Here is a 72089-nt window from a genome sequence, read left to right as displayed (position 1 = left end):
GGAAGAGAAATGAAATTAGTGAATATCTAGCCAGTCTCTGCTACATATGCCCTTGTGAAATTTAAACCTATGTAATCACAAAACAATGCAAAGAATAGTTCCTGGCACCTACTAGGCATTGTCTAACTAAATTTATTGGATGAAAAAGTGAGAGTGACTGGAGGATAGGGTGTGATGAGGTGAGATGGAGAAAAATAGTAGGAGTTGTATAAGAAGTTGGATAGGTTTCCAGTTTTTTCCAATGAGGGATTTTCTTAGAAATTTGGGTGAGACAATTCTTGGTTGTCTTAACTCCTTTTTTCATTACAAGCACTTTCAATGTGTCAAGTGCTATTATGAATGCTTTCTATATATTTAACTCATGTAATCTGCACAACAATCTTATGAGATAAATACTACTACTCCCATAATGATAAGAAAATTGAGGCACAAAGAACAGTAACTTTCTAGTCACACGCCAGTCATTGTGACAAGGAAGACACTCCACATTTCCAAGTGCTGCTTAAGGATAGAGTACTTGTCAACCTGGTTGACAACATCTAGATGTTATTTCACTGTTACTGGATTTCTATTCTTGCAGTTGAGAACTCAGTTAATCTGTATTTTAAGATGATCTGTATCTTATCTCTGGCTACTCTTAAGATCTTCTTTTTGATACTTTGAAATTTCTCTATAGTATAATGTGTATATTTCTTTTCTTTTTTTTTTTGTACATAAAGGCTGTTTATTTTTCATACCATTATTTTAATAGGTGGGGATGGCAGTGATGGGCTGGAGGAACAGCAGGCTTTAATGGTGCCACTAATGTTGCCTATTCTTTTTTTTTTTTTTTTTTTTTATACTTTAAGTTTTAGGGTACATGTGCACATTGTGCAGGTTAGTTACATATGTATACATGTGCCATGCTGGTGCGCTGCACCCACTAACTCGTCATCTAGCATTAGGTATATCTCCCAATGCTATCCCTCCCCCCTCCCCCCTCCCCACCACAGTCCCCAGAGTGTGATATTCCCCTTCCTGTGTCCATGTGATCTCATTGTTCAATTCCCACCTATGAGTGAGAATATGCGGTGTTTGGTTTTTTGTTCTTGCGATAGTTTACTGAGAATGATGGTTTCCAGTTTCATCCATGTCCCTACAAAGGACATGAACTCATCATTTTTTATGGCTGCATAGTATTCCATGGTGTATATGTGCCACATTTTCTTAATCCAGTCTATCATTGTTGGACATTTGGGTTGGTTCCAAGTCTTTGCTATTGTGAATAATGCCGCAATAAACATACGTGTGCATGTGTCTTTATAGCAGCATGATTTATAGTCATTTGGGTATATACCCACTAATGGGATGGCTGGGTCAAATGGTATTTCTAGTTCTAGATCCCTGAGGAATCGCCACACTAACTTCCACAATGGTTGAACTAGTTTACAGTCCCACCAACAGTGTAAAAGTGTTCCTATTTCTCCACATCCTCTCCAGCACCTGTTGTTTCCTGACTTTTTAATGATTGCCATTCTAACTGGTGTGAGATGATATCTCATAGTGGTTTTGATTTGCATTTCTCTGATGGCCAGTGATGATGAGCATTTTTTCATGTGTTTTTTGGCTGCATAAATGTCTTCTTTTGAGAAGTGTCTGTTCATGTCCCTCGCCCACTTTTTGATGGGGTTGTTTGTTTTTTTCTTGTAAATTTGTTTGAGTTCATTGTAGATTCTGGATATTAGCCCTTTGTCAGATGAGTAGGTTGAGAAAATTTTCTCCCATGTTGTAGGTTGCCTGTTCACTCTGATGGTAGTTTCTTTTGCTGTGCAGAAGCTCTTTAGTTTCATTAGATCCCATTTGTCAATTTTGTCTTTTGTTGCCATTGCTTTTGGTGTTTTGGACATGAAGTCCTTGCCCACGCCTATGTCCTGAATGGTAATGCCTAGGTTTTCTTCTAGGGTTTTTATGGTTTTAGGTCTAACGTTTAAATCTTTAATCCATCTTGAATTGATTTTTGTATAAGGTGTAAGGAAGGGATCCAGTTTCAGCTTTCTACATATGGCTAGCCAGTTTTCCCAGCACCATTTATTAAATAGGGAATCCTTTCCCCATTGCTTGTTTTTCTCAGGTTTGTCAAAGATCAGATAGTTGTAGGTAAGTGGCGTTATTTCTGAGGGCTCTGTTCTGTTCCATTGATCTATATCTCTGTTTTGGTACCAGTACCATGCTGTTTTGGTTACTGTAGCCTTGTAGTATAGTTTGAAGTCAGGTAGTGTGATGCCTCCAGCTTTGTTCTTTTGGCTTAGGATTGACTTGGCGATGCGGGCTCTTTTTTGGTTCCATATGAACTTTAAAGTAGTTTTTTCCAATTCTGTGAAGAAAGTCATTGGTAGCTTGATGGGGATGGCATTGAATCTGTAAATTACCTTGGGCAGTATGGCCATTTTCACGATATTGATTCTTCCTACCCATGAGCAAGGAATGTTCTTCCATTTGTTTGTATCCTCTTTTATTTCCTTGAGCAGTGGTTTGTAGTTCTCCTTGAAGAGGTCCTTCACATCCCTTGTAAGTTGGATTCCTAGGTATTTTATTCTCTTTGAAGCAATTGTGAATGGGAGTTCACTCATGATTTGGCTCTCTGTTTGTCTGTTGTTGGTGTATAGGAATGCTTGTGATTTTTGTACATTGATTTTGTATCCTGAGACTTTGCTGAAGTTGCTTATCAGCTTAAGGAGATTTTTCATTTATTCTTTGTTAGATTCGTTAGCTTTCTGACTCTGAGGATTGATTTCTGTCATCATTTCTGGAAAATTTTCAGCCATTATCTCTTTAAATTTTCTCTCCCAGTCTCTTTCTCTTTGTTGAACTTCAATTAGATGCAGGTATGATTTTCTCTATCTATTCCATATATTTCTGATCTTGTTCTTCCTTATCTTCTAGATCCTTGAGTCTCTAGATTACATTTGTTATAATTTCTTTAGCTCTACTTTCTTCCAATTTACTTATTCTCTTTCAGTCATTTCCAATCTGCAATTTAACCAAAACATTGATTTGCTAATGTCAATTATTATATTTTTCATTTTTGACACTTCTTTTGACAATTTTTACAAATTTATTTAATCAGTTTTGATAATTTGCTCTTTCGTCATACTTTCAATGAATTTATTTTATATCTTTAAATATACTGAACAAACTTATTTCATATTTTCCTTTGTTAACAATTCTAACATTTATAGTTTTAAAGAGTTTAACATAGGAGTTTGTTGTTTCAGTTGACTTTCACTCATGGTGTCTTGTTTTAATTTTTATTTAGTAATTTTTTCTTATGAGTTGATTTTCCCTGGAACTTTGGGAGAATTATTTGTTATTTGAGTTTAATGTACCTTTTTTCAGAGAACACTACAATCTGGAATTACTTTAAATTTTTTATTGTGTTTTTTGGGAGAGGGGCAAATATTATGAATTTAGGCAACAAACCCATATGAAGGCAGGCTTGTGATTACAAATTATTAGGAGAAATTTTCTTTTTTTAAATCTTCTCAGAATGTGGCAGCTATCTTTCTCTGTGAGGACCATTATTTTTTCTTATTTCACCTAATATAGATACCGTCCTTTAAGAGTACTGACTTTATGCCAAGATCTCTGTCCCAAACCTGTATTCTGGTCAGGACCCCAGGTTTGTCTCGTGGCCTTATTAGTGGTCCATTAAAGCCCAGTGGAGCAAGACAGCTGAATAGAAGCCTCCAGTGATCATACTCTGCCCACTGCAGGGACACCAAACTGAGCAACTATCCGCACAAAAGAGCACCTTCTTCAGAACCAAAAATCAGGTGAGTGATCACAGTACCTGATGTTAATATACCAAAAATAACAAAACCAGAGGAATCACGTTACCTGACTTCAAATTATACTACAGAGTTACAGTAAGCAAAACAGTATGGTACTGGCATAAACACACACACATAAACCAGTGGAACAGAATAGAGAACCCAGAGATAAATTCATACATCTACAGAGAACTCATTTTCAACAAAGGTGTCAAGAATATACATTGGGGAAAGGACAATCTCTTCAATATGTGGTTCTGGGAAAACTGGATACCCATATGCATAAGAATGAAACTAGACCTCTATCTCTCACCATATACAAAAATCAAATCAAAATGGATTAAAGATCTTGGACTATGAAACTACTAAAAGAAAGCATTGGGGGAAATTCTCTAGAACATTGGACTGGGCAAAAATTTCTTGAGGAATACCAAGACAGCACAGGCAACAAAGCAAAAATGGACAAATGGGATCACATCAAATTAAAAAGCTTCTGCACAGCAAAGGAAACAACAAGGAGACAACCCACAAATTGAGAAAAAGATTTGCAAACTATCCATCTGACAAAGGATAAATAACCAGAGTATCTAAGGAACTCAAATAACTCTATAGGAAAAAATATAATAATCTGATTAAAAATGGGCAAAAGACCTGAACAGACATTTCTCAAAAGAAAACATACAAATGGCAAAAAGGTATATGAAAAGGTGCTCAAATCACTGGTCATTAGAGAAATGCAAGTTAAAACTACAATAAGATATCATCTTACCCTAGTTATAATGGCTTTTATCCAAAAGACAGGAAATAACAAATGCTGGCAAGGATGTGGAGAAAAGGGAATCCTTGTATACTGTTGGCGACAATGTAAATTTGTACAACCACTTGGAGAACAGTTTGGAGGTTCCCTCAAAAAACTAAAAATGCAACTACCGTTTGAACCAAAAATCCACTGCTAAGTATATACCTAAAAGAAAGGAAACCAGTGTATTGAAGAGATATCTTCACTCCCATGTTTATTGCAGCACTATTCATAATAGCCAAGATTTGAAAGCAGCCTTAGTCTCTATCAACAAATGAATGGATAAAGAAAATGTGGCACATGTATACACAACAGAATACTATTCAGTTATAAAAAAGAATGAAATCCTGTTATTTGTAACAACATGGATGGAACTGGAAGTCATTATGTTAAGTGAAATAAACCAGTCACAGAAAGACAAACTTTGTATATTCTCACTGATTTGTGGGAGCTTTAAAAAAAAGTAAAACAATTGAATTCATGGAGATAGAAAGCAGAATGATGGTTACCAGAGTCTTGGAAGGGTAGCGGAGGTGGAGGAGGAAAGGGAGATGGTTAATGGGTACAAAAATATAGTTAGAATAAAAAAGATCTAGTATTAATAGCACAACAGGATGATTAAAGTCAACGATAATTTATTGTACATTTCAAAATTCAGTTATTTTAACTAAACTTTTAGTTATGTGTATAACTGGATGTTTGTAACCTCAAAGAAAGGATAAATGAGGAGGCATAGACGGCATAAATGATGGCCAAATAGAAGCCTCCTGCAATTGTTCCTCCTACAGGAACACCAAATTGGAAAACTATCCACCCAAAAAACACTTTCTTAAGATCCAAAAATCAGTCCTGTGACCCAGCTATGTGAGCTAGCCTGTTACCCTGTGGAGAGACCCATATTACAAGAAACTGAGGGCAGCCAACAAGTACCTGATGCCCTTAGTCCAACAGCTCAAGAGGAACTCAGTCTTGCTAACAACCATTGTACAAGGAAAATAGAAGTCTTCTCATCATAAAATAATTTTGTGGAAAGTATCCAATGTAAATATAACATATAAAATGCAAAATCATGAAGGAAGTCATACTAAAGACAAGAATGTAAGGCTCATTCTCAGAAATTATAGTGTTGGAAGGCTTATTTTAAAGGAGTTTTTGAATCTTACACCGAAACAAAGTAATCCAAAAGAAAAAAGGATAAATACCTGAAGTGATGGATACCCCATTTACCCTGATGTAATTATTATGCATTGTATACCTGTATCAAAATATCTCATGTACCCCATAAATATATACACCTATTGTACTCACAAAAATTAAAAAAAATTGCTCACTTTCCATGTTCTTATTATTTCTAATCTCTGAAGGGTTCTTTAATTCCTCTGCCAGAATTAATCAATAATCCTTTTTGAAAAGTATTTTATACAATATTGTTCAGTGCTTCCTACTAGGAATAATTCTGTGAACATCAGACTGCCATATTTCTGGAAACAGAGGTTAGGGCTGGATATCTTATCAGACCTTAAAGTCTTCACCTGCTGTATACTGTATGCCTGCTTATGTGAAATCACTGATATACAATATGTTTTGAACAATCATAAATGGACAACACATGAAAAGATCTCTGCAAAGGAGCCATAAATGGAAAATATTAAAAATGCAAGCACAGACAGACAACAAGGAAATTACAAAGCTGACTTTCTTCCTGCTCATCTTTGACCAGATATGTTAAGAGATAAAAAGCAAATGATAATCTAATTGAATATGAGAGGAAGTAGTCTAATAAAATTAGTCAAACAATCAAGAAGGCCATTTGAGAGATGAATTTAATCTACTATCGTTAGCAATAAGGCCTGTGCTAAGCGATAATTATACTAGATATCCTACTAGATATTAGATAATTATAGTAATATATGATTTTACACAGAGGCAATACATATTTGCATGGTTTCTTTTTCCTTACTTTTAGTCATAGCTGATTTTTTTAACAAGTTTGGAGACCACTGCTGTAATCAACTGGATTCCTTTTCTGTATGCAATAAAGAGCTACGAAAGGTTTTGAGCCAAAGAATAACACAATTATTTTGCTATTTGGAAAGATTAATTTAATTGTAAAAATCAAGATAAATAAGAAACAGCAAGAGTGGAGTGAGGAAGACCAGTCTCTAATAATCTAACTTAATGTTCAGGACAGCTTCCTTTTCTGTGTCCTCAAATACAGTTTGATGGCAATTTCCATCAAACCTGAAGTCTGATTGTCAGTTCAATTAAAAGTACCATTAGTTATGGCACGCCATTGAGTTGGCTTTCTTAACCTTGCTTTAAAAATCATGATCAAAAACAATTTATGTTAAAAAAACTAACTGTGCTTCATAATCATGACCCAAAAAAGTCAAACAAGTGTTCAAACATAACTTTAAAAACATGATTACCAGCAGTCATGGAACATAGTACCTAATAATTAATTGAATTTAATTTTGTTTTAAGATTATAATTGCTACAGCCAGTGTGTTGTGGTCCAGACTAAAAGAGCGAAACTTGTAGAAGAAAATTTAGCAGTTTTGGAGTTTGTTTCTCTGTGAGATGGTTCATATTCATTCACACAATTTATGATTCCTGTTTATTTCTTTTGAGGAGATAAAAATCAGGAGAGGCAGTGTGCGGTGGCTCACATCAGTAATCCCAGTGCTTGGGAGACTGAGGTAGGAAGACCACTTGAGCCCAGGAGTTTGAGTTACGATGAACTATGATGGTACCACCACACTCCAGCCTGGGCGACAGAGACAGACCTTGTCTAAAAGCAAAAATAGAGAAAGCCAGGAGACTAGGACAATTTACAGTTATGTGTCTTCACAGCATTATAGTTAGGTAAGTAAATGCAGACTCAACATGACAATCCTGGACCTTTTTGCACATTGTTATGTACTTTTTCTCCGAGCAGCCCACAGGAAACGCAAGGCTGTATCACTTTTATCACCAACAGTGTTGACACCCTGAGCTTCTTGCTGAGGGTGTCAATATTTTTTCTGTGGAATAAAAGCTATAATTGATGCAAGAATTAGAGTTAAAGAGATAAGAGAAAAAAAGATTCTAAAAGGAAATGAGTCTAGTTCGATTTTTTTTTTTTTTTTTAGATAAAAGATAAAGGAGCCGGAAAAAGAGGTCTGTGACTAAGCTTGTTTAACATGGTAACAGTGAGGGTGGTCACATTCTTAGTTGGTCATTAAATATTTTGGTAGGTTGAGAATGAAGAAAAGCAAACACAATCAAGGAAATCAAGAAGATATTTTACTCCCTGGCACAAAAAATACCAATGATTCTCAATCCATTAAGTAATTCCAAATTAAAGGTTTTTCTGAAAAAAATTAACTTCATATGAATTTTATAGCAGAGCAAAATAAGACAATTTAACATGAATGCACAACCGATGATGAAAAAGTAGCATTTTATTATCTTTCCCTATAACCTGTTACTCTTATTTTTTCTATAAGATTCAGACCTGAAGTGAATCTGCAGGCCTGAATTTTAGGTTGGCTATTTTCTAACTAGTGTACTTGGACAAGTCACCTATTCTTTCTGTGCTTGGATTCTTTATTTGTAAAATAGAGATTATAATAGTACCAATTTTATGGGGTTGTTGGGAGGAGTCAATGAGAAAATACACTTGAAATACTGAGAAAATTATCTAACAGGTAGTAGACAAGGTAGTCAATAAATGTAGTAAGTGTAGTCAATAAATGTTAGCTACTATTATTATTTCTGAGACATCAGAAATAATAATAATAATCAGGGTCAAATGCCAAAGGAAACTTAATTGAATTGTGAGATAGCAATTCATTATTTATGCAAATTATTTTTTCAAAGGCACCGAGACTATAACTGCAGAGCACTGCATTGGATTACCTTTCCCAGAGACAACTATCGCATTGTGCTCTGGACACGATGTGTGGTCAAACCAAAAATTCTTTCCTTCCCTTAACTCTTCATATGTTCCTCTCCTCCTCTGTAAGCTACAAACAGACACAAGAATAGGATCTGACTTGATTCACCTCTGAATTCCCAGAGCCTATCACAATACCGGCATTTTGTAAATGCTTACTAGATGTTGTTCAAACAAATGATTGATAATGACCACATTTCTATTTTGCCTTTGAATTTTTTTCTGAGCACCAGATGCACAGATCCATATATCAATTAGATATTTCCACTTGGATTTCTCACAATTACCTCATGATGAACCTCTTAGTGGGCTCTTCACTTGGCTTTTTTTTTTTTTTTTTTTTTTATCTTGGCATCATGCAACAGATACCTAAGGCATGTGTTTTCATAATGTCACTGTTTTCTTCCTGTCTCTGGGATTTGCTCTTTCCTCTCCATTGCATTGCAACAGTTTCCTCTTGTCTCTTTGCACCCCGTCTTTAGTCTTTACAGAGCCCTCTTCCCATCCCAGAGTCCAACACATTCTCTTACAGAGCATTCTTCCTAAAATGCAAATCTAATAACGACACTTTTTTTTGTATAAAATCATCCAGTGTCATCCATAAAAGACTGGCTAAAATTTTAATTCCTCAATATGGCATAGTAGGCATATTTTTTTTCTCCTATCTATATCCAGTTTCCCCTTTCTCATTTTCCAGCTTACCCAGACATCCTGGGTTGTTTGCAGTCTCTGAACAGTTCCTCTATGCTCACAGACCTGGGATTTTAAAATATGCTGCTCTCACCGCATATTTTTACCCTTTACCTAGTCAATTCTAAAGTTTGTATCTCCTCCTTTGGGAAATATTTTCTAGTCTCCATATATTCATTTTCCATTCTATGCTCACCTCTACCACATTCCCAGTTGTATAACTGTCTTTTCACTTCCATGCACCCATTATTAGACTATTAGTTCTTGAGGTGAGAAGAAGGAGCATTAAATAGGGAGTCAGGAGAGGTAACCTCTACTCTCAGCCTTGCAACCAACACTTAGTTCCATCATAGACAAAGTATGAATGATGCTGGATCTCAGCTTTTCTTGCAGGTCTTACCTAGATTATCTTTATATGGAATCTAAGTAGTTCCATACAGAACATTTAAAAATATATTTGTGATATCTTTTATTCTATCGCATTTCTGCAAACACTGATTTCCATTTGACAAAGTCACTTCAGCAATCCTTATTGGCTGCAAGTCACAATCTACAAGGAGACCATGACCCAGAAGCAAAGCAAGTGAATCAGAAACACCTTTCTGCCCTCTACCATATAATTTTCCCTAACTAAAGTAAGTATTGTAAAGGCTCAAAACAAAATAAAACAAAAACAACTATGAGTTTTGTAATGTATGAACATAGGGTGTTAAGAGGCAAATGCCAAGAGAGGAAGCTGGATACAGGTAGGAAATTTATGAGGATGTGCCTGGATTATAGTGTAAGGATTAAGAGCAATGATTTTAAAGACAGACTGCTTGGGTTCAAGTCCATATTATTTTCATTATTAGTTGTGTAATTGTGAGCAAGTTCTGATCCTCAGTTTTCTTACTTATCAAATAGGAATAATAATAGTAGTAGTAATAATTAAAAATAGTAAAAAATAATAGTAGTGGTAAAATACTTATAAGAATAACAGTAGTAGTAACAATAATACAAAACCCATAGTGCAGTTATGAAAATTAAATATATTAATTAATATGAAGTACTTAGAACAATGCCTAGTGCCAGTAAGTTATGTTAGCTAAGAGTATTGTTAAGATGTAATCAAAGACAGTAACTTAATCAAATCACAAAATAGGGCCACTGTATCTATCTCAAAAGAAAAAGTCAATGATGTTCTTAAGAACTGATATATTTGATTGGAGATCATTCAGTAATAATTGATTGAAATATTAACTAGAATCATCACCATAAATGGTGGCATTCTACATAGGGTGCCACTAGTTATATATATGACTATACTGGAGAAGATGATGAAATTTTTGTTTGAAAACAACCAAAACGCTTAAGTATCACTGACCAGGAATTGAAACATTACTTTTGTTATAAGCCTTTGGAATTTAGTTGAGTAGTGATCATTTTATGCAGATCAGATTTAAACACATATTTAAATTAATAAAATACCAATAACCAACTAGAATTAAATTGTTCATAACAGAAAATTATTTAAATAAAAATTCAACAAAATGAAACGAAAAAATTCAGTAATTATACATAGACTCACTGCATAATAGCCTGTCTCACCACACAAACACACACACAAAACCACGTGGAAAACAATATCCTGATTCTGTGATGGATGAAAACCTAGGTCAAATTTATGTTAAAAGCAAACAGCCACTTGGCTTAAGAATCCTGGCTGAGATACTTGACAATAATCTCCAGGATCTTAGGACTATCAACTCTGTATTAAGCATTGATCCCAATGGCCTAAAATTGAACGTCATTTGAGCTGTGCACATACTTTGGCTTGAAGATGGACATTGAACCATTAATTAGTTTTCCATGCAAACATTTTTTGTAAGGTTTGGACATCAGATAAAGCAGTCCAACATTTTTCAAATTAAAAGCATTCATATGACATCTCTGGGGGAATAACTGGCAAATACAAATACAAGTATTGAACACACATGCTAGAAAGACAATAGGCATTTTGCTTTGCGCTTATGATAATGACTTAATTCAAAACCGAGCTCAGTTTGGACAGTATGTTTACTTATTTGTTTATTTCAATGAATCGGAAAGGACATGAGTTATATTTTCTGTATCCAATAAATGTTATTATTTAAAACTAAGCCAAATACATTCAGAAAGATTTTGGCAGGCGCTAAAGAGTCACTGGTGTGGTAGTCACTCAAGGCTCAAACCAAATAACATATGATGAAAGTTCAAGCTCAATTTGGAGAATATTTTTAAGTTCTGGTTTAACTCAGGATGGAAAGGTTTTTTTTTCAAATATTTTTATTGTGATAAAATATACATAACAAAAAATTTACTTTTTTAACCATCTCTAAATGTATAGTTTAGGGACATTACACTGTGTACATTCAAACTGCTGTATAGCCATCACCACTATCCATTTTCAGATCTTTTTCACTATCCCAAAGGATGAGTAGCTTTAGAATATATACACGTTTGGCTTTTTCCCATTTGATTCCTTATAAATGTCTTTTGGAAGAAACTCTTGATTACTTCACAGTTCCTTTAAAGAATGTGTATGTGAGTTTACCATATGAGTTCAATTTGTTCAAATGGATGCTTTGCTGTTTGTTTTTTAATTCTCTGCTTGGGATCACTAATAAATAGCCCTACTGCGCATAAGGCTTAAGGCAGTCCCAATGAGCAGAAGGTTACCTTGGATTATATTTCCATTCAGTGTGAAACAGTGTAAGAATTAAAAAATAGTGTCAGTACTTAGGCACCTGAATGATCAATATTCCACTTCATCAAATAATTTTTGGATCTATTGCCACAGTGATCCCATTTTTTAAAGACACATCTTGAAAAAAGGTGAAAGAAAGAAAACCAATGGTTTGAGGCTAAGAATTCAGTCTCTATCTCTCTAACCAAGCTAAATAACCATATGTTTCATTTCAAGACCACTGGCCTCCAAATATTAGGCATAGAATTAATAGAACTAATGGATGACTACTTGAATTTGGAGTAAAGCTTTATGCTTTGAGTTTAGCTTGGGACAGGCATTACAATTTTACTGAGTTGGCTAGAGGGTTAGTGAGATTACCTTGATACTGACTCTGATTTAGAAGCTAGTTCCATTGAGCCTGATAATCCTTAAATGACATGGAGTGTAACACCCACAGAACTCTAGAACATCAGGGAAAGCCAAGCTCCAGGTTGTTTCTACTTCACAGAGACTTCTTAGCTGTGTAACCCTTGAGGGAAGGAAACTTGCTTATTTTGCGCACCACTGATTTCTGGAATAGTGCCAGGCAGATAGAAGGCACTCAAGAAATAGTTCTAGACTGAAAGAATATCCCACCCCACCAGCTCCCCACACCCCACCCCCTCCAGCAGACACACACATCTCTTGTTTACAACAGCATGAAGGTACAAATGAGGTCATGTTAACATTAATTTTTCCAAATTTAACAGGCTCTGTGCCTCACCTTCTTGACTGACAGTTATTAGCATCCCTCTTCCAAAATCTTCAGTTTTTTGTAACATCCCCAGAGTATGTCTCACATGTGTGTAAGAACAAGTCTGGTCTGGTTCTCCTGACTTGCCTTCCTTGTTGCTGCTGCCTGTTACCTACAAGCACCTTGAGGGAGTGTCTCCTCATGATCACTGCCTTAGCTAAACAATGTGAGAATGGGAAAATGTTGCTGCCTTCAACAAGGGTGCATGTCCTGATGCTCCTGCAACTGAGAAATCTTGGGATGGCAAATGGTACAAGAAATAGAATCCTCTCCTCATCCCAACTCAGTGCTACACTTTGACGCAGAGATCCAAAGCAGTACTCACAAAATTGTTTATGAAAAGACCCCCATTCTCTGCTTCCTGCAACCCTACAAATCTAGTTTTGGGGCCAGGCAAGGGGAACACAAACCTGAGTTTTCTCTGTCTTCCCATCCCTTTTCTTTCACTCACTGATAGACTGATAGAAAAATGTCCTCCTCCCATGCTTATGAAATAATTCAAGTCAATATCTTGGATGAAGGGCTGACTCATTGACCCAATGCCTGCAGCCAGACTCTGAATCCTAGCTTGGGATCTGCTGAGATACCCCATCAAGTTGTAGAACAATTTGTTTTCATTAAATGAATCATAATTATCATTGATAGAAAAGTTACAATTCAGATTGACTTGGCATAAGTCACGTATCCATCTCTGTGTTTGGGAAGGTAGAGCAATGTGATGGAAAGCCCCATTAGAACCCAGTGGAATGGGGAAAGGGGATGCTAGATTGTTGAGAAAATAACAAGACCCACTATTTTCTTTAATTAGAATTAATTTTATGACAAACTGGGCGTGGTGGCATGCACCTAGAATTGCAGCTACTTGGGATGCTGAAGTGAGAGGATCTCTTGAGCCCAGGAGTTCAAGTCCAGCCTGGGCAACATAGCAAGAATCTGTCTCTTAAAATAAAAATGTTTGATAAACTAAAAAGACATTTCTTTCTCATCTAATGGGCTTGAAATCAGATAATCACTAAAACTATGCCTAGAACATTTCTTTCTTCAAAGACTGGACATTAAAAATTTGGATTTACTAAGAGAACTATAAAATACAGCAACACCTGTAGTAGGAAGTGTCTCAAGCAATGCCAAGAGCATAAAAAAAAGTGTACAAATCCCTGTGTTATCAGAAGGCCCTGCATGTTGGGCATCTATTATTTGCTGTCCAGCATCATCCTCTGCTTTCTGGAAACAGCATCCTAAAACTACAACCCCCATTCCCAGCCAAGTGGTTGGCGTAGGATTGATCTTTAGATCTGGAGTGAGCCTTTATTGGTTTTCCCTGATCACCATACCCTCCACCACCACTCAGGACTCAGTGATTGGTTCAGAGATGAGCACATAACCCAGTCACCCAGGAGCAAGGTACGGCTTTTGTGGGCCCTGGGTACTTTTGCCTATGTGGACACCTTCCTCCATACAAAAAAATTAAAAATCTTATTTTAAATGGCACTGATATAGATATATTGATATTGTTAATAAACCATTTTCCTTGAACTAGAAGTGTTTTTTCATCTGATTTTGAAAGAAATTAAAACATTTTTCATAGGCCGCTGAAAGTATTGCAGGCCCTAGGCACAGGGCCTTGCTGTGCCTAATGATAAACTGGCCTTGCAGTCAGGCAGTGAGATTCTAGATGACATTTGCCAGGCCTCTGGGAAACAGAAGTCTTCTATTCTGCTGGATTTGGTGGCAAAAGACCTTTGGGCTTGCACCTGCTCAGATATTTTCAACCACAGGGGGTAATCTGGGAGTAGCTGGAAGCCATGAGGAGGAAGCTAGGAATGGCACTAACTTTATATAAGCAGAACCGAGGGATGAAGCTGGTGATAACAGCATGAGATCAGGCAGCCATTTCTATATCCAATACAATTCTTTTTTTATTTTTTTCTGAAGTCTGTGTAATTTGGGGTTGCTGTTGAACAGGGTCCTCCCTGAAACAACTGCCTAATGAAAACTTAAAAAGCAAACACTGCTTGTGTTGTTACTGTAGGCATGTTATGGAAGAGGCTCGATAATTCCATTTAACATTTTATGATGTCTTAGTGCAACTTCACTGCTTTCTTTTCATAGTTCTTTTCTTTCTCTGATTCATATTGGTCAGAGCGATTGTTTACAAACGAAATGTACTCCTGTTGCTTCCTTACTTAAAATCCTTCAGTGATTCCTCACTGCCTGGGGTACAAGCTCCATGAGGTTCAGTCTGGTGGGTTAGGCTCAGACCACACCTGCCTCCCACCAGGATCCCTGCTTTACGTAGAGATTGGAATGTCTTCTTCACTCTTACTTCTGTGCCTTTACTTGAACCTTCCCTCTGCCTGAATGCTTTTCTTCTTTCCCACACTTTCTCATCTTCAACTTTTGGCTTAAGTATTACATAGCTGTTGCTCAATAAAAGTTTATCAAGTTGATTATATCTAAACTCTAAAAGAGAGTTGAGACTTAGTTGGGCTTATTGATCATGAATGCACTGTTCCTATGACTGTGTTTAAACATACAGTTAAGGCTTAGTTCTCTATACATATATAAGAAATAGTGGGTAGAGCATGCTATTAGCAACTGACAGAGTTCTCAAGGAGAAAAGTTTACATGTAGTTTCCACAGGCTTCTTTCTTTCCATCATGCCATGAGAGACTTGCTATGGTCTGACCTCTGCTTGCTTTTCAGACTCATCTACCTGGAGCTAGATGCTAGCTAGAACTCTGGCCCTGATCAATACTAACTTACCTCAAAGGCATTTTTCTATTGGGAAGACTTTCCTCCATCCTTAGCAGTCAATTATCTTTCTCTCTGTTATCCTTGAATCTTTTTTTGTTTTTCAGACGAAGTCTCGCTGTGACGCCCAGGCTGGAGTGCAATGGCACGATCCCGGCTCACTGCAATCTCTGCTTCCTGGGTTCAAGCGATTCTCCTGCCTCAGCCTTCCAAGTAGCTGGGACTACAGGCATGCGCCACCAAGACTGGGTAATTTTTGTATTTTTAGTAGAGATGGGGTTTCACCATGTTGGTCAGGCTGGTCTCGAACTCCTGACCTCAAGTGATCTGCCCGCCTCAGCCTCCCAAAGTGCTGGGATTACAGCTGTGAGCCATTGCACCTGGCCTATCCTTGAGCTTTTAACTAACTGTTAATATTGCAGATGCTTATGCCACATTAGAGAAATAACTAGCAAATTTGAGCCTGGCTATTAATTCCTCTTCCTTGTCACTACATATGTAAACATTGCATTTTACTGAGACCAGTTTCCTACCTGCTGTTTTGTTTTGCTTTCTCTTGGCTGTTTTCTTTACTTTTATTTTCCACAGTCTTACTGTTCCCAAGGAGGCTTATCAATCTGCATTTTAAACATGAAAAAAGCTTGATTTTTTTTCCTATTCTTTTAGATAAGAAATATAATGGAAATGGATTTCTTCTCATGTCCTAGTGGACTATCTTTTGCACTCCCTGGGTACATGCACCCCACTTTGGAGATCATGGGTCTGTGCCTGTTATTAGCTAATGTCTCCCAGCTGCAAACCTACCCTTCTGTGCTCAGCTGGGACTGAGCGGGGCCTCTGCCAATCACATTTCTCCTTGGCCAGCTAGCTGTCTATTAGATTTTGTCAGTAGAGGACACTACAAGGAGATGTCAAGGCTGGAAGAGGAAGAAGGGAATTGCCGTTTCCTGTTTCTCCCTGTTTGTTTGCTGTACCTCCCGGTGTCAAGCGTCATCCTAGCAACAATTCTTCACCCTGTAAGAGGCAGTTCATTCTAGTAGCAGCCCTTGATCTCAGCTCTCCGTTCTTCCAACCCTTGTAGGACCAGCCTCACTGTGCCTCTCAGGGACACTATCAGCAGCTGACCTGCATCCCTCCTCAGAGGTCTGTGTCGCAACCTCATGGGCCCCTCCTCAGGGGTCTGAGCTTCAGTGACATGGGGCATCTCCTTCAAGCTTATAAGTTTAAATAACGTCAACCTCTTTCCCTTTGTTTGTGTAGGCCAGGAGAGGTGAGTTGCTTCCTGTGTATGCTAACCTCCATGGTATTTAAAGGTGCTCTTTTAAACTTTCTAGTCCTTCAATACTTAGTATTTCCTTAGGTTTTCTTGGTTAAAATAACTGGTGTGGTCATGGTCTCCTGATTGGACTGTGACTGACCCCATCTTCCTCCATGGTTCTTTGGAGATTGTCCATGGCTTCAGTGTCCTTATATCAGGCTTATCTTGCCACATACCCTGGTTACACTGGGTTCATGTTGACCTCAAAATTCCAAGTTTAGCCTTATGGTCAACAATTATCTCAAAATGACTGTTGTAATTAATTTATGTGTCAACTTGGCTGGGTCACGGGGCGCCCAAACATTATTCTAGCTGTTTCTGTGAGGATGCTTCTAGATAAGATTAACATTTAAATTGGTGTACTTTGAGCAAAGCAGATTGCCCTCCATAATATGGTTGGGCTTGATCTAATCAGCAGAAAGCCTCAGTATAGGCAAAAGACCAGCCTCTCCTGAGCAAGAGGGAACACTCCAGCAGATGGTCTCCAGACTTCACCTGCAACATTGGCTCTTCCTGGCTCTACAGCACATTGCTCTTAAACGGGAACTACAACATTGGCTCTCCTGGGTCTCCTGGACTTGCCACTTTCCACAGTCATGCAAACCAATTCCTTAAAATAAACCTCTTTTTATATCTATGCGCGTTGGTTCTGTTGGTTCTATATCTATTGGTTCTGTTTCTCTGGAGAACCCTGACCCAATACAATGACCATTAAATATTTCATGAAGAAATGGCTGTTCTGTCTTTGCCTCCTAGTACAGTCTGCTATACTGGCTGATAACGGTGGAAGCTGCTACTTCTCTTGCCAACCTTAGCAACTATTTGTAGGCAAAGTGTTCTTAGTATACCTCTTTCCCTGAAAAAGAGCAGTATATTTTTTTCTCTACGTTATTTTCTTTTTCTTTCTTGTATTTTAAACTGTCTCCTCTTTTTGTAAGTTGACAGGAGCACACTGATATTTAGAGAAAAACTTCGCAGCATTATGTTGCTGCCGTAATGCTGCATAACAAATTCTCAGTGGCTTATAACAACAAACATTTTAGTGTCCTCATTCACAAGTCTACAGGGCAGCTGGGATGGCTTCTTACAAGAATGCCCTTCTTATGTCACATCATAGGAGTGGAAGAGGAAAATCCAAACTGTGAAAGCACATTTAAAGCCTCTGGTTGCATCACATCTAGTATTACACTCTGGGCACAGCAAATCGCATGGCCAAGTTTTCAGCCAAATGATGAGAAAGTACACTCTGCCTACTGAGAATCCACAGCAAGGATGGGTAAGTATATAGAATATATATTCTATGGCTTGCCTATAATATCTATAAGAAAAAAAGATGAAAACCACAATAGAAAAAAATACTCCACGGCAATAGCAGGACATTCACAAAAGTATACACGTAAAAATAAAGAAACATGGGATGTTCAGTCTTATCTGTAATCAAAGAAATGCCAATATAAAATACTGTGAGACACTTTTTAACCCATAAGATTGGAAAATAATAGAATGATAAACATCAGCTCATTGGCTAGAGATTAATTTGTGCAATCTTTCTGGATATCAATCTGACAATAGGTATTAACATTTTAAAATGCATATAGCCAATTACTCAGCAATTCCTCTTCTAGAAATTGACAACAAAAGTGATTGTGCAAAGACTTATGTACAAAGGTATTTACTTGGGGAAAATAATGACCAAATTGAGGAAAGTTCTTTGTTCTCTTGCTTTTTCCTGAACATCACCATTATATACATGGCAGAGCTAAATCGATCATTTCATCTGTTGCATATAATCACAAATTTTGTAGTTCATAGTAGACTAAACTTACCAATAAAGTAACAGATTTACCACCAAGATAAAAAATTCCTTTTCAGAACTAAAATGTGTCTTTACTGTGAAACATTAAAAACTATCAGGAAACAGGAAGGCGAATATGAGATAGAAAGATAAAGCTGGAAAAAAATGAAAAGAGGAAGGTTATCAGGCAATTCATTTTAACATGTTCTCTGGGTTTCACTGTAGACCTTTAAAAAGGTTGAATTTTATAGCATTTTGTACACAGATTGTAAACTTTTGGACCTAGCACACTTTGTCGGGAGTTTCTTTAGCAGATCTTATGAAACTGCAGGGGAAGAAAACAAATGCAGCATAGTTGATGCAGAGCGTTTTCAGGCACTTTCTAATAAAGAATGAACTGGGATGGTCAGCCCTGGCTCAGAATTGTGAAGATCCTCCCAGCTGGGCAGGCACTTGGTGGGGAGGCTGGCATTGGTGCTAACAGATTATTGAGGATGGAACACATTCAAGAGCTCACCCCTCCCCAATTTAGGCATAAAGAGATGATCAGATGGCGCTGCCCCTAACCCATTTGTACAGTATCCTCAAAGGATTTTGCTGTTTATACCTTTTCTCCTCTTTAATGCTGTTCTTGATACACTTTTCATTTTATTTAACCTGCCTAAAAATACTGGGTATGGCAAATGGGCAAAAGACTTGCTGTAAGGTTTTTTTCCTTCCGGATCTTCCCACAAATTGATCCTTCTACCCATTCTACCCAATTCCCTACCCCCTACCTCAGCCAACTGTCCTGGAGGGTCATTCTGCCTGACTGTTACATATAAAGAAAATGGGAACTTAAAATCAAAATGTGAATATGCAAACTGCTCTTTGGGCTACCTGACAAAGGGTGACAAAGAATTCAAAAAATATTCAGCTAATATTTATATGAACAGAAATCATATTAATTCATCTTGGACCAAATATTAACCGGGGCAAAACTTTTATCAGGCAGATGAGTCCAGACCACCTTAGGCAGAGAGAAAAAGTGTCAGAGAAAATGACTAATGGAAACAAGATAAGAAACACTTGATAAGTTTGACCCACATTGTTCAGTTTCATTTGTATTTCTAAATTTGATTTTGTGTACTTGCAGTTTTAGAAAAAAAAGTAATATTTGAAAGTATTTTTCCCAGCCTTTAAATTTCAAGTTCATCAATCTAATAAACACTCATATAACTAGAAGTTCTAAACTTGTAGGGAAGTTTCCTTGACACTTATTTCTTTACCCTGGAGAATCTCCCCTTGGTGCAGAATTGTTGTGAACCAAAACTTTGTGAAGAATTTTGGGATAGTTGTAATTAACAGAACTGAGTTTGATCACTCATACCACCACTACTTCACAGTTGTATGACTCTGCATAAGTTACTTAATCACTCTAAGCCTTAATGTTTTCATCTGTAAAAATGGGTCTAATAATATCTGCATTACAGATTTGCTGTGTGCCTTAAATAGCCCCACAGCAATCATGACTATGAAATAAGCACACCAAATATTTGAATTCACTGCAATGTTCTCAAATAAGAAGATCTTCAAAAATTAGACTACTCTATTCATCCATACAATGCTTTCCATTTACTTTCTCAGTATGAAAATAATTGCAATTCCTATTGCAACTGTGATTGTGAAGAACTTATAAGTCTTTTTTTGGCAAAGTTTTTTCCAAGCAAAAATGAACTGGGATCAGCAGGTAGAAATGTCTACAAAAATCTGAGTTGACAGAAACCTTGGAAGTCTTCTCTTACCTTCCGTGGTTCATTATCCGAGCCAGAGGCGAATGCGTTCTATAGTGAGCTTTGGAGTGGAGTCTGATGGGAATTTGGTCTGATGCCAAGAGTCACTGTTTTTCAAATGGCATGAATGACTGATACTTTAATTTTTATCTTAGAGCCTGTATTTTCTCTGCTTCCTGAAGATTCTCCTATTTCTTTTCTTTTTAAGACCAAGGGATTGGTTGGTGGGCAGCAACGGGTGAGAAGAGGTAGGGAAACCAGGTTCTAGTGCTTTCTATGCTGACTTTTAACTAATCTTTTCATTTTTGACCTCAAATATCAAATTCACGTATGTGGATTTTGGGGGCCAGGTATTTCATGGATCCTTCAAAGGTGCTTGGGATGGCATTGTTCCCCTCAGTGTGTCTGCCCCTAAACTTAGCTCATAACTTTGACTATGCAGTCCATTCAACTGCCACTCCTCCACTTGCTTCCTGTCAGATAAAGTTGTTTTTTTTTTTTTTTTTTTTTTTTTGACGGAGTCTAGCTCTGTTGCCCAGGCCAGAGTGCAGTGGTATGATCTTGGCTCACTGAAATCTCCGCCTCCCGGGTTCAAGTGATTCTCCAGCCTCAGCCTCCTGGGTAGCTGGGATTACAGGTGCTCGCCACCATGCCCGGCTAGTTTTTGTATTTTTTATAGAGACGGGATTTCACCATGTTGGCCAGGCTGTTCTCGAACTCCTGACCTCAGGTGATCTGCCCGCCTTGGCCTCCCAAAGTGCTGGGATTACAGGCATGAGCCACCGCACCCAGCCTTTTTCCTTTTTTTTTTTTTTTAATGTTTCTTACATGCTTTTATACCCTTTCTCTTTGTCCTTGTTGACTATACCTTTTGTATAATTTAACTGACCTTTCATGGGTCTTGGGGAGGGAAATGAGACTAAGATGTATTGTCAATATGTCATGCTTAACCAGAAGGCTTGAAAAGAGCAAGTTTGGAAATTTAAATAATAGGATTTAAACTTGATATAAATAATACAAAAGAGAAAAAAATCTTAAACTTGATATGAATAATACAAAAGAGAAAAAAATCTTTAAAACTTCAAGTAAAATATATAAGATTTGTGACTTGTTTCCAGAGATCAATACATATATTTAATTTGTGTACTTCCATTATATAGCTCTTAAGATAACAGCAGAACATTTTTAAATATTTATTTTTAAAAAGCATATTTTCCAGGAAAATTGCTATGTAATTTTATTCCTTGAGTTTATAAACAGGGCTTTGTAAATATGATCCAAAGAATGAGAACTAAAACTAAATACTCAATCAGCTTAAGCTCAAACTTTACTTTTTGACATTCATGGGGTGTTAAAAGATGCCTTTGACTTTGATGTTTTGAAAAGAATGTAATACTTTCCATTTGCTAAGACTGGAAAAACGAGTCATGAACAGCCACTTCACTTTGGTAGCTAATCTGTATCAGAATATCATCTTGCTTAAGCTGTGTAACTAAAGAGATTTTGGTGTAGTTCAGAGCATACGATCTGTAATCTGCTGTTATAAAACAGAAACAAATAGAAATTTTAAAATTGATGTGAGATTACCACTACATCCAAAGAAATAATATAAAAGGCAAAGATTTTATTCTGAACATTTACAGAAACACAGCAGCACTTTAGCACGAAGTCTAAGTCAATGTGACATACAGTTTCATATGAATTTCTGTTTGCAGAAAAGAAAGCCTGTCTTTTCAAATTGGGCCTAATAAAATGTCTGCAACCAGAAAGGGAATAGCCAAATGGTCAAATCCATCTAAAGTCATTAAACAAAAGATGCCGCCATCTCAAAACCATGTGTCTGATATTTGTTACATGAGTCATAGAGTCTGTGCTAAAATTTAGGAAACATTCAAGTTTTCAGAATCAAATTTACACATCATCTTTCAGTTGGTGTCCACAGGGGACAAATTTTACCATTTATATAAGTTCTTCCAAATCGCAGACCTAGTGGCAATTCTGGATCTTGTCTCTAAATTTTGATGATATATTGTAATTGAGGCCTGCAGCTTCCCATGAGTTATTTAACTGTTAACACCAACAAAATGTATGTACTGCTAGAAAACAGATCATTTCTAGCCTTTCATGGACTGGATCCTAGAGTTTTAGAAGCAGCTGGTATTTTCTCTCTCAATGGCTCACTTTATGAAAAGCCAAAGTATATGTAGCAAAATTGTATCTTGGAGGCCAGAAAAATATTTTTAGCATAATTTTGTTCATTGTTTTCTGGATCTTCTTGCTACGTTGGTTCAGATGAAAACAGTTTTTTCTTTCCTTACGTAGCTATATGTTTTTTATATTCTTGTATAAGTTTGTGTGTAAGGATTGAAGCTTCATTTAATTACTGCAGTCATCTCTTAAAATTCTCCTTTCACTGTAGAATTCTTTCCCTAGGAACAGGGCAGCAAATGTGAGCTGTGTCATCAGAAACCAAGATTTCTTGATTTTCTTTCTTGTAGGTAGCTTCCTTTCTTTGTATCACAGGCCAATCTGAAAGTATTCTTCCAGAAATTCTGTATGTTTGATACGAACGCATGCAAAGCCAACTTTTTTTTTTTATACTTTAAGTTCTAGGGTACATGTGCACAACGTGCAGGTTTGTTACATAGGTATACATGTGCCATGTTGGTGTACTGCACCCATTAACTCATCATTTACATTAGGTATTTCTCCTAATGCTATCCCTCCCCCATTCCCCCACCCCACGACAGGCCCCAGTGTGTGACGTTCCCCGCTCTGTGTCCAGGTGTTCTCATTGTTCAATTCCCATCTATGAGTGAGAACATGCAGTGTTTGGTTTTCTGTCTTTGTGATAGTTTGCTCAGAATGATGCAAAACCAACTTTCAGAATAAAATGGTGAGCAAAAACCTGCTTAGGAGAAAGAATTTAGGTCTGAAATTTGCTTGATACTTACAGTTAGGCCAAAGAAAGTTGGATAATCCTGAGAAAATGTCAGCAAATGATTGTAACTTGTTTCTTTTCTTTCACTCTAGTATTCTATATACTATATTCTATATATTATATATATACTATATATTCTATAGTCAATCTCATGCAGTAATTAATCGCAAAGACTCTGAAGGCTGACTACTGGGTTCAAATATTGGATCTTCTGCTTGCTAGGTTTGAGACCTTGGCAAATTAAAATCTTGAGTGAGTACCAGGTACACGATAAACTCAAATGTCTGTGTTTGCTATTATTAGTCCTCTGTGGAGTCCTAGAAATTTTCTGACACCTTCTTATTCTCCAAAATTTCCTTTTTCTAGACTTCATGAGGAAAACACACCTCTTCAGATTAATCTGTTTTTGAGATATAAGAAAATTCCAAATATACAAATTCCTTTAATAGGTATATTTTGGTTGCCTCTTCTTGATAACTGCTAGGAAGACACTTTAATCTCACCAAAAAAAAAAAAAAAAAAAAAAAAAATTCTCACTAAATTACACTTTTGTTTGCATTTTCTTAGTACCTATAAATAGTAAGTCTATCCTGTGACCTGGGATTATCAGAATGGGTGGCCTTCCTTTGATCTGAGAATTTTGCCTTTCTTGCTAGACTTGGGGACAAAGGTAACTTGTGCACCTGTAACTCTCAGCCCATGAGCTCTGTGCCTTTTTGGACTTAGTTTTCATTCAATTATCATGTAAGACAGAGAAATGTCCTCAGGGGGAAAATTCTGTCATGAAATAATAGAGTAGGAAGTGACTTCAGAAGTCACCAGGACATCTCTTTTCTTTTCCAAGAACTGAGGTTCAGAGAGGAGACATGACTCCTTTGGGGAACACAGGACAGGGCACAGGCAAAGGTGGGACTTACTGCACAGTCCTTCCTCCTACAGTACAAGTTGTAATGGTACAGAGGTGACATTAATTGATTCTGATAAAACCTTGAAAAACACATTAACTTAATGCTTATTTTCTTCATTCTTGACAGAAGAAAAAACATAAAATCTTGTGAATGAGATGCAAATGTCTGAGGAATTTTCTATCTATAAATGCTTTCATGACAAGGCCCAGTCAGTTATGCAACTACACTCAAGGGTGCATGCACTATTTGTGATGTTGTTTTGTAGGCATTCAATGAGGTAATACAAGACAAGTGCTTGGTTCAATGCTTGGCCCACAGGAAATACTTAATGAATTTTAGCTATTTCTATTACTATTATTTGCCTACATATAGGAATCCTCTTTTAGCCAAAAGGCTAGGTAGTGAAAGATTTGCTCATAATCTTGGATATAATTACCATATCATTCTTCACAGTATCTGAAGAGGCAGACTTCAGATAATAGCATTATCATTATTGAAATCTGGGAAAACACAGACACTAAAATATTTGCAGGCATGTTTCAATTACTCAAGTAGGTTAGAAGCAGAAAAACATATTCTTTATTTCCTGTATTTTCAACCCCAGGTTTAAATACGTCAGTTTTACATGTTTTTAGTTTTTCAAATAACTAACTATAAAAAGGAAAACTGTTTTATTAAATAAAATATACAAAAGTAAACCAGACCACTCTAGAATCTGAGCAAAGGAAGTTTTGTGGGCTTCTCCTGGATACTTCTCCCCTTCCCCATCAACAGACAAGCTAGAAAAGGAGAAATAGGTTTGTTTGAACACTTCTCTTTTACAAAAATAAATAAAGAGGAACAAATATGTGGGCTACGTTTTAAAAATTGTATGTGTTTTTCCATTACTTATCGAGCAACTGCTTGCTAAGCAAGGCACTAAGTGACTTAAATGCACAAACTCATTGAATCCTTTCAACTCTGAATAGAATGATTTTTATCATCACCATTTTACAGATAAGGAAACTAAGGCAGCTGCCTAAAGTCCCAGAGCTTGCAAATAATGGAGTGGAGATTCCTCTAAGAGGTCATGATTCCAGGATGAAACTCTTTAATCACTATCTTGTATAGTCACATTACTACACAGGTGGGCAAATAAAGAAAACAAGGACAGAAATGGACTGTGATTTAATGTTGGATTTTTAACAGCGGTTAGGAATTTGCTAATTCAACACCACAGGATTAAAAGTTTTCCAACAGGAAGCCCCAGAGAAAATGAAGACATATTTATTAAATTATAATAGGCCTTTAAATGACTGTGTGGACATGATCATACAACTTGACACGTTTTTTCACGGGTATTTCTCATGCAGTCCAGTCTGGATCCACAACATGCTCCTGAAGGGTGTGTGGCATGAAGAAGTCACTGCCCTGGAGAGCAGGGAACTGAGAGGTAACAATCCATGAGGGGTTTTCACTTTGCCCTTGCCCTTTTCCTCCTCCCTATTCCAGTAGACACTTGGCTCCGTGCTCATTTCCTCAGAAGAGGATGAAGCAGGGTGAAAAATGAAAGTTGCCTGACAGCTACTTCTCTTTCTGCTGTTAGTGCCCAAACCCAACCACAGAAAAGGAAAGAATTCTTGAGCATAGATTCTTGAAGGGAAACGATTTTCCCTTCAGGTGAACTGCTAATAATATTAACAATTGCTCTCACTCATGGATCCCTAACTATGCATTAGGCACACTTTGAAGCACATATCTGTGTACTCATTTAATTCTCTAAAAGCCTATGAGAGAGTTATTACTAATATTGTTAGAATGCTCCATGAAGATTTGTTTTTGTCTGATTTTATTTAGTGCTATATCTCTATTTATTTACTTATTTATTTTTGAGATGGAGTCTCGCTCTGTCGCCAGGCTGGAGTGTAGTGGCACGCTCTCGGCTCACTGCAATCTCTGCCTCCCGGGTTCAAGCGATTCTCCTGCCTCACACTCCCGCGTAGCTGGGATTACAGGCGTCGGCCACCACACCTGGCTGATTTTTGTATTTTTAGTAGAGATGGGGTTTCACCATGTTGACCAGGACGGTCTCCATCTCCTGACCTTGTGATCCACCCGCCTCGGCCTCCCAAAGTGCTGGGATTACAGGAGTGAGCCACCGCGCCCAGCCTTATTTACTGCTATATCTCTAGCGTTCAGAACAATACCTGGCAAAGATTAGGAACAAATAAATATTTATTGTAGAATCAATCTCCATCTAAAGGTGAAGGAGCTTAGGCACAGAGAGATTAAGTTACCTGCCCAAAGGCCCACAGCTGGTAGAAGACTAGGAGAGTTAGGGCACCCCCACCTGGGCTGGGAGAAGAGACAAGAGGATGGGAAAGCTGTGCTTCCCGAGTAGAGGAGACCTGGGACCCTCTCCTGGGACCCTCTTGTGCCTCCAGGGAGGTAGAAAGACCACAGAGAAGAAGTGGCTCTGTTGGGTACTGGGCAGGTGGAATCTCAGGCAGCGTTGTGATGAAACCGCCACACTGGGGCAAGAAGGTAGCAAAATGAGAATGCTACAGGAGCTGCAGAGAGCTCCTGGCGTGGAGGCCATGCACACAAGGACAATGGATGCCTCTAGAGCAGCCTCTGTTGATCGGTGACCAAGGATCAAGTGGCTGCTCCTTCCCCAATCCTTGATGTGTTACTCTGCTTTCCTCCAGCCAAAACAACTGGTCGTAAAAGATAAAATTGTAATACAAAATGAGAAAAGTGTTATTTTTTGTATACTTGATTTTTTTTTAACTGAAGCAGTCTCGTATTATATATAGGCAGCATTATGTAAGGAAAAATATTAAATGTGTCATCAGAAGGCCTAGGTTTTAATCCTAGCTTGTCCCATCAAAAATTCGCAGGCAATTTACCTAATTTCCCTATGTCTCAGTTTCCTCATTTATAAAAATAGGGATTAAAAATCATTGAGGTGAGGATAAAAAGATTTTTTTTGAAAATATAAGTTAAAGCTGTCAAAGATAATAAATGCATTGTGTTAATTTTGTATAGCTCCCACTCCCATCCCATTTGCACTTGATTTTGACACACATGTATCCTTTTTTGGTGGGTAAAGGGCTACACTTGTGTCTTCTCTTTTTACATACTAGTATTTACATTTATTTTCATTTCTGATGGTTATACTAAGTGGATGTAAACATATTTTTCAAAATTAAAAGCACTTTAGAAATAAGAAATATTAAATGATTGATATGTTGCTATTGTTGCCTGTGGGAGTAATTTTCTGGAAGTTGAAAGCCAGCTGGTCATTGAAATGTTTCATGGATAATCCTCAGGCTCAGTAAGGCCCAGGCAGGCATTTTATTGGATCTTTTCACTGAGCTGTCCTAATATTATAGATAAAAATAATTCCTGCACTAAGAAGTGAAACAATAAATTTCTAAAATGTCTAGGCATTTGTTACTAAATTGTAAAAGGATCACAAACAAGATGAATTGGAAACTTCTACACCAGGTTTACTTTAAACACTTTGGCTTTTCTGAGAAATGAGAGTAAATGAAATAAACCAGCAACAATGCAAATTTACAGTCCTTGCAAAAATGTGAACTATAAATTAGGGTTATTCTATCAACAGATGTATATTAGTGGTCATGACATGCCTGGCACTCCTCTTAGAACTGAGAAGACAATAGTGAAAAAGAGAGTGAAGTGCCTGCCTTTACAGAGCTTACATTCCACTGGGAGAAACCAAAAACAAACAAGTGAAATACACCACATTGTTAGACACTGCCTCGAAGGAACATACAGCAGGTACAGGAGAGACTGTTTCTAAAATAGAGAAGCAAGTCATGTGCACATCTGCAAAGATGATTTCATTACATTCAGGTTTTCTTATTCTCCAGGAGCCTATGGTGTAAGACTGAAAATAAGTGAACATGTAACAGTGGGCATACATATGCAGCTATAACTTTGACTTTACCTTGTATACAAATGTGTTGGTTTATTTATACCCAGATATCCTGTATAACCAGCAGTCTTTGCAGGCTTGAACTGCCTGGCATGCATGTTTTATCTAAGAAAAGAAGGAAGAGCGTTAGGTAGAAGGAAGTTGCCTGTCCTCTCACTGGCTTGTGATTATCACTTACTCGTCATATAAACCCAAGGCACAGTCACATACCCAGGGATACAAGACACTGCAGACTCCCGAGAGACATAACACAGGTAAGTCATATTACTGAACTCCACATAGGTAATAAATGAGATATGCTTTACTCTTTACTTTAGAGTTTTTATTATTCTCATATCCTGTTTGTGACTGTCTTGTGAGCTATTTTCATGATGGTGCTCACTCTGACCTTGTCTTACCCAGAACCTCTCCATATATGTGAATATGTGAAACTCAAATAGTCATTTTTAAGGAAATATAGGTACAGGAGATTTAAGAAGATCTCTTCAAGTGGATTTTAACATAGAAAATATAATCAATGCTAGAGGAAAAATCCTGTCTTAATCAGGGTTTGTTACTACTTGCAGAATTTTCCCAAGTGATTCTTCAATAACTTGGATTGATGGAGTAGAGAATATTATCTCATGGCTCTTCAATTTCTTTCCTTTGCTTTAAAGTTTAAGACTTTTACTGGTAATATTTTATATTATTTTAAGGCACATTTTGTTGAAGCATCTCCATGTTTTGATAAGAATTGCATCCTATCATCTTTTGGCTTCAGAGATGGTTTAAGGGATTTACCCCAGGCCAGGAATTTCAACTCACAGCTCCCAAAGGATATTTCAGTTATTCCTCTTGCTTTGGCTTTAATGTGAAACAGCCACTTAAAATGACATTTAGTTGATATTTGATAAAAAAAAAAATAGAGCTTTCAGCTTGCTAATTCAAAGTTAAACATCCAGTGCTTGATTGAAATCAATACCTTACTCAGTCAACAACAATTCTTCTATTTCTCTATTGTCCTATAATTTAACTCCAACCTGGCAACTTTTCCAGAATTGAACTTGAAATGCCCAGGGACACTGAAATGAGGGAAATTAACATTCTTTACCATCAAATGTTAGGGGTAATAAAAAGCTGTTTTAATGTCAGTATATGCAAGAAGTTCCCCTGTGAACAATAGTATCTCACATGATTGCTGTCTGAATCCAATTTTTACATTTCAGAACACCAGGGTCTATATAATAGGAGTGTAAACATGCTCTAGGCCATTACATTTTGTATAAGTTTATTACTGGGCAAGTTAAGATCTGCATCTTAAACTCAAAGAAGAGCTATAGCAAATTCACAAGTAATCTTTGTTTTTATATCTCTAACTCAGATTATTGCACAATTACTAAGCATGTAAAAAACTGTGACTGGAATGCCCAAATATGTTTGAATTCTTGATGTCTCTTATTTAAGAGTAAGAGCTTACGTTGGCTAACATTTTGTATTGAACTGTAGAATGGTTAATACTTAATTCCTTATTGGTAAGTTTTCTATCCAACAAAATTATTCCAAAAGTTCTCTTTTTTGAACTAAAAATATTTCGGCTGAAGTCTTTATTAAGACATTTAGTATAGGCATTGGATATTGATTAGCCTGTGTTGTCAGAGAGTTGAAATTGGATTGTTGTCATCTTTCTGGCACAGAGACTAGAATTTTTGAGACTATTTTTTACTGTGCTTTTACAGCAATATACGGAATAATATATTGTTAAATTGTTTTATTATAAAGTTTGTAATTTTTTCAATGATTATGTTAAAATTGCCTCTGGGATTGAATTAATCAGATGAAATAAATCAGCATTGTATTAGTTAGTTTTCACGCTGCTGATTAAGACATACCTGAGACTGGGTAATTTATAAAGAAAAAAAGGTTTGGCCGGGCGCGGTGGCTCAGCCTGTAATCCCAACATTTTGGGAGGCCGAGGCTGGCGGATCACCTGAGGTTAGGAGGTCCTGGCCAACATGGCGAAACCACGTCTCTACTAAAAATACAAAAATTAGCTGGGCGCGGTGGTGGGCGTCTGTAATCCCAGCTACTGGGGAGGCTGAGGCAGGGAGGATCGCTTGAACCCGGGAGGCGGATGCTGCAGTGAGCCGAGATTGCGCCACTGCACTCCAGCCTGAGCGACAGAGCAAGAGTCCGTCTCAAAAAAAAAAAAAAAAAAAAAAAAAAATTAGCCGGGCGTGGTGGTTGGTGCCTGTAATTCCAGCTACTCTGGTGGCTGCGGCAGGAGAATCGCTTGAACCCGGGAGGCAGAGGCTGCGGTGAGACGAGATTGCGCCATTGCACTCCAGGCTGGGCGACAAGAGCAAAACTCCGTCTCAAAAAAAAAAAAAAAAAAAAAAAAAAAAAGGAGCCGGGCGCGGTGGCTCATGCCTGTAAACCCAGCACTTTGGGAGGCTGAGGCAGGCGGATCACGAGGTCAGGAGATAGAGACCACCCCGGCTAACACGGTGAAACCCCATCTCTACTAAATATACAAAAAAATTAGCTGGGCGTGGTGGCGGGTGCCTGTAGTCCCAGCTACTCGGGAAGCTGAGGCAGGAGAATGGCGTGAACCCGGGACGTGGAGCTTGCAGTGAGTCGAGATCACGCCACTGCACTCCAGCCTGGGCGACAGAGAGACTCCGTCTCAAAAAAAAAAAAAAAAAAAAAAAAAAAAAAAAAAAAGAAAGAAAAAAAGGTTTAGACCAGGCACAGTGGCTCACACCTGTAATCCCAGCACTTTGGGAGGCCCAGGCAGGCGGATCACAAGGTCAGATGATCGAGACCATCCTGGCCAACATGGTGAAACCCCATCTCCACTAAAAAATAAAATACAAAAATTAGCTGTATGTGGTGGCGCACACCTATAATCCTAGCTACTTGGGAGACTGAGGCAGGATAATCGCTTGAACCCAGGAGGGGGAGATTTCAGTGAGCCCAGATTGCGCCACTGCACTACAGTTCCACATGGCTGGGGAGGCCTCACCATCATAGCGGAAGAGGAAGGGATGTCTTACATGGCAGCAGGCAAGACAGAACCAGAGCCAAGTTAAAGGGGAAATCCCTTATAAAATGATCAGATCTCGTGAGACTTATTTACTACCATGAAGTCAGTATGGGGGAGACCGCCCCCATGATTCAATTATCTCCCACCGGGTCCCTCCCATGACACGTGGGAATTATGGGAGCTACAATTCAAGATGAGATTCTGGTGGGGATATAGCCAAACCAAAAAAAGCTACAAGAAAGAAAGGGAAAGAAAGGAAGTACCCAAGATAGTACTTTAGAAAACACTGTTATTTCCCATGTAAAAGAGCTTATTTCCTAATGCATATATTAATATTAAAAGTTAAATCTTCTGCAGTGGATAGCTATGTTCATATGAGTTTATATGTGTAAGTTTCTATCCAGGGTATTTATTAGTCGTTTATTTATGTGTTCTTTGATAAACCGTATAGGTTATTTTTCAAACAGAATTCTAAATAAGCTTTTTATCTATCTGCTGTATTAGTAACTTTACACGATATACTTTGGGGTGTAAGGAAGCCAGTGGTTAATTTTAGATGCAAAGATCTTTAGATGTAAATATCTTCAAACACAATCAGCTTTTAAACTTCATGCTTCTGTATCATTTCAGGAAACATGCAGTTTTCTCTACATGAGATTCTTAACACAATGACAGTGGAAGGGTTCAGAAATGAAGCTAACAGGAAATAAGGGACCAGAATGATACTGCAGTTTTGCTATGCTAGTCAAATCATACCAAGATAACCTAGATGTTATTTCTGTGTATGATAGAAAGCTGGGGTCTAATTATGCTTATTTTCCCTCTATTGTCTCAGAACCATTTTAGTCTAGTTTCAGTCTCAGAATCATTTAGTCCTCACTCTATGTCATGTCTGTCCTATATGTGAGGTTCTGTTTTAAGACAATGCACCTCTGAACAAATACCACATTACAAGGCTTTTTATCTAAGTCTTGCTATCTGGTACATCTGTTCTCTTTTTTTTTGTTTGTCTTGGCTATTTTGGTCCTTAGCATTTCCATTTGAAATCTAGGATCCAGTTTATCTGTAGAATCTCTCGAAGTTTAAATATAGACAATCATTTTGATTGCAAATGGATGCTGTGTCGTTCCCTTCCTACTACTTACAAATTTTATTATTGTCTTACATTATTGAATTAGCTAGGCTGTCCAGCATTATGCTGAATAGTAGATGTTATAGTGGGATTCTTGTTATTTCTGACATTAAAGAAAATGCTTTTATTGATTCACCATTATGTATTATATTTGCTATAAGTTTTTAGTAGAGACTCTTTATATGGTTAAGGAAGTATTCTTCTATTACTAGTTTGATAAGAGGTATTTTATTTTGTTTTTTCATTTTGCTAAGAATTTTGATCACAAATGAGTGATAATGTTATAAATGCTTTTTAAAAGCATTTAGTATCTATTGAGATGATAGTATGTTTTATGATAATTCTGTTTCTTATTTTTGAGAGAGAGTGTCTCACTGTCGCCCAGGCTGGAGTGAAGTGTCGCGGTCTTGGCTCACTGCAACCTCTGCCTCCCAGGTTCAAGCAATTCTCATGCCTTAGCCACCTGAGTAGCTGGAATTACAGGCTCACACCACCACATCCAGCTAATTTGTATATTTTTTTGTAGAGACGGGGTTTCACCATGTTGGCCAGGCTGGTCTCAAACTCCTGACCTCAAGTGATCTGCCCGCCTCGGCCTCCCAAAGTGCTGGGATTACAGACGTGAGCCACTGCACCCGGCCTGATTTTTCTCTTTTAATGTAGTTTATTATACAGATGGATGTTCTGATATAACATCTTGTATTCCTGAGACAAACAGAAAATATAATTATGCAAATAACTACAGAAGTGTCATGTAAAAAGTACAGCTTCATTAATGAGTTACAACTGTTGAAAGAATATTTTAAAAGGAAAGATAAGCATTTGTTAGCTGCTATTGGGCCTCTGCCAAATCTTAGACTTCAAGATATTTTGGCAGAGAAATATAGATAGCTACCAACCTATGCTGAGAATTTTTAAATGTCTTCTTTACTTGAGTGAAATACAATATAAAATAGCATGATTTTGAAAATTAACAATAATAAAAAACAATCACTTTGTTTTCATGCAGAATTCAACAGGTGGACACTGGTATCTGTGTGGTAATTGACTGAATGAGAAAAGGTTCTATGTTTAACTTTTAATGCTGTTAACTTTTTTTTCTTTTTTCGAGACGGATTCTTGCCCTGTCCCCCAGGCTGGAGTGCAATGGCACGATCTTGGCTCACTGCAACCTCTGCCTCCTGGGTTTCAGTGATTTTTCTGCCTCAGCCTCCTGAGTAGCTGGGATTACAGGCGCCCGCCACCACCCCCAGCTAATTTTTGTATTTTTGGTAGAGACGGGGTTTCACCATATTGGCCAAGCTGGTCTCAAACTCCTGACCTTGTGATCTGCCTGCATTGGCCTCCCAAAGTGCTAGGATTACAGGCGTGAGCCATGGTGCCCCACGTAATGCTAATAACTTTTAATATTAAAGGGAGAAAATATAATTTCTTCATGCTGTGGAAACACTGACTATGCCAATAAAACCAATAAAAAGTTTTATATAGAATGCTTTTCAAATAGAAGCTGCAGGCTGGGCACAGTGGCTCACACCTGTAATCCCAGCACTTTGGGAGGCCAAGGGGGGTGGATTACCTGAGGTTGGGAGACCAATCTGAGACCAGTCTGGCCAACATAAGTGAAACCCCATCTCTACTAGAAATAGAAAAATTAGCCAGGCGTGATGGTGCATGCCTGTAATCCCAGCTACTCAGGAGGCTGAGGCAGGAGAATTGCTTGAATCCAGGAGGCGGAGGTTGCAGTGAGCCCAGAATGAGCCACTGGACTCCAGACTCGGGGACAGAGTGAGACTGTGCTGCAACAAAACAAAACGAAACAAAACGAAACACCAAATAGAAACCACAACTAATAATCAAACTTTTTCCACTCTGTAGGCTTTTAAAAATTGTTTTGATATTTAAAACAAATAGGTCCAGGAATTATAACTATCATCCTTTTCCTGGATAAGAATAATCTCTTAATGATTACGTTTTTTATTTACTATTTTCGTGCTCTTAGACCTTTTCCACTATTTATTTCTAAGCTCAACATTTCTAAGTAACCTGGAAAACAGTTCCATTGTTCTGATGGGCATTTCATTTAGTCTCCCAAATTTGAACTCCTTTATATGTATAGTTCTCCCTGAAAGAAATTTATGGCTGTAAATCATGGAATTCTTATTTGTTTAGTCAATTCTTGTCTCTTTCAAGGACATTTCCCCACATATCTATACATGCGGTGAATGCTACATCTCAGTTGGGTGGGGACTGGACTGGCTGATGCAAACTGGGCAGGAATGATTGGCAGTAGCTCTCTCGTTTTAGCAAGGAGCAGCAGCTTCACTCCACAACATCTGGACACAGAAGCCAGGGCCAGAAAAAATGGTTTTGCTAGGAATTACCATCACCGTCACTTCCTGAACCTGGGAGCTTCTAGATAGGCAACCAGTTATTTCCAGGTCATCCTCTTCCCACTAGACTCTAGGAATATATAAACTTAAAGTCAAGACTTGGCAAGCTAGATTTTTATGATTCGCGTTTAACCTTTTATGTGGTGTGATTTCTTTCTTTCTTTTTTTTTTTTTTTGAGACGGCGTCTCACTCTGCTGCCCAGTCTGGAGTGCAGTGGCGTGATCTTGGGTCACTGCAACCTCCACCTCTGGGGTTCAAGCGATTCTCCTGCCTCAGCCTCCTGAGTAGCTGGGATTACAGGCGCGCACCACCACACCCGGCTAATTTTTGTATTTTAAGTAGAGATGGGGTTTCACCATGTTGGCCGGGCTGGTCTCGACCTCCTGGCTTCAGGTGATTCGCCTGCCTCGGCCTCCCAAAGTGCTGGGATTACAGGCATGAGCCACTGCGCCTGGTCTGTGATGTGATTTTTGATGAAACTTTGTTTTGAGGCTTGAGCCCAACTTTCCTTTTTATCTAATTAGTATTCCATTAATATTCTTTAAAAACTTTCTTAGTAGTGAATAAACTATTTACACTCACCACTTTAAATAAATAATCATCATTATATGCTTTTATTCATTTAGTTACCATAATTATTATTTATCTTTAGTGTATTCATAGTGTTTATTCTTGACTATAGAATGAGATCAAAGTCATTATTACTGATGCTAATGATTAAGTTTGCCATTGTGCTACGTACCTTATATGTATTACCTCATTAATTTACAAATCCATGTTAATATCACTATTTATAAAAAGTGGTCTTTGAAATTCAGGGAGATTTTAACTGGCCAAAACCCAAATTCAAAGAATTGAATTTCAAATGAAAACATTTCTTTCTCAGTTGTTTGATCTTATGAAATTAAAATACATTCCACTACGAGTGCTTAAAGTCATTAACCATTTATAAACAATGAAAATGAAAAGATACAAATCACTGAAAACCCATAAAATTATAATGACTGAATTCATCGGTATTAGCAAACGTTTTGAAATGTAAGAGTACTTGGCTTTCTTCCTCTACAGAGGGAATGAAGGAAGATTGTCCCATCTCTGCAGAGGTCTCGAGATGGGGTGTGTTTTGTGGTGCAAGTAACCCAGTAAAACCCAGTAGCGTGGATGTAGTCAGAGGGAACCAGAGAGCAGTGTTTCCCTAGGCCTTGGATGCCTAGAGGGAAAGCCACAGGTGAGGAAAGAGAGGCAAAGACAGGTTGGCATGGCACTCACATTCCTCTTGCATGTGCCCAGCCCTTGGCTGTCCTTACCCAGATGTCCTCATAAACTCTGAGCTGTGTCACAAGGGCAAACAAAACAGGCAAAATATCAAATATTACACATTACCAGTGACTAAAAGGAGGGTAAAATCATCTTAAAGTGGGAAGTTTTTTTGCTCCATGCTCTGAAGGTTGGGGTGTAGTTACCCTCTTAATCTGAATATTTTTATAAATAAAGTTTGAATTTGGTTATTTCACTGTAATGTTCTAAGTAGTGCCAAGAGAGAGTCATGATCTGATTTCAACCAAGTTTCCCTGTATCTAATTAGATAGTGATTTATAATTTTGGTTTTGAAATATCCTCTAATGTCTCCAGTTATCTCAAGAGATGCCATAAAGTTTTCCAAAAAATTCTGAAGAAAAATATTGAGGCATCTCTAGAGGGCTCTTAAAATAATCCCTCCATTTTTCTTTTTCCAGAATTGCACCATGCCAAACTACAAACTCACTTATTTTAATATGAGAGGGAGAGCAGAAATTATTCGTTACATATTTGCTTATTTGGACATACAGTATGAAGACCACAGAATAGAACAAGTTGACTGGCCTGAAATCAAATCAAGTAAGTAGCACAAATAATAAATGTAGGAAAAATATGCTTTCAGAACCTTTTGTTTTTCCTCAGGGAAACGAAAAAAAAAATCAAGGTTTTCGAAGCTCATGTAGCTTTAAATTGAAAAGCAGCAGTTCAGACTAAATAAATGCTGTGTGATCAAGCAAATTTCCTATTAGAGGTGAAAACACAAAACTTACAGAAAGAGAATATAAAGGTAAACCAGTATAAAGCTTTAGCAGACTGAAATAAACATGAGACATTGTTTGTTTGTTTGTTTTTCTATTTTGTCACTGGGATAGCTGAAGTGCACAGAGTTTAGGTAATTTTTCCAGTTTCACGACCCTAGCAAGTAGAACTGAGTTTCAAACCCAGGTCAGTTTAATACCAAGCTCAAGTTATTTGCACTAGACAATGCCAAAACAACACTACTATGATAACAGGCATATTAACAATGAATTGCCACAGCCTTTGGAAGCACGAGCTCCTTAAAAGTCATTGCCCTTATAACCATTCTTTTTCTGAGCGGAGACCTCTTCTCTGGTGAGACAGTGTATCTTATTTCTTATTCTCATGATACTTTACCATTAATATCCAAATGTTTCTTCCGATATCGGAATTTACACATGGGATTTTAAGACAGTGAATATATAATAGGTGAACATTACTTTTATCCACTAATTAATTAGACCAACATGGATAGAAAGGTGCAGATATTACATGTAATAAATTTTGCCTGTTAGCTTTGAAATATAAGTTCACTGAGTGCCTCATTCCCTATTCTACCTGAACTTTTCATTGTTACTGAAAATGGAATTTCTGTATTTTCTTAATATTTCCATAGATTTTCAGAGTTGAAAGGAATCTTAAAGTTCATGATGGTTAGGATATAGTTTCAAATGTTTTAATAGACAAAGACGCAATGTAAAATTTTCTTAGAAAGGACAGAAATTTCATTTACACAAAACCCCAAGTGGGTATCATGATTTTGCGCCATACAGTTGTCAAAGATTAGGTTTCTTGTTGATCTGCCACCCCTTGGTGTCTTATTGACACAGTGTGAGATAGCTCACGTTCCTTCCACATTGTAGCTCAGAGAAAGTGTGAAAGAGGGAGGGGACACACCCCTTCCTTTTACTAGAAAGTTGCATACGTCACTTGGTAAGCCCAACAGTCACATATTACTACAAGGAAAACTGAGAAATGCTGATTTAATTGTGGATAATCATTTGCACAGGTAAAAATCCAGAGTTTTATTACTCTAAGAAGAAAGGAAAGAATAGGTACTACTAAGGAGCAGTTTCTATTACAAATGTTATTTGGTCTCATCTGCTGTCCAATTTAGCAGTGCTCTCTGGTGCTTGAAACCTGCTATGACACTCCCTCTGCTAGAACCTAGAAAATCTCCAGTCAACACATTCCATCACTGGATACTTTTATTAAAATGTTCTCCTGGACAAACTTGGTAAATAGCACATATGAGTTTACATTTTCTCTCTTTAAAACGTTTTTTCTCTCCTTTAATAACACTGAAGTACTTTAAAAAAGGGCCAAAGTCCATAAGGACAAAGAAATAAAGCTTGAATGTAGATATGATAGCACACAATTCTGGAAGCTAAAAAGCAGGCCAAAGAATGGTAAAGTGACTTAGTAGGCCCAGAGTTCAAACATAAACCTTGAGGAGCAGAAGGCAAGCTAAATCACCAGAGATACAGAAAAAGGCTCGTGAATTTGTAGTAGCAGATAACTCGAAAAGTTGAGCTGACATAGGATTGACTAGAAAAATGTTGATGGAGAATTTTTCTTGACCCCTTTGTCGGACTTGTGATGGGGTGCCCCATTTACTTGGCCCACTGCACTCAATCCCTTGTGGGAGGGAGCACGTGAGCAAGCAAGCATGGGATCCAGCTGACCGCTTTGGGCGCTGGCAGGAGCGAGCTCTGTGTGGGCCCTGCAGCAGCACCCAGGTTGGGGTGCCTGCGACCCCTGAAGCCCCAGAGGCATGTTACAATGCTCTCTTAGCCCTGCCATCCATGGACAGCGGTGTGTTATCAGCTCAGTGGGCCTCTTGCCTCATCACATGGGGTGGCTGCCCCCCACCAGCAAGGGCAAAAGGCCAGTGTGACAGCCTTTTTTGGTTCCCTGTACTTGGTGGGTCCCTGCACTTAGTGGGTCCCAAGCTGTTGTCCAGCGTCCGAAGAACTACGTTGTCCAGACACTTGAAAGATGGTGAAGGCAGAACATTTTATTAAGTGATGGAAATGGCTCTCAGCCGAGAGGGGAGCTGGAGAGAGGACAGGGTGGGCAGGTAGTCTTCCCCTGAAGTCAAGTCATCTCTCCTCCGAAGTCCAGCCATCTCTCTGAAGTCAAGTCGACTCTCTCCAGCTGAGACGCTTTTCTTTCCTCTACCAACTGAGTCTGAAGTATTTATAGGCACACGATTGTGGGGCAGGGCGGGCTATAGGTAGTTTTGGAAAAGGCAACATTCAATTGGTAAAAAAGCATTATTCAGAAAGAACCAACCAGGAGACAGCAGGCAAACAGGAATAGATTTTCTTATGTTGGGCCGCAGGTTTCAGGCTTTTTGGCTTGAAGGTGGGGTTTCACTGGGGACCTGCTGCTGTCTGCCTAGAATTTCTCTGCCTCCTGCCTCTATCAATGCGAAGAAGCACTGTGACCACCATATCCCTTCTCGTCTCTAGAATAAGCATGGAGGTTACTCTCAGGGGAGGATAGACCAGAGGCTTCTGGGACAACAGACATGTCTTGAGGACACAATGCTATAATAAAGGTGGGATTCAGTGGAAGTATAGAAACTAAATGGTGAGAGCCATAGCACCTTTCCCCTGCTCTACAATCAGAAGGCTACAACCAGGCTAATATTCCTTGAGCAGAAATTCCTCTCTGGGGAAGCTGATCAGCTCAAGTTAATGAACGAATGAGAGTTTCTTAATGAAACAGCCCAGCCCAATCTGTTGGCAAGCCCCTCCCATGCACACTGAGCTTACAGGTAGTTTTTATTTCTTTGCCTTTTAAGACATAAATGGCCATCAAAAATCAATAGATATTTGAGAAAAATCTAACAGAAAACATACCTAAACAAAGAAGCAGAAAAAAAGCAACTCTGAGGAAACCAAGATGATTTAGCGAGAAAAAAATACCACTTCAAACATTTTTTAAAATCCTCAGAGAAATAAGAGAAGATATTCTATCCATGAAACAAGAACACTGTAATAGCAAACTAAACATGGCCTGAGAAGGACTCTGTACTACTATATTTGAGTCCCTGTAGATGAACTGTAACCTAACTTAGTAAGTAGACAAGATTAAAACCTAACTTAGGAATACGCACCTATAAGAAGAGCTGAGTCTTGGCCAATCCCAGCAGCCACACTTCAACCACTCATATACTGCTGAGTGTTCAAACTGTGTTCAAATAAGGCAAACTCTGGGCTGTAACCAATCTGGTTGTTTCTGTACCTCACTTCTGATTTTTGTGTGTCACTTTACTTTTTTTGTCTATAAATTTGTTCTGATCATGAGGCCTCCCCTGGAGCCTCTGTGATTCTGCTGTGATTCTGGGGACTTCCCAATTGGCAAATCGTTCATTGCTCAGTTAAACTCCTTTAAATTTAATTCGGCTGAAGTTTTTCTTTTAACAACAGGGTGCTGTCAAAAGAAATATTCAGAGACAAACAGTTCTTGAAAATTAAAACTATGATACAAACACATCAATAAAATGACAAAAAATAAGGATATTTTTCCCAAAAGTACAAAAATAGGACAAATAAATTAAAAATAAAAGAGGAAAGAAAGGAAACTTGAGGCTCAGTTTAGGAGGTCCAACTTTCAAATAAAATTCTGGAAAGAGAGAACAGAAAATAGAAGGGAGACTAATTTTGAAAGACTATTTCTTATACAAAGTTGAGATCTGTCTCCTTATAGCTTTTATAGATTGGTCTTGTACTTAATAATTTTAATCCATGGAGAACCAGATTACTCCTTCTTTTACAACCAAATATTTAAAGAAACCTAGTTTCTTTAAAGACGTCATGGAAAAAAAAGCTATTTCTGAGTGGTTAGTTCAATACAAATGTGCTGAGTGAAGATAAAGGTCTTTGGCAGAATTTGTAATTGGGTCCCATTTAATTCATGCATCTGTACCTCTAACTAGTTAACAAATTTTGGAACTTCCTTGTTAGTTTCTCTGATCATCATTGTGAATTTTAGTCCAACTTTCCCATCCCTGACTCTACTTCTTGATTTAGATGCCATTCTTCCCTGGACCATCTGTGATTTACAATTTTACAATCACATCCAGGTCCAAAGGACAATTCGGTTTTCTTCCTTGAGTGCTCATTTATATTCCCTGATTTGCATTTCTTCACCACTCACGTAGGTATCCTCCAAACAAGTTCCTGTTACTGTACATCTGCCATTTAAGGTGTGATACCTATGGAGAACACAGTGTTTAAGGTACAAGAACAGCACAGAGCAAAATGGGACCATCATTCCTGTCACAAGACTAGACATCATTGTAAGACATTTTACCAAGATCACTGTAGTTATTTTGCCAGCCACATCACATTGAGGCCTCATATTCAGTGTAACAAAATTCCTTAATGCCTTTTAAGCTTTAGAATACTTCTGTTGACACCTCCAACAACACTGGGATTATTATTTTTTCTGGAATCAAATGAAGGACTTAGCATTTGCCTTCTTAAATGTCTTCTTGTTAGATGCAGCCCAGTGTTCCAGTTGTGGGCAGTTATCCCAAGGTTGGCTCAAACACTTCCAGTAGCTAAAAGCTCACTATCTCACAAGAAAACACATTCTGTTGTCAATGGCTCTAATGCGAACAAAATTATTCTTCATCTGCCCTTTATTCTACTACCCTTTGATTCTAGTTTCACATTTCAGAGGTAGTCAGAATAAGTCAAATTTTTCTTCTATTTGATAGTTCTGTCCTATTTGAGGTGTTTATGTTCCACTTAGCTAGTTTTATCTCCTCCAGGTGAAGAGTGCCAAGGTTCTTCAACCAATCCTCAAAAAAATAAGATTTTCAAATCTCTCACTAATTTGGAGACTATTCTCTGAGCTTGCTCTGATTTTTAATCTTTCTCAAAACATGGCTCATAGAACTAAGAAAACAGCTGAGCAAGGGTTCCAAGCGACCTCAGTGTGAAGCCTAGCTTTACCAGGTGTGTGACCAGGGCAATTTATGTAACCTCTTAACTTCATCCCTTCATTTATAAAATGAGATAGTTATCACCTACTTCGTAAGGTTGTTGTAGGTAAAAGAAGACCTAATGGGCATGCTAAATATTTAGTACAATGCCTAGCACAAAAAAAACCTCTCCCTGACAAAAAAATTACGCATTTTGATTCCTTCTTGTTCACATATTTTGCTTCAAATAAGGCATCCCAACTCATGTCAATTTCATTTGAGACTTTGTTTTGCTCACTGAAGTATCTCAGGCACCAAAAATAGTAGTTGGGACACTCATTACTTAAAGGTAATTACTTAAAGGTATTTTTATTCCAGATGTGAAGTACAGTTCTCTTATACTTATTTAGGCGTGCATATGAAAGATACTTGAAGGAGACACACAAAGTTGATTCTAGTAGTTGTATGAGGGTCATCAGAGTGTGACTGGCACTTTATTATTTTCTCTCTTTTAAAATAATTTTATGTCCAAAACTAAGGCACTGGTTGGGAAAGTTGTGGTCAACACACATGGCAAAGTATTACGTAGTCATTAAAAAGATGATGTTTCATTGATTTAGAAAGATGTTTAAAAGATACTGTGAAATGAAAAGTGACTTACAAAACTTGAAATGAAAAGTGATTTACATGCATTATAATTTGTTTTAAAATATATATGGGAAATCAATTAAAATATTAAAATGGTTAAAACTATGTGGCTGAATTATTTTCATTTATCAGTTTATAATTTTTCTATAATAAATGCATATTACTTTGTGACAAAAATATAATAGGTTTAGATAAGAAAACAGTAGGATTTACAGATAAAATATTAATATGGTATCTGCTATCAGTCTGTGCGATATTTGTGCAAAAATGCTTGCTGCCTTGCTATACATTTCAAATAGTCCCTCATCAAAATGAAGTGGGGCTTCAAAATTAATGACTAGAGGTAACTGACACTCATCTCCTCAAAGAAGGATCAAAATAGCAAGTAGATAACCACACATCTAATAGAGCATCTAAGAGAGAAGACTGGAATTCAGCTGGGAAGTGATGGGAAACCTCTGAGGCACAGAAAGAAAAGGAAGCGAAGCAGCTGATGTGGCTGGAATCAGCTTGGAGCCAGGAGGGACTCCCCATTGTGGGGAAAAGGTAAGAGAGATATCCCCAGTGGTCCACATTTACTCCGCAGACTCCTGCAATTCTAGCCATGGGAGAGCCCCCTTGGGCCTTATGGGCCCTGAGACTAGGATAGGGAGTGCCTGGAGTCCATGTGAGAACATTGTTCCAGAGTGGCAGTTTGTGCTGTGTCCTACACACCCCCTGAGACCCAAGTAGCTGCATGATGGTGCCACTTGGAGAGCCCAGTCCCCACCAGACTATATCTTGCCTTGGAACCCAAAAGCCCGTGCATCTCCACATCCCTGGAGCCCTGCTGACATCCCCCCACAACAACCCAGAGGGCTGCAGCATTGCAACACTTAAGTGTTGTGGCTGGTTGCCTAGCCCTTTAGCCCATGTAGTGTCCCAAACCTTGGGGAAGAGACAGTGTAGCATACCAGACAGGCTGCTGCTGTAACACAGGAAGCTAAAGCACGCACTCTCCAGAGTCTGAGAGCTGCCTGCCTGGGGCTGTTGCCACAGACAGCAACCATACCTTCTCTAGTATCAGGGCCACAATGTACCTTCATGCACCTTTATGAAGCCCAGGGACCAGCTCACCAATATGCCATTCCAGGACCTGAGGATAGTACTGCCACACTTATCACCACTAGCATTTATGTGCACCATCTGCATGCCTGAGGACCAGCCCACCCCACCCACTACCACTGCCACTGGCACCCAAGCACATTATCCAGGGGTCTGGGGATCAACGTGCCCTGCCTGCTGCCACTGGTGCAAACATGCACTCTCAGGAGACCTGAGGACAGGCCTATCTTGCCTGTCACTGCTGCTGCCAATTCCTGAATGCATTGTCCAGTGGCCTGAGGATCAACCTACTCCACCAGCCACCACCAGTGCTTGTGCATATCATCCAGGGGCCTGAGGTCACCTTTTCTGCTTGCCACTGTCATTGGGACTCACAAGCATTGTCTAGGGGGTTGGATCTGCCTTACCCAGCACTGCTGGTACCAGTGCATCCCATTCAGGGGCCTAGGAATCCACACACCCAGGCCACTGTAGCCACCACTAGTGCCTGAGGATGAGTCCACTTGGCATCCCCCTCCCCAGCAAAGACTCACCACAGCCTCCACTAATAACTACAGCCTAAGCCACTGAGAAACTCACAGACACCACTGATGCTGACTATAGCTGAAGAAATCATATGAAGACTACATTATTGCACCTACTTAGAATCAAAGCTAAAGTACCCTACCCAACCAACACTATAGATATATCTATAGGAAAAAGGGTTTCCCTACAAAAATCAATCCATAAAACTGAAAGGAGCGACTACTATACCAGATACACAGAAATCAACATAAAGACACAAGAAATATGAAAAAGCAAGGAAACAAGACATCTCCAAAGGAACCCAATAATTCTCCAGTAACCAATTCCATAAAAAGGAAATACATGAAATGCCTGAAAAAGAATTGACAATAATGGTATTAAAGAAACTCAGTGAGATACAAAAGAATACAGATAATACAAAGAAATCAGGAAGACAATGATCTGAATGAGAAATTCAATATAACAGATAGATATTATAAAAAAAATCCAAACAATTCTGGAGCTAAAGAATTCAATGAATGAAATTTAAAAAATACAACTAGAGCTTCAATAGACTAGGTCAAGCAGAAGAATTTCTGAACTTGAAGACAGGTCTTTTGAAATAACCCAGTCAGACCAAAGAAAAAAATAAAAGAATGAAAAAAGGATGAAGAAAGCCTGTATTACATCATTTGGGAAACCATAAAGCACCCAAATGTTTGAATTTGGGGAGTTTGGGAATTCCAGAAGGAGAAGAGATGGACAAAGGCATAGAAAACCAATTAACAAAATGATAGTTAAAACTTCCCAAGTCTAGCAAGAGATTTAGACATCCAGATACATGAAGCTCAGGTATAGATTCAACATTAAAGTCATTAAACATTAAAGTCAAACTGTCAAGCTTGTCAAGTTGTCAAGTTTGACTTTGTCCTCAAGGACAAAGAGAATTCCAAAAATAGTAACAGAAAAGTGTCAAGTCATACATAAAGGAATCCCCATCAGACTGACAGCAGATTTCTCAGCAGAAATTTTACAGGCCAGGAGACAATGGAATGATATGTTCAAAGTGCTGAAAAAAAAAAAAAAAAATCTGTCAGCCAAGAATACTATAACCAGCAAAGCTATCCTTCAAAAATGAAGGAGAGATCTTTTCCAAGATGGCTGAATAGGAACAGCTCCGGTCTGCAGCTCCCAGCGTGACTGATGCAGAAGATGGGTGATTTCTGCATTTCCAACTGAGGTACCTGGTTCATCTCACTGGGACTGGTTGGTCAGTGGGTGCAGCCCACGGAGGGCAAGCTGAAGCAGGGTGGGGTATTGCCTCACCCAGGAAGCACAGGGGGTTGAGGGATTTCCCTTTCCTAGCCAAAGGAAGCCATGACAGACTGTATCTGGAAAATTGGAACACTGCCACCCAAATACTGCATTTTTCCAATGGTCTTAGCAAATGGCACAACAGGAGATTATATCCCACGCCTGGCTCAGTGGGTCCCATGCCCACGGAGCCTTGCTAACTGCTTGTGCAGCAGTTTGAGATCGAACTGCAAGGCGGCAGCCTAGCTGGGGGAGGGGTGTCTGCCATGGCTGAGGCTTGAGTAGGTAAACAAAGCGGCTGGGAAGCTCGAACTGGGTGGAGCCTACTGCAGCTCAAGAAGGCCTGCCTGCCTCTGTAGACTCCACCTCTGGGGGCAGTGCATAGCTGAACAAAAGGCAGCAGAAACTTCTGCAGACTTAAACGTCCCTGTCTGACAGCTCTGAAGAGAGCAGTGGTTCTTCCAGCATGGTGTTTGAGTTCTGAGAATGGACAGAGTGCCTCCTCAACTGGGTCCCTGACCCCCAAGTAGCCTAACTGGGAGATAGTTCCCAGTAGGGGCTGACTGACACCTCATACAGCTGGGTGTCCCTCTGAGATGAAGCTTCCAGAGGAAGGATCAGGCAGCAATATTTGCTGTTCTGCAATATTTGCTGTTCTGCAGCCTCCGCTGGTTATATAACGGCAAACAGGGTCTGGAGTGGACCTCCAGCAAACTCCAACAGACCTGCAGCTGAGGGACCTGACTGTTAGAAGGAAAACTAACAAACAGAAAGGAATAGCATCAACATCAACAAAAAGGACATCCACACCAAAACCCAATCTGTAGGTCACCATCATCAAAGACCAAAGGTAGATAAAACCACAAAGATGGGGAGAAACCAGAGCAGAAAAGCTGAAAATTCTAAAAATCAGAACACCCCTTCTTGTCCAAAGGATCGCAGCTCCTTGCCAGCAATGGAACAAAGCTGAATGGAGAATGACTTTGACGAGTTGACAGAAGTAGGCTTCAGAAGGTCGGTGGTAACAAACTTCTCTGAGCTAAAGGAGGATGTTTGAACCCATCACAAGGAAGCTGAAAACCTTGAAAAAAGATTAGACGAATGGTTAATTAGAATAAACAGTGTAGAGAAGGCCTTAAATGACTTGATGGAACTGAAAACCATGGGATGAGAACATCATGATGCGTGCACAAGCTTCAGTAGCCGATTTGATCAAGTGGAAGAAAGGGTATCAGTGATTGAAGATCAAATTAATGAAATGAAGTGAGAAGAGAAGTTTAGAGAGAAAAGAGTAAAAAGAAATGAACAAAGTCTCCAAGAAACATGCGACTATGTGAAAAGACCAGATCTACATTTGATTGGTGTACCTAAACATGATGGGGAGAATGGAACCAAGCTGGAAAACACTCTTCAGTATATTATCCAGGAGAACTTCCCCAACCTAGCAAGACAGGCCAACATGCAAATTCAGGAAATACAGAGAACACCACAAAGACATTCCTTGAGAAGAACAACTCCAAGACATGTAATCGTCAGATTCACCAAGGTTGAAATGAAGGAAAAAATGTTAAGGGCAACCAGAGAGAAAGGTCAGGTTACCCACAAAGGGAAGCCCATCAGACTAACAGCGGATCTCTCAGCAGAAACTCTACAAGCCAGAAGAGAGTGGGGGCCAATATTCAACATGCTTAAATAAAACAATTTTCAACCCAGAATTTCATATCCAGCCAAACTAAGCTTCATAAGTGAAGGAGAAATAAAATCCTTCACAGAGAAGCAAATGCTGAGAGATTTTGTCAACACCAGGTCTGCTTACAAGAGCTCCTGAAGGAAGCACTAAACATGGAAAGAAACAACCGGTACCAGCCCCTGCAAAAACATGCCAAATTGTAAAGACCGTCAATGCAAGGAAGAAACTGCATCAACTAATGGGCAAAAACCAGCTAATATAATGACAGGATCAAATTCACACATAACAATATTAACCTTAAATGTAAATGGCCTAAATGCTCCAATTAAAAGACACAGACTGGCAAACTGGATAAAGACTCAAGACCCATCAGTGTGCTGTATTCAGGAGACCCATCTCATGTACAGAGACACACATAGGCTCAAAATAAAGGGATGGAGGAAGATCTACCAAGCAAATGGAAAACAAAAAAAAAGGAGGGGTTGCAATCCTACTCTCTGATAAAACAGACTTTAAACCAACTTAAATCAAAAGAGATAAAGAAGGCCATTACATAATGGTAAAGGGATCAATTCAACAAGAAGAGCTAACTATCCTAAATATATATGCACCTGGTAGAGGAGCATCCAGATTCATAAACCAAGTCCTTAGAGACCTACAAAGAGACTTAGGCTCCCACACAATAATAATGGGAGACTTTAACACCTCAATGTCAATATTAGACAGATCAATGAGAAAGAAGGTTAACAATGATGTCCAGGACTTAAAGCCAGCTCTGCACCAAGCAGACCTAATAGACATCTACAGAACTCTCCACCCCAAATCAACAGAATATACATTCTTCTCAGCACCACACCACACTTATTCCAAAATTGACCAATTAGTTGGAAGTAAAGCACTCCTCAGCAAATGTAAAAGAACAGAAATCACAACAAACTGTCTCTCAGACCACAGTGCAATCAAACTAGAACTCAGGATTAAGAAACTCACTCAAAACCACACAAATACATGGAAACTGAACAACCTGCTCCTGAATGACTACTGGGTACATAACGAAATGAAGGCAGAAATAAACATGTTCTTTGAAACCAATGAGAACAAAGACACAACGTACCAGAATCTCTGGGATACATTTAAAGCAGTGTGTAGAGGGAAATTTATAGCACTAAATGCCCACAAGAGAAAGCAGAAAAGATCTAAAATTGAAACCCTAACATCCCAATTAAGAGAACTAGAGATGCAAGAGCAAACACATTCAAAAGCTAGCAGAAGGCAAGAAATAAGTAAGATCAGAACAGAACTGAAGGAGACAGAGACACAAAAAACCCTTCAAAAAATCAGCGAACCCAGGAGCTTTTTTTTTGGAAAGATCAACAAAATTGATAGACTGCTAGCAAGACTAATAAAGAAGAAAAGAGAGAAGAATCAAATAGATGCAATGAAAAATGATAAAGGGGATATCACCACCGATCCCACAGAAATACAAACTACCATCAGAGAACAGTATAAACACCTCTACACAAATAAACTAGAAAATCTAGAAGAAATGGATAAATTCCTCGACACATACACCCTCCCAAAAATAAACCAGGAAGAAGTTGAATCCCTGAATAGACCAATAACAGGATCTGAAATTGAGGCAATAATTAATAGCCTACCAACCAAAAGAAGTCCAGGACCAGATGGACTCATAGCTGAATTCTACCAGAGATACAAGGAGGAGCTGGTACCATTCCTTCTGAAACTATTCCAATCAATAGAAAAAGAGGGAATCCTCCCTAACTCATTTTATGAGGCCAGCATCACCCTGATACCAAAGCCTGGCAGAGACACACAAAAAAAGAGAATTTTAGACCTATATCCCTGATGAACATCGATGGGAAAATCCTCAATAAAATACGGGCAAACCGAATCCAGCAGCACATCAAAAACCTTATCCACCAAGATCAAGTTGGCTTGATCCCTGGGATGCAAAGCTCGTTCAACATATGCAAATCAATAAATGTAATCCATCACCTTAACAGAACCAAAGACAAAAACCACATGATCATCTCAATAGATGCAGAAAAGGCCTTCAACAAAATTCAACAGCCCTTCATGCTAAAAACTCTCAATAAATTAGGCATTGATGGGACGTATCTCAAAATAATAAGAGCTATTTATGACAAACCCACAGCCAATATCATACTGAATGGGCAAAAACTGGAAGCATTCCCTTTCAAAACTGGCACAAGACAGGGATGCCCTCTCACACCACTCCTATTCAACATAGTGTTGGAAGTTCTGACAAGAGCAATCAGGCAAGAGAAAGAAATAAAGGTTATTCAATTAGGAAGAGAGGAAGTCAAATTGTCCCTGTTTGCAGATGACATGATTGTATATTTAGAAAACCCCATCATCTCAGCCCAAAATCTCCTTAAGCTGATAAGCAACTTCAGCAAAGTCTCAGGATAAAAAATCAATGTACAAAAATCACAAGCATTGCTATACACCAATAACAGACGAACAGAGAGCCAAATCATGAATTAACTCCCATTCACAATTGCTTCAAAGAGAATAAAATACCTAGGAATCCAACTTACAAGGGATGTGAAGGACCTCTTCAAGGAGAACTACAAACCACTGCTCAACGAAATAAAAGAGGATACAAACAAATGGAAGAACATTCCATGCTCATGGGTAGGAAGAATCAATATTGTGAAAATGGCCATAGTGCCCAAGGTAATTTATAGATTCAATGCCATCCCCAGCCACCTACAAGTGACTTTCTTCACAGAATTGGAAAAAACTACTTTAAAGTTCATATGGAACCAAAAAAGAGCCTGCATTGCCAAGTCAATCCTAAGCAAAAAGAACAAAGCTGGAGGCATCATGCTACCTGACTTCAAACTATACTACAAGGCTACAGTAACCAAAACAGCATGGTACTGGTACCAAAACAGAGATATAGATCAATGGAACAGAACAGAGGCCTCAGAAATAATACCACACATCTACAACCATCTGATCTTTGACAAACCTGACAAAAACAAGAAATGGGGAAAGGATTCCCTATTTAATAAATGGTGCTGGGAAAACTGGCTAGCCATATGTAGAAAGCTGAAACTGGATCCCTTCCTTTCACCTTATACAAAAATTCATTCAAGATGGATTAAAGACTTCAATGTCAGACCTAAAACCATAAAAACCCTAGAAGAAAACATAGGCAATACCATTCAGGACATAGGCATGGGCAAGGACTTCATGACTAAAATACCAAAAGCAATGGCAACAAAAGCCAAAATTGACAAATGGGATCTAATTAAACTAAGGAGCTTCTGCACAGTAAAAGAAACTACCATTAGAGTGAACAGGCAACCTGCAGAATGGGAGAAAAATTTTGCAATCTATCCATCTGACAAATGGCTAATATCCAGAATCTACAAAGAACTTAAACAAATTTACAAGAAAAAATCAAACAACCCCATCAAAAAGTGGGCAAAGGATATGAACAGACACTTCTCAAAAAAAGACATTTATGCCGTCAACAGACACATGAAAAAATGCTCATCATCACTGGTCATCACAGAAATGCAAATCAAAACCATGGTGAGATACCATCTCACACCAGTTAGAATGGTGATCATTAAAATGTCGGGAAACAACAGGTGCTGGAGAGGATGTGGAGAAATAGGAACACTTTTACACTGTTGGTGGGACTGTAAACTAGTTCAACCATTGTGGAAGACAGTGTGGCGATTCCTCATGGATCTAGATATAGAAATACCATTTGACCCAGTGATCCCATTACTGGGCATATACCCAAAGGATTATAAATCATGCTCCCATAAAGACACATGCACATGTATGTTTATTGCGGCACTATTAACAATAGTAAAGACCTGGAACCAACCCAAATGTCCATCAGTGTTAGACAGGATTAAGAAAATGTGGTACATATATACCATGGAATACTATGCAGCCATAAAAAAGGATGAGTTCATGTCCTTTGTAGGGACATGGATGAAGCTGGAAACCATCATTCTGAGCAAACTATCGCAAGGACAGAAAACCAAACACTGCATGTTCTCACTCATAGGTGGGAACTGAACAATGAGAACACTTGGACACAGGATGGGGAACATCACACACTGGGGCCTGTTGCAGGGTGGGGGTAGGGGGGAGGGATAGTATTAGGAGATATACCTAATGTAAATGATGAGTTAATGGGTGCAGCACACCAACATGGCACATGTATACCTATGTAACAAACCTGCACGTTGTGCACATGTACCCTAGAACTTAAAGTATAATATAAAAATGGGGGAGAAATAGTCTTTCTCACACAAGCAAAAACTGAGGAAATGTATCACCAATAGACTGTTCCTACAAGAAATGCTTAAGGAAGCCCTACATCTGGAAGTGAAAGGATGATATCTACCATCATGAAAACACATGAAAGTATAAAACTAACTGGTAGAACAGATACAGAAATGAGAAAGAGAAAAAATCAAAAGTTGTTACTATAGATAACCACTAAATCACAAAGATAAATAAGCCTTTATCTATCAATGAATACAAATGATTTAAATTCCCCAATTAAAAAGATACAAAGTGGCTGAATCAAAAACAAAATACAAGCCAACTATCTGCTGCCTACAATTAACTCTGTTCACCTGAAAAGACACACATAGACTAAAAATGAAGGAATGGAAAAAAATATTCCATAAAAACAGGAACCAAAAGCATGCAGGAGCAGCAATGTTTATAGCAGACAAAATAGACTTTTAGTAAAAAATGTAAAAAGAGAAAAAGTCATTATATAATAATAAAGTGGTCAATTCAGCAAGAAGATATAACAATTGTAAGTATATGTGCACCCAAATATATGAAGCAAATATTGTTAGAACTGAAGTTAGAGATAGATTCTAATGTAACAAGAGTTGGAGATGTCAACACTTCCCTGTCAGCACTGGACAGATAATCTAGCCAGAAAACCAACAAAGAAACATTGGGCTGAATCTGCGCTAGAGACCAAATGGACCTAACAGACATTTACAGAACATTTCATCCATAGGCCAGGCGTGGTTGCTCATGCCTGTAATCCTAGCACTTTGGGAGGCTGAGGTAGGTGGATCACTTGAGGTCAGGAATTCAAGACCGGCCTGGCCAACATAGCAAAACCCCATCTCTACTAAAAATACAAAACTTATCTGGGTGTGGTGGCACGAACCTGTAGTCCTGGCTACTCAGGAGGCTGAGGCAGGAGAATCACTTGAACCTGGGAGGTGGAAGTTGCAGTGAGCTGAGATCGCACCACTGCACTCCAGCCTCAGTGACAGAGCGAGACTCCACCTCAAAAAAAATTTTTTTTATCCATAAGCTACAGACTGCACATTCTTCTTAGCAGCACACAGGATGGGCCATATGTTAAGCCACAAAACACATCTAAATAAATTTTTTAAAATAAATTTTTAAAAATGAAAATTATATTGAGTATTTTCTCAGACCACAGTGGAATAAAACTAGAAATCAATAATAAAAAGAGCTTTGGAAACTATACAAATATATGGAAATTAAACAACATGGTCCTGAATGATCACTAGGTCAATGAAGAAATTAAATAAGAAATAAAAAATTTCTTGATCATTACATTGTGTGCATATATCATGTACCCCATAGTATGTGCAATTATTATGTATTAATTTTAAAAAGGCTATGGCTAAGTTCTTACCATAACTCAATATGTAAATCAAACTCTTCATAATCCTCAGACTGAGGCTGCAAAAAATGAAGCTTTACAATTAATTTTTTTAACAGTAAGCACGTAAAATACAGTACAGTATATGGTGTCACTATAAACCTGAGCTTAAGAACAAATTCTGTCACTAATTTTAAATCAGGTTTTCTAACAACTTAAACAAAACTTATAAAATATAAATATTCCACTACAAGTTGTCAAGTGTTCCTTTAAAAATATTTAAGAATTTCATGATTCCATAAAATCATGCTTTGTTTTCACGATGATCAGTAAAAATGGAAGTAATATAACTTCTGGTTTTGTTATGAAGTTAATTCTTTGCTCATTTTATTTTAAGCTCTCCCATTTGGAAAAATCCCCATTTTGGAAGTTGATGGACTTACTCTTCACCAGAGCCTAGCAATAGCAAGATATTTGACCAAAAACACAGGTAACATGTTTATTGTGCTTAAGATTTTTGATAACTGAAACAAATACATGATATATATTCAATATTCATTAAATGACTTTAGCATAGCATACTATAGTACAAATAAGAATGGAATTAAATAAGAGAAAAGTATAAATATATCACCTGTATCAGTTTAACTTTCCATGAGTTCCCTGGACAATTAGACAATTTTATTTTATATCACCTCCTGCTTTTCCTGCCTTACATCTGTTTGCTCTCCAAGCCCTTTTTGGAGTTTAGCTGAAAAATTGGACAGGTATGTTTCATTCCAAACTTTGGCTAGTATGCATATTGTAAGTTATTAGAGAAAATTACTTAGCAGAAAATACATATGGCATATGGAGGTTGAAATTTCTTAGACTTAAAATTATATACTCAGTAATGTCCTTCATCCTAATCATGCTGAAAAAAATAGGGAGTTTCTTTGCTTCCACTCAGTGCCATCTGAGGAAACTTGAAGGGGATAGTTGGCTTCTGGATTGTTGCATTAGTGCCCACACCCATGGTATTGGAAGAGAAACAATAGAAACTGTCCTTGTTTTTACCTGACACACTTTCTCCCATCCTATGCTCCATTGTCTTCTCTCTTCCCTCAAACTATTCTCACACCCTTTTTGAGCCAAAAGCTACTTTTGGCTTCTTTTAAAGCTCGTTTCTTTCAATCAATCTGTAGAATCACCATTCTCTGAAACCTATCTCCCCACGACCATTGCCACTGCTATGATCCAAGCCATAGACACATACATAGCTCACAAATAAAATGGGCCATGAATACTAAACCTCATTTTGGAATGAAATAGTGTATTTTAAAAATACAAAGTTTTGTGTTACACTAACATGTTTCAACAAATAAAGTTACTTTGAAAGTTTAGAAGAAATGGAAATTATTTATGACCAGGGAAATTAGGCTTTAAAGTGAAAATGACATTTAGATTTAGGCTCAAAGATAGCTAGAATTTCAAGAGGAAGACTTGGACCTGGGCAGTGCTTTTCAAACTTTATGTGCATCAGGGTCACCTGGATGCTCACTAAAATATACTTTGTGCAACTTTGAGTCAGTAGACCTTGGGCGGGTCCCAAGAATTTGCATTCTCAACAATTTCCCAGATGATGCAGGTGGTCCATGGATCTCACTTTGAGAATCTCTGGGCTAGAACATTCTAAGCAGAGAGAAAATGGCATGAGAAGAAGAATGAACTTCAAATTTGCAGGTGGAAGAGAATTAGAGAAATGCTTAGAAGGATAGATTGGATCTGATTAGAAAGATCTAGAAGGATCTAGAGTATGGACTTTTTTTCTTATGCAATTGTAGGTTTTTATCTAGAAAAGCAGCATAACTACCGCTATGCATTTTGGGAAGATTATTGTGGTTACTTTGTATTTGTGGCTACTGCAGGGAAGCATATTAAGAGATCATTGAAATGGTCCAGATGGCAAAGAAGAGAGACCAAGAAAAATACGAAAAATTTGTGGATGTAGAATCATCTTAGAGACAGTAGATAGACGTTGCCATGTGGAAGGCAGTCTATTTAACCAGGAGAGGAACAGCATAGACAGAGTTTGCCATTCTCAATATGCTATATACTGCTACTTCCTCCTTTTCTTCCTCCTTCTCCTCTTCTCTTTCGTCTCTTTCTCTTTTCTGTTCAAAATACTTTTTTCAACTTGCAATACCCTCCCCAATGTCTGCCTTCTCCAGTTGACCATATGTGCCATGCAGGCAAGGAATTTACCTCTTCTATTCAATGCTACTATATACAGCCACTACTTGGGGCTGAGTCACAATTGAGGCCCGTAATTATTTGTTGGGTAAAAAAAGGAGAGCTGGTTTGAGAAAAGGTGTGATGACTGCATTTGAGGATTTGTGGAAGAATGTTCAGGGGCCAAAAGAGTAATCAGAGATATATCCAAAAGGAGGCTGAAAAAATGAGCCTGTGGTTTAGGACTAAAAATATTGAATAAGGAGTCACCTCCATAAATTTTTAGCTGAAGCCTTGAGGTGGAAGTCAAAGTAGGGATGAAAATGAGTGAAGAATTCTGAAGACTATTCAAGGTCAGAAAGACGAATAATCAACCTTTGAATATCACACACACAAAAATATAGTTTACAGAGGAACTCTAAATCGTTCAAGAATTTTCTTTCGATTTTAACACCTTTATTGAGGTATAATTTACATACAATTCATCCACTGTCAGTATACAGTTTCTCAATTTTTAATAAATTTATACAGTTTTACAAAAGCAATCCATTTTAGAAAGCTTCTATACGGGAGCATTTTAAATTGGCACCATTGAGAAAACTTTTAGGAAGACCAATGATTTATTACCAAAAATAATGATTAACAAATGAGACAAAAGAAAAAAAAAACCCTCTATTATTTAAAAATTTTAGTCTCCAGTCAGAAAACAAATGCTCCTGACAAAAACTGTCTGCAAAAATAAAAATAATTCTTGATACAAAATAAATTATGACATAGGTACAGGTTATTTATTGCAGTGTTGCTTGTATTAACAAAAGACTGGAAATAAACCTAATCAGTTGAGGCTAGTTAAATAAATTGTGGGAGAGGCAGTTGCAAGATGACTGAATAGGAACAACTCCAGTCTACAGCTCGAAGCGTGAGCGATGCAGAAGGTGAATGATTTATGCACTTCCAACTGAGGTACCGGGGATTGTCTCACTGGGGATTGTCAGACAGTAGGTGCAGGACAGTGGGTGCAGTGCACCGAGCATGAGCTGAAACAGGGCGAGGCATCGCCTCACCCGGGAAGTGCAAGGGGTTAGAGAATTCTCTTTCCTAGCCAAGGAAAAGGGTGACAGACGGCACCTGGAAAATCGGGTCACTCCTACCCTAATACTGCGCTTTTCTGACAGTCTTAGCAAACGGCACACCAGGAGATTATATCCCGTGCATGGCTAAGAGGGTCCTATGCCCAGGGAGCCTTGCTCATTGCTAGCACAGCAGTCTGAGATCAAACTGCAAGGTGGCAGTGAGGCTGGGGGAGGGGTGCCTGCCATTGCTGAGGCTTGAGTAGGTAAACAAAGCTGCCGGGAAGCTCGAACTGGGTGGAGCCCACCACAGCTCAAGGAGGCCTGCCTGCCTCCGTAGACTCCACCTCTGGGGGCAGGGCATAGCCAAACAAAAGGCAGCAGAAACCTCTGCAGACTTAAATGTCCCTATCTGACAGCTTGGGAGACATTAGTGGTTTTCCCAGCATGCAGCTTGAGATCTGAGAATGGACAGACTGCCTCCTCAAGTGGGTCTCTGACCCCTGAGTAGCCTAACTGGGAGGCACCCCCGAGTAGGGGCAGACTGATACCTTACATGGCCGGGTACCCCTCTGAGACAAAATGTCCAGAGCAACGATCAGGCAGCAACATTTGCTGTTCACCAATATTTGCTGTTCTGCAGCCTCTGCTGCTGATACCCAGGCAAAAAGGGTCCGGAGTGGACCTCCGGCAAACTCCAACAGACCTGCAGCTCAGGGTCCCGACTGTTAAAAGGAAAACTAACAAACAGAAAGGACATCCAAACCAAAACTCCATCTGTACGTCACCATCATCAAAGACTAAAGGTAGATAAAACCACAAAGATGGGGAAAAAACAGAGCAGAAAAACTGAAAATTCAAAAAATCAGAGCACCTCTCCTCCTACAAAGGAATGCAGCTCCTCACCAGCAATGGAACAAAGCTGGACAGAGAATGACTTTGATGAGTTGAGAGAAGAAGGCTTCAGATGATCAAACTTCTCCGAGCTAAAGGAGGAAGTTTGAACCCATGGCAAAGAAGTTTAAAAACCTTGAAAAAAGATTAGATGAATGGCTAACTAGAATAACCAATGCAGAGAAGTCCTTAAAGGACCTGATGGAGCTGAAAACCATGGCACAAGAACTACATGACGAATGCACAAGCTTCAGTAGCTGGTTTGATCAACTGGAAGAAAGGGTATCAGTGATGGAAGATCAAATGAATGAAATGAAGCGAGAAGAGAAGTTTAGAGAAAAAAGAATAAAAAGAAATGAACAAAGCCTCCAAGAAATATGGGACTATGTGAAAAGACCAAATCTATGTCTGATTGGTGTACCTGAAAGTGATGGGGAGAATGGAACCAAGTTGGAAAACACTCTGCAGGATATTATCCAGGAGAACTTCCCCAATCCAGCAAGGCAGGCCAACATTCAAATTCAGGAAATACAGAGAACGCCACAAAGATACTCCTCGAGAAGAGCAACTCCAAGACACATAATTGTCAGATTCACCAAAGTTGAAATGAAGGAAAAAATGTTAAGGGCAGCCAAAGAGAAAGGTCGGGTTACCCACAAAGGAAAGCCCATCAGACTAACAGCTGATCTCTTGGCAGAAACTCTACAAGCCAGAAGAGAGTGGGGGCCAATATTCAACATTCTTAAAGAAAAGAATTTTCAACCCAGAATTTCATATCCAGCCAAACTAAGCTTCATAAGTGAAGGAAAAATAAAATCCTTTACAGACAAGCAAATGCTGAGAGATTTTGTCACCATTAGGCATGCCCTACAAGAGCTCCTGAAGGAAGCACTAAACATGGAATGGAACAACCAGTACCAGCCCCTGCAAAAACATGCCAAATTGTAAAGACCACCCAAGCTAGGAAGAAACTGCATCAGCTAATGAGCAAAATAACCAGCTAACATCACAATGACAGGATCAAATTCACACATAACAATATTAACCTTAAATGTAAATGGCCTAAATGCTCCAATTAAAAGACACAGACTGGCAAATTGGATAAAGAGTCAAGACCCATCAGTGTGCTGTATTCAGGAAACCCATCTCACGTGCAGAGACACACATAGGCTCAAAATAAAGGGATGGAGGAAGATCTACCAAGCAAATGGAAAACGAAAAAAACAGCAGGGGTTGCAATCCTAGTCTCTGATAAAACAGACTTTAAACCAACAAAGATCAAAAGAGACAAAGAAGGCCATTACATAATGGTAAAGAGATCAATTCAACAAGAAGAGCTAACTATCCTAAATATATATGCACCCAATCCAGGAGCACCCAGTTTCATAAACCAAGTCCTTAGAGACCTACAAAGAGACTGAGACTCCCACACAATAATGGGAGACTTTAACACCCCACTGTCAACATTAGACAGATCAACGAGACAGAAAGTTAACAAGGATATCCAGGAATTGAAGTCAGCTCTGCACCAAGCGGACCTAATAGACATCTACAGAACTCTCCACCCCAAATCAACAGAATATACATTCTTCTCAGCACCACACCACACTTATTCCAAAGTTGACCAATTAGTTGGAAGTAAAGCACTCCTCAGCCAATGTAAAAGAACAGAAATCACAACAAACTGTCTCTCAGACCACAGTGCAATCAAACTAGAGCTCAGGATTAAGAAACTCACTCAAAACCGCTCAACTACATGTAAACTGAACAACCTGCTCCTGAATGACTACTGGGTACATAATGAAATGAAGGCAGAAATAAAGATGTTCTTTGAAACCAATGAGAACAAAGACACAATGTACCAGAATCTCTGGGACACATTTAAAGCAGTGTGTAGAGGGAAATTTATAGCACTAAATGCCCACAAGAGAAAGCAGGAAAGATCTAAAATCAACACCCTAACATCACAATTAAAAGAACTAGAGAAGCAAGAGCAAACACATTCAAAAGCTAGCAGAAGGCAAGAAATAACTAAGATCAGAGCAGAACTGAAGGAGATAGAGACATAAAAAACCCTTCAAAAAATCAATGAATCCAGGAGCTTATTTTTTGAAAAGATCAACAAAATTGATAGACCGCTGGCAAGACTAATAAAGAAGAAAAGAGAGAAGAATCAAATAGATGCAATAAAAAATGATAAAGGGGATATAACCACAGATCCCACAGAAATACAAACTACCATCAGAGAATAGTATAAACACCTCTACACAAATAAACTAGAAAATCTAGAAGAAATGGATAAATTCCTCGACACATACACCCTCCCAAGGCTAAACCAGGAAGAAGTTGAATCTCTGAATAGACCAATAACAGACTCTCAAATTGAGGCAATAATTTATAGCTTACCAACCAAAAGAAGTCCAGGACCAGATGGACTCACAGCTGAATTCTACCAGAGATACAAGGAGGAGCTGGTACCATTCCTTCTGAAACTATTCCAATCAATAGAAAAAGAGGGAATCCTCCCTAACTCATTTTATGAGGCCAGCATCATCCTGATACCAAAGCCTGGCAGAGACACAACAAAAAAAGAGAAGTTTAGACCAATATCCCTGATGAACATCGATTGGAAAATCCTCAATAAAATACTGGCAAACTGAATCCAGCAATACATCAAAAAGCTTATCCACCATGATCAAGTGGGCTTCATTCCTGGGATGCAAGGCTGGTTCAACATATGCAAATCAATAAACGTAATCCAGCATATAAACAGAACCGACGACAAAAACCACATGATTATCTCAATAGATGCAGAAAAGGCCTTGGACACAATTCAACAGCCCTTCATGCTAAAAACTCTCAAGAAATTAGGTATAGATGGGACGTATCTCAAAACAGTAAGAGCTATCTGTGACAAACCCACAGCCAATATCATACTGAATGGGCAAAAACTGGAAGCATTCCCTTTGAAACTGGCACAAGACAGGGATGCCCTCTCACATCACTCCTATTCAACATAATGTTGGAAGTTCTGGCCAGGGCAATCAGGCAAGAGAAGGAAATAAAGGTTATTCAATTAGGAAAAGAGGAAGTCAAATTGTCCCTGTTTGCAGATGACATGATTGTATATTTAGAAAACCCCATCATCTCAGCCCAAAATCTCCTTAAGCTGATAAGCAACTTCAGCAAAGTCTCAGGATACAAAATCAATGTGCAAAAATCACAAGTATTCTTATACACCAATAACAGACAAACAGAGAGTCAAATCATGAGTGAACTCCCATTCACAATTGCTTCAAAGAGAATAAAATACCTAGGAATCCAACTTACAAGGGACGTGAAGGACCTCTTTAAGGAGAACTACAAAACACTGCTCAACAAAATAAAAGAGGATACAAACAAATGGAAGAACATTCCATGCTCATGGGTAGGAAGAATCAATGTTGTGAAAATGGCCATACTGCCCAAGGTAATTTATAGATTTAGTGCCGTTCCCATCAAGCTACCAGTGACTTTCTTCACAGAATTGGAAAAAAACTACTTTAAAGTTCATATGAAACCAAAGAAGAGCCTGCATTGCCAAGTCAATCCTAAGCCAAAAGAACAAGGCTGGAAGCATCACGCTACCCGACTTCAAACTATACTACAAGGCTACAGTAACCAAAACAGCATGGTACTGGTACCAAAACAGAGATATAGATCAATGGAACAGAACAGAGCCCTGAGAAATAATACCACACATCTACAACCATCTGATCTTTGACAAACCTGACAAAAACAAGAAATGGGGAAAGGATTCCCTATTTAATAAATGGTGCTGGGAAAACTGGCTAGCCATATGTAGAAAGCTGAAACTGGATCCCTTCCTTACACCTTATACAAACATTCATTCAAGATGGATTAAAGACTTCAATGTTAGACCTAAAACCATAAAAACCCTAGAAGAAAACCTAGGCAATACCATTCAGGACATAGGCATGGGCAGGGACTTCATGTCTAAAACACCAAAAGCAATGGCAACAAAAGCCAGAATTGACAAATGGGATCTAATTAAACGAAAGAGCTTCTGCACAGCAAAAGAAACTACCATCAGAGTGAACAGGCAACCTACAGAATGGGAGAAAATTTTTGCAATCTACTCATCTGAGAAAGGGCTAATATCCAGAATCTATAAAGAACTCAAACACATTTGCATGAAAAAAAACAAACAACCCCATTAACAAGTGGGCGAAAGATATGAACAGACACTTCTCAAAAGAAGACATTTATGCAGCCAAAAGACACATGAGAAAATGCTCATCATCACTGGCCATTAGAGAAATGTATATCAAAACCACAATGAGACACCATCTCACACCAGTTAGAATGGCGATCATTAAAAAGTCAGGAAACAACAGGTGCTGGAGAGGATGTGGAGAAATAGGAACACTTTTATACTGTTGGTGGGACTGTAAACTAGTTCAACCATTGTGGAAGTCGGTGTGGCGATTCCTCAGGGATCTAGAACTAGAAATACCATTTGACCCAGCCATCCCATTAGTGGGTATATACCCAAAGGATTATAAATCATGCTGCTATAAAGACACATGCACACGTATGTTTATTGCAGCACTATTCGCAATAGCAAAGACTTGGAACCAAGTCAAATGTCCAACAATGATAGACTGGATTAAGAAAATGTGGCACATATACACCATGGAATACTATGCAGCCATAAAAAATGATGAGTTCATGTCCTTTGTAGGGTCATGGATGAAGCTGGAAACCATCATTCTCAGCAAACTATCTCAAGGACCAAAAACCAAACACTGCATGTTCTCACTCTTCTCGCTCATAGGTGGGAATTGAACCATGAGAACACATGGACACAGGAAGGGGAACATCACACACCGGGGCCTGTTGTGGGGTGGGGGGAGGCGGGAGGGATAGCATTAGGAGATATACCTAATGTAAATGACGAGCTAATGGGTGCAGCACACCAACATGGCACATGTATACATATGTAACAAACCTGAATGTTGTGCACATGTACCTTAGAACTTAAAGTATAATTAAAAAAATAAAAAAATAAATTGTGGCGCTTCTACCTCAATGAATCCCTATGTAGCCAAAAAAAAAAAAAAAAAAAAAAAAGCAAGTACACCCTTTGGGTACTTGTAAAGAAAGATATGTAGGGGACATGGGATGAGGAAGCATATCTAGTGGGATATATATTTTATTTGCTTGTATTTTCATAAAGAAATAATGTAGAATACTAATTAAAGTGGTACTAGTAAGGTAGGTAGGTAAGGGAGCAAAATGTGGTTGATGGAAGCTAGTCTTCACTGGATATTGTTTTACACTCTTTGAATTTTCAACGATATGAGTATACTATCTGTTAAGAACAAACTTTTTAATATAGTAAATTAAATATATTGATGGGCCTCTCTCTATTCCACAGATTTGGCTGGAAACACAGAAATGGAACAATGTCATGTTGATGCTATTGTGGACACACTGGATGATTTCATGTCGTGTTTTCCTTGGGCAGAGAAAAAGCAAGATGTGAAAGTAATGTGATCCATTTGCTATTCCTAGTATTAATTACACACCACCTGCCAGACATTGTGTTAGGTGCCTTAGAAAGTTCCTTAATATCAAAACAATATGTATAATTTTAAAATACCAAATTATATTTTAAAAGTTTAAAATAAAGTACAGCAATTCCCTATTGTACCCCTTCACATTAACTCCTCCCCAGAGGCAAAACCCTTTTAAAACTTTGTTTAGCAGTTTCTTTAGGATTTACACATTTCCATATTTCTATAGGATATATAAATATGACTTCCTCTGATTGACCAATTGTAAATGATTTCTCAGGACTTATGATAGTACAGGTTAAGCATTCCTAACCTGAAAGTCTGAAATCCAAAATGCCCCAAACTCCAAAACGTTTTAAGTACCAAGATGACAGCACAAGTGGAAAATTCCACATGTAAGTACTTAACACAAACTTTAGCAAATGTGCAAAATTATTGAAAATACTGTATAAAATTACCTTTGGCTATGTGTATAAGGTGTAAATGAAACATAAATGAATTTGGTTTTTAGATTTAGGCCCTATCCCCTATATATCTCATTATGTATATGCAAATATTCCAAAATCTGAAAAAGTCTGGAATTCAACACAATTCTGTTCCCAAGCATGTTGGATAAGGGATCTCAACCTGAAATAACAATTTTTCTCTTACATAGTCATCCTTTCTGCTTCCTTTTCACCAAGCTCCCAATATTGTGATGTGAAAATTTTTTGGTTAAATATCCTGTGATTAGTAGGCTATGCAAATAATGCACAGAACTGTGCACTGTAGTATGCTTTTATAATATTTCCTTTCTCACTTTTCTTCCTCAAAATTAGTAATTGCTTTCTTTTGCTTCTTTTCACTTTTACTGCTGACTTTCCACAGTATCCAATAGCCTGCCAATACGATTTTCCACAAGGTCAACGTAGTATCAGTTCATCTGTTATTTCCAATATTTCTTGGAGCGCTCTCTAGGAGACTTCCATTCTTTGTGGAGTTCTCCAGGTTTTCTGCACAGCTGTCATCGTTAGAATTCCCTTTGCTGTTATTCCAGTGATGCCATTCTATGGAGCTGGAGTCCTGTTCCTGGATGCTGCCTTCTTTCTTTGTTTACTCCACTGTTTATTTGGGGGCACATCCTCTAGTATTCCAAAAGTTAAAATGAAGGTTTGATGACAGCAGATATGATTATGACAGATGGCATGGATATGTCTATCTTGTGAGTCACACTGCTTCGCTCTGGTATGGTTGTCCTAGATACTTGGTCACAGTTGTCATCCTGAGATCTTTATTATTACCCCGGATTTTTTTTTTTTTAATGTTTTCCTGGGTTCATTCTCCTGTTTTCTTTCCTTGCTTTTGTGGAACAGTCCTCTAAGAGCTTACTGGTCATAGGAAATAAAAGTTTGGGGCTTTTGGGACCTTATTTGTTTAAAGATGTTTTTATTTTATTCTCAAACTTGTTTTATAGTTTGACTGGGTGTAGAATTCTGATGAAAGTAGTTTTTCATTAGTATTTGAAAGGCTGTTGAGAAGTTTGAATTCAATGTAATTACTGACCTTTTGTATGTGACCTATTTTTTTTCCACTCTGAAAGATTATAAAACACGTGCCCTTAGAGTTCTAAAATTTTGCAATGATGAGTCTTGGTATGATCTTGTTTTCATCCATTGTGCTGTTTCCTTGGTGATTCCGTTCAATCTGGGACCCATGTCCTTTAGTTCAAGGAAATTTCCTTTAATTCTTTCATTAATGATTTCCTCCCCCTTTATTTTCTTTGTTCCATTATAGTAGAATTCCAGTAATTCAGATGTTGGCTCTTTTCCTATTTCCCATCTCTTGGCTTTTCTGCATTACTTTTAGAAAGCATTTCTCATCAGTCCTTGAGTTCTAAATTTCTGATATTGTGCTTCTAAATTTATAAAAATTCTTAGGCTGTTTTCCGCTAAGAATGGGGAAGGGACGGCTGTCTAGTAATGTAAAATGAAGAACAGCCCATGCTAAAACCGCTTAATAGTTTTCCACCAATCCTCATTTTATCCCCTCCCACACCTCCTTAACCCCAGTTCTAGACATATCCGGTCATTTCCTGAGCCATTTAAGGATTTTGTGTTGTTGATAGGATTGGTTCTTGGCTTTCCCTTCGCAGGTGCCATTCACCCATCTGCTTACTAGCTTCAAATTTTGTTTGCTTTTATCTCCTCTCTTTCCACTTCCTTGTGGGTTCTATCTTTTTAAAAATATTCATTACTGTGGTTTAGAGATGAATGCAAAATGATATATATTTGTCAAATTATTCATCTTTATGCAGAATTCTAAATAGACGTCTTTATTACAGCTTCTAGTGGTTTCCTTTAGGATGCTCACCACGGTCTCTATTTTAAAGAGACTGGCAGGTGGTGTGTGATTACTTGTTTGTTGTTTGTCTCCCCAAGCTGGATGCATCGTGGGGTAGGAATCATGTCTGTATTATTCAACTGATCCCCCACCACCATCACAGTGCCTTTTACATAGTAGGCATTACACACTTGTTGAATAAGTGATCAGAACCACACTCATCAAATGCACACCATGTGCCTGTGTTACTCTCAGCTCTATGTGTTATCTCAGTCAGCCCTCCTTCTCCCCCTTCAAGATAAGTGCTTTTTATTGTCATGCTCACTTTCCAGATGAAGACACTGAGAAACAGAAGTTACAGAGTTGCCCAAAGTCACACAACTGACAGAACTGTGAACTGAGCCCAGACAGCTGAATTTAGATCCCATAGCCTCATCACCTAGGCATACAATTGCTTAAATTAGTAACTAATTTAAGCATTCCTTTAGAATGAAACTGTTGTTATCCTCATCTTCCAAGTAAGAAAACAAGAGTTTCATGTAGTGTAAACAACTTACCCAAAATTGTTCAGCTAGAAGTGGTGCAGAAGGAATTCAAATCATCACCGACTCAAACCCCAGGTTCTTAACCACTGGGTATAATACCACAGTGCAAGCAGCTGTTCAAAACAGCTGCGCATGAATATTTATGTACATGTTAAAGCTAAAGCCTATAGTCGAAAGCCACAGCACAAATAGCAGGCAGTCTTATCAATTTACTTAAGCACATATTTAAGCACATACTATCTACTTAGTATTTATTGTAAATACTATTTAATTAGCACCTTCTGATTTGAATAGAGATATCCGGACACAAAAGTATTTACATTGACTAACTCCATGATATAAATGTAAGGTGTGTAGGGTCTGCCCACACACACATGTATATATATAGGCCTAGCCAGGAAATAATAAAGCTCAGCTTTGATGATAGAAATACAACTTTTTGACATAAGTACATTTAGGCTCTGGAGTCAAAATGCCAGGTTGAATCCTGATTCCCTTCTTACTAGCTGTCACTTAACTCCCTATTTATAGTTCAAACTCTTTGTAAAGTGGGGATACAACAGGCTCCACTTTGAAGTATGTTGGCAGGATTAAATGTTAGCATATGTGCCTATGGCTAGGTAGGAAGTGTTAAATATTAGCTATTATAATTAATAGTGTTATATACTTTGGTGTTAATTGTTTTTACTATTTGTCAGACATGGCATCTGTATTTTACATATCATTATAAATGTAGAAACAGATGCTCTCCAATTTAGAAGTGTCTAAAGATTTTTGTTCCATGTACCAAACACCCCCCTGATGTGCAGTCTATCAATTTATCAGTTTGCTCTTCTCTACTTTTCTATTTTCTACCTTTCTGTGGCTGAGGCTCCATAACAGAGACCACCTCCCAGAGGAAAATATTCTTCGAACATTTATGATAAGAGTAACACTCTACCTTTGTATTAGAATAACAACTCTCTTACGTACCACCTATTTCAAAAAAACAATTTCAAAGGACACAGCAATCCAAGTTCATGATTAAATCATACAAAGGCAGAACACGTTGCAGAAACATTGCTGATAGCTATAGACTATCTAATTAACAAGCAGGACTTGGCTAATACGTAATGAAAAATGCACTGTTCTGTATTTCATTTCTTAGACTGTTGGTAGTGGGCTACATTGCTGCCATCTTGTGGTCAGGTGAAAATTTCAAAGGCAGAATATTGATGCACTTAAGATGGATAGTGAATATATTCTTGTCATATACACCTTAAAAATCTACCAAATACACACAATTTTACAGTATTTATTACCAAAAATTCCATTTCCAATAAAAAAAGAATTAAAAGCAAAAGATGCCTTTGGATATTGGTCACCATGACAATCCTTGAACTTACCATTAGTGTTACTTTGGTTATTTAATGTATCTGTGTTTCCATTTCCTCATCTAAAGAACAGGATGGGGAAGAAGAATGAGAAGGCCTGAGGACATTCTGATGTCCTGGTTCCAACACAAAATAATTTTGGTAGTGCATATCTGAAAATGCTTTTGAGAAATATACGAACCTCTCTAAAAGTCATTTGTTAAACTTTCATAGCAACAACTTCTCAGGGTGAAAAAACCTCCTCTGTAACTCTCTGAAAAGGGAGGCTAGAAATTTCTGAATCCATCAAGTAAAGGAGTGGCTATCTAGGATGGATCAGGAAATGTATTTTTTAAAATATATCTGGAAAAAAAAAGAAGTGTAATCAAATCTTATCTTTATGTTATTTTGGTTGATTGTACTTTAAAATGAAACTTAAATACTAATTATACTGTTTATTAATTTACATTTCATTAGACTGAAATAATTCACCAAACTTACAAAGACAATCTGGGCTCAAGGAGAAGTCAGTAGCACAGATATAAGAGTTTTATTTGACTCTGCATATACACAAACATTGGTGCACCTGAAGCTCTGGAAATGCACGTTAGAAGAACAGAATTTGCCAGGAGTGCACACAGGAGTTTTTGGAAAGTTGTCCAACAATCAAATTGGCCATTACTTTTCTGACTGATGCCAACTGAGGTGAGCAGACCTGTGGCAAGCACCACATGGTTCTCGACTCACTGCCCTTCAATGGGATTACAAATTCTGTGTAAGCAGCAGAAAGACTCATAACTAATGTTTTCTTTAAAACTATGAACATACTGACCACAGAGCACTTTATAGAACAAGGGAAAGAACATAAAGTCAAAATAATGACAAGCTTTATAAGCTTCGGTTTTTAAATCTGGCAAACATATGTAAGTACATGTTGAGTATCCCTTATCTGAAATTCTTGGGACCAGAAGTATTTCAGAATTGGGGTTTTCTTCAGATTTTGGAATATTTGCATTATACTTACTGGTTGAGCATACCAAATCTCGAGAACCGACATCTGAGATGTTCCCCTGAGCATTTCCTTTGGGCATCATGCGCATGCTCAAAACGTCTTGGATTTTGGAGCATTTTGGATTTTTGGACTAGGGAGGCTCAACCTGTATGTAAGGATGCTTTTGCAAATTGTACTCTAAATATAAGGCATTATGTTGTGGTAGTATATACCATCTAGCTAAGTCATAATCATAACAGCAAGTAAATCAGCAAATTGGTACGGTATCCACTATCTGACTTATCTTAATAAAGGTTGGATTTCATTATAGATCATTTAGACATATTAATAAATGATATATACATTTTATATTTTTGAGTTTGGCTTCTATTTCATAACCAAGACTCAAACAGACAGAATTCTTATATATAAACAAACATCTCTTATCAAGAAAGAGGCCTTGAGTAAATTATTTGGTCTTCAGAGCTTCAAGTAGAAAAATGATGACAATTAAAAAAATGGATGTTTTATATATATTTTCCTAAGGATGTTAATTTTTAAATAATATTAGTTTATATATCAAGAGGGGATAACTAGATGATGCATTTTGTAGATGATATTCAAGATGGACAAATCTGATAATGAGGCACAATGGTAGTCCAATGAGAAAATACATAAAGGCCCAAGATCATGATTCATTATAAATGCAATAGTGAAACGAAGAACTGCCAAACTAGAAGAGTCTAGCCTTACGAAATAAAATAAATTTCTTTACCTTCAGTTATATTATTTAGCTTTAAAAAAGCTAGGTTAAGAAAGAGGGAAATTTTAGGAATCTAAAAAGACAATAGAATCATTTCGCTTTAGTAAATTTAAGAAAAAATAAGATTTTGTGGGTAAAATATTTAGTCATTATACACAAAGAAACTAAGAACTGGTGACACAAAACTATTTTTTTAATCCATGAGCAATAAAGAGATGACTCACATCTATAGAGAATCAGACCTAAATCTCCATGTCATAAATTTGAATAAAAAATCTAGCTACTTCTCTTTCTTCTTGAATTCATGTGGGAGAATAAAGATGGAGAAATCTACTTCCTCCTCAGATCATGTTACTTTTCTTCTCATTATTCTTAAAGTGATATTTTCTCCTTCTCCTAGGAGCAGATGTTCAATGAGCTGCTCACGTATAATGCGCCTCATCTTATGCAAGACTTGGACACATATTTAGGGGGGAGAGAATGGCTTATTGGTAACTCTGTGAGTATGTTTTATATCTTAAAAAATTCAAGCAAATAAAAGGACAAACCAATAGAAGTATAAAAACTTACTGAAAAAAAGTTACCTATAGGGAGGGGATAGAATTTACAGCAAGAACAAAGGTTAAGCTTCTTTAAATAAACCTTTTTAAAAAATAGATTTGACTTTGGAACCATATTGTATATAATTATATATTGGCAGCAAAAACTTAAAAAGCGATCCTAAAAATCAAAGCAAAGTAAATGAACCTAACTATGCAAAAGAGGTGCATAGAGAACACAGAGAATACATATGTACTCTATTAGAGAAGAACTATTTCAAGAAGTATCATTTGTAAAACACACTAATCTGATTATACATCTAAGACAGATATCTCTTAGCTTAGAACAACAAAAAATCATATACTATTTTCAGTAATCATATTGTTGGTGGTACTACAAACTATTGGTATTTTTTTTTCTGGTATTATTATACTTATATTGTGGGTACAAAAATAAATTGTGTTGATGTCACTGAGAACCAGGATCTTCAATGTGGGAGAAAGGAGACAGAGATGTAAGGTGAGTAAGGTCAAGTAAATATCCATTCCTGAACTTGAACTACAGCTAACAGTATAAACTCATATGTATTTTATATCAGGATAAATTATGAAGCATTTTATATCTTGATCAATTGGAAAAAGTTTCTCTTCATGAAAGTATTCCAGTTAATAGATAAGAAAGAAAGACTGAAATAAACTATCACCACTTTCCAACCCCAGAAAAATTAATTGGCGTAGGCATGGACCATCAATAATCACAAAGTTAGACAACCAGATACTAGGCACACTACCACCTAGTAGTCTTGCCAAAAATTTCAAATCTAAACCTGATTACAAGTTGTGGTAGGTGGCGGTCCCTACCTTCAGGGAGACTGCATTTTGGGAGATAAGACTGCTTTTTTGTAGCATGCTGACACTCTGCTGTCTGCCCTGTTCAGCCCTTCTGGGTGATACAGAACCAAACTTGCCATATCTTTATTCTCAACTTTCAACCTCTTCACATACCCCTTCATTTCTTCTGACTCCCCTCATAGCCTTTACTAAAATGCTCCTCTCCCTGCCCTATTGAAAAATTTCCAAGAATTTATTTTTCATTTTCTATTAAGATTCCTTTGTAAATGATGTTCTGATCTCATCTCCGGGCACTCTCTCCCTTCTTCACAGTGCTCCACACTGGTGTGTGTGTCCCTCAGACCTAACTCACATTCCCACTTAAGGGCCTTTACGCATTTCCCTATACCTGGAATGCTTAATCCCCAGATTGCTCACTGCAGGTCTTAATCCTTTTTTATATTTAAGCCTGGGCTTATTTGTCACCTCTTAAAAAGTCCTCCCTGACCATGTCATAGTCCATCACATGACTTCACTTTTTTTTTTCCTAACCCCTATCATTTTGCATATTTGTTTTTCCCTTCTAAAATAAAAGCTACATGAGAGAAGGGCTTGCATCCTACCTTGCTCTCCAGCACCTAAATCTGGGCATGGCACACAGTAGGTGCTTGATAAATATTTGAATAAATTCTGGATTTATTCTGAATTCTGAGTCTTCCAGCCAGTAGCTTCTCTTGGCTGACAGATGTTTAATAAGTTCCTGAGGCACTAGCAATCAGCTTTATTAAATTCTATACAAAAAGAAAAAAGAGTGGGCCACATTTAAACTTCACTCTTTGATAATCATATGGAGCCAAAGTAACAGCATACAGATTGGTTTCTAACACAAAGATAAAAACATACAACTGTACAATGGTAGGACCAGGCTGTCATCACTAATCCAGTGGCCAATCTTGGCATACCCCTAATGGTCAGACATCCATATATTCTTTTTATGTGATACAATATAATGTATTTTAGCCACAAATATTTCACTTGAAACTATATACCCTCTAAGAGTAACCTGCACCTTCCTTTATACTACATAGTACAAAGGAACAAGGTAAGATGAAATACAAAGGTCCTGAAGATAGAACATTCTGTAGGACTAGTGTGAAATCTTCAATAATTTGGTGATGTGAAAAAAAGGGTACTGCTTTGAAGAGTTAATGGACATAAGCAGATCAAATGCATAGACCTGGAATAGATCCTGCTTTGTCCTGTAAAGGGCAATTTTAGAACAGATGGAAAAATACGTATTGGTTATTGGATAAGGAAAATGTATTGTCACAGAGAGGTGGAGACTGGACAAGGTTACAAGAGTATGTACCATTAAGATCTCATGTTAGTAAAACAACATCTATCAGCATAGAAAAATATCTTATACACGAAAATGTTTAATAGTAGTAACCTGATTGCTGGAGTATGATATCAGTAATTTTCTGAACTTCTATCATATAAACATTCTGCTTTTGTAATAACAAGATTGTTTTGAATCTTTTAGATTAAGAAACTAATTTTAATTTTGGAATGCTGATACAGCTACACTTTCTATGTTCAAATGAAAAGTTTGTTTCCTTTAAACTAGGTAACTTGGGCAGACTTCTACTGGGAGATTTGCAGTACCACACTTTTGGTCTTTAAGCCTGACCTGTTAGACAACCATCCAAGGCTGGTGACTTTACGGAAGAAAGTCCAAGCCATTCCTGCCATCGCTAACTGGATAAAACGAAGACCCCAAACCAAACTCTAGCTGATCCATGTTGCCTTCAAGTTTGTTTTTCTCGGGGGCATCTCTCTCATCAGATAAGACAGCTACATCAGCCTGCCAGATAATCCACATGCTCCCTCCCCAGCTCCACTAAGATTTTCACTTTAGCCATATTCTGATTTTTAAAAAGGAAAATAAAAACAAATCTTTCTTCAGTATCTTTTTCTTTCAGAATAGCTTCTCATCATTTACAATTACAGAAAAATAGTATGTAATACAGGCAGACCTTGCTTTGCACAGGTTCTAACATGCACGAATTGCAGTCATAACGGTTTAGCAACACCATTCTTCCCCTCCCCCAAAATGGTTTGGACTTCAGCTACCACAATTACCTGTAATTGCATAAAACACAAACTTTGCTAGTGGCTCTCCAGTTCACATATCGCTGTGTAAATAACCTATGTACATCATGACCAATGACCAGTCACTTCTATCAAAGACTGCCAGAGGTCACTGCACATCTGTTATTCCTGCATAGATAGCAAAGTGTGTAGTTGT

General features: G+C 38.1%; 1 protein-coding gene across 1 annotated transcript; it reads left to right on the top strand.

Annotated features, from left to right (window-relative positions):
• The first annotated feature begins 28299 nt into the window (after positions 1-28299).
• On the top strand, positions 28300-71749 carry HPGDS (hematopoietic prostaglandin D synthase). Its single transcript, XM_003829905.5, has 6 exons — positions 28300-28420; positions 36448-36589; positions 53085-53177; positions 62303-62412; positions 68812-68910; positions 71409-71749. Exons 2-6 carry the CDS (start codon positions 36457-36459, stop codon positions 71571-71573), a joined length of 600 nt encoding a protein of 199 aa, XP_003829953.1. The 5' UTR covers positions 28300-28420; positions 36448-36456; the 3' UTR covers positions 71574-71749.
• Positions 71750-72089: the final 340 nt, after the last annotated feature.

The sequence above is a fragment of the Pan paniscus genome, chromosome 3, assembly GCF_029289425.2.
Source record: "Pan paniscus chromosome 3, NHGRI_mPanPan1-v2.0_pri, whole genome shotgun sequence".
In the NCBI taxonomy this organism is placed as follows: Eukaryota; Metazoa; Chordata; class Mammalia; order Primates; family Hominidae; genus Pan; species Pan paniscus.
The sequence above is the reverse complement of the archived record's forward strand: the minus strand, read 5'-3'. Positions and strand labels throughout refer to the sequence as shown.

What these genes read in the sequence shown, in the direction of transcription:
- HPGDS (XM_003829905.5), top strand. Translation starts at nt 36,457, where the DNA reads ATGCCAAACTACAAACTCACTTATTTTAATATGAGAGGGAGAGCAGAA. An exon ending in CTGGCCTGAAATCAAATCAA is followed by an intron (nt 36,590 to 53,084) that starts GTAAGTAGCACA and finishes TTTTATTTTAAG; the next exon opens with CTCTCCCATTTGGAAAAATC. An exon ending in AATGGCTTATTGGTAACTCT is followed by an intron (nt 68,911 to 71,408) that starts GTGAGTATGTTT and finishes CCTTTAAACTAG; the next exon opens with GTAACTTGGGCAGACTTCTA.